At 37.0% G+C, this 72,089-nt stretch overlaps 2 protein-coding genes across 4 annotated transcripts in view; both read right to left on the bottom strand.

Annotated features, from left to right (window-relative positions):
• Nucleotides 1-7,637: 7,637 nt before the first annotated feature.
• Nucleotides 7,638-60,147, bottom strand: xxylt1 (xyloside xylosyltransferase 1). Its single transcript, XM_048172709.1, has 5 exons — nt 59,934-60,147; nt 58,557-59,119; nt 48,456-48,603; nt 30,755-30,887; nt 7,638-10,233 (listed from the first exon to the last, which is right to left on the bottom strand). The coding sequence occupies exons 2-5, from the start codon at nt 59,040-59,042 to the stop codon at nt 9,837-9,839; spliced, it is 1,164 nt and encodes a 387-aa protein (XP_048028666.1). The 5' UTR covers nt 59,043-59,119; nt 59,934-60,147; the 3' UTR covers nt 7,638-9,836.
• Nucleotides 60,148-61,528: 1,381 nt separating this feature from the next.
• The window catches only part of pik3ca (phosphatidylinositol-4,5-bisphosphate 3-kinase, catalytic subunit alpha), a 33,869-nt gene continuing 23,308 nt past the window's right edge, over nt 61,529-72,089 (bottom strand). For all 3 annotated transcript variants that reach the window (XM_048171881.1, XM_048171878.1, XM_048171879.1), the window contains 7 exons: nt 71,754-71,860; nt 69,814-69,935; nt 69,634-69,712; nt 69,263-69,433; nt 69,054-69,171; nt 68,822-68,976; nt 61,529-65,924 (listed from right to left, as the gene is read on the bottom strand). In XM_048171881.1, coding sequence (XP_048027838.1) covers nt 65,654-65,924; nt 68,822-68,976; nt 69,054-69,171; nt 69,263-69,433; nt 69,634-69,712; nt 69,814-69,935; nt 71,754-71,860 — 1,023 coding nt within the window. In that variant the 3' untranslated portion in view covers nt 61,529-65,653. The remainder of the gene's footprint in view (nt 65,925-68,821; nt 68,977-69,053; nt 69,172-69,262; nt 69,434-69,633; nt 69,713-69,813; nt 69,936-71,753; nt 71,861-72,089) is intronic.

Consider the following 72,089-nt stretch of genomic DNA (forward strand, 5'->3'; position numbering starts at 1 on the left):
TTCAAGCATTAGACAAGGGCAGAACGTCTGGATGTGCACAGCTGAATCATCAGACTAGGTAAGCAAGCAAGAACAATAGTGAAAAATGGCTGATGGAGCAATAATAACTGACATGATCCATGATTACATGATATTTTTAGTGATATTTGTATTGTCTTTGTAAATGTTTCGTTAGCATGTTGCTAATGTACTGTTATATGTGGTTAAAGTTAGCATCGGTTCTTACTATTCACGGAGACAAGACTGTTGTTATTTTCATTTTTTAAACACTTGGAGTCTGTATAATTCATAAACACAACTTCATTCTTTATAAATCTCTCCAACAGTGTGTAATGTTAGCTTTAGCCATGGAGCACTATCAAACTCATTCAGAATCAAATGTAAACATCCAAATAAATACCATACTTACGCGATTAGACATGTTGCATGATGAACACTTTGTAAAGAACAATTTTGAGGGTTATATTAGCTGTGTGAACTTTGTGTTTGCTGTTAAAGGCAAGCGCGAGCTCCGTGGGCGGGGAGCGTGAGCGTTTAAAGGGGCCGCAGCCTGAATCGGCTCATATTTAATGATGCCCCAAAATAGGCAGTTAAAAAAATTAATTAAAAAAAATCTATGGGGTATCTTGAGCTGAAACTTCACAGACACATTCAGGGGACACCTTAGACTTATATTACATCTTTTAAAAAGACGTTCTACGGCACCTTTAATTTATTTCATAAGATCAACAACAACATTTTACTGACCCCATATTTTTTGGTAGTGTGTACATTTTATATAGTGACAACTTTGTCCCAATGGACAGAATCAAGTCTCAAACGGACAATATTGGATATCCTGTTTCAATCTACCACAGTAGAGAAGTAAAACTTTACATGCACAGCTTCATGTCCATCAATCTGTTAGTTTCTTGGTTGTCTTCTTTACAAACCAAAACTGTAAAATGCTCAAAAAGACCGTCTAAGACTAGAAAAGTCAGTCAATAAATCACACTGCTGTCATCTCAAATCCAATCCGTATGTGACATAAATCAGGAAAAGAATCGTCCATAAAACGTGAAAACTGTGCTGAAGAGCACTTTGTTGAAGAGTAAAAAGAAAGAAAACAGAAAAATCTATTTCAACTGCTAGAGATGATCAATTGCAGACATCAATATTTCATTAATATTTCATCTTATATGGCGATCACGCTTCACTCAAGCCTACAGTGCAATATTGGATAATTATTTGAAGATTACTGCGGGTTTTTTTTCTCACATCACATCAAGCTGTGTTCCGGCAGCATTGCTCAGCGATAGAAAGATTATGAAACCTATATAACAGAAACACCTTAATTTGTTGACCTTTAAAGGCCAGTGAAACGGAGATACCTGAAATATTGCGTTTATATGGGAAAATCAAGAACATTCAAATACCCTTTAAATGCTAAACGATCACAGTGAAGGCTGAGATCTATCTTAGGATATATAAGTAATACAGACGTGATTATTCTCTCACCAAGTTCCCATTTCCTCCTACAAACTGACATGGCAACAGACTGTCAGCGTTCAGTCATTATGGTGTGCGGTGACTCAACAAGCTAAAAGCACATGTGTGAGAACAGCAGGCTATTGATAACACAACCTCACACACACACACACACACACGCACACACACACACACACACACACACACACACACACAGACTCATAACTCTTCTCAAAAGTCAACATGAAAAGAAAATTGACCCTATTTAAACTACTGTTCAGAAGTTTGGGGTCGGTAAGATTTTTAATGTGACGGAAATAAGCTTCTTATATGCTCGCCAAGGCTGCATTTATTTGATCAAAAATACAGTAAAATCAGTAATATTGTGAAATTTTACAAATTAAAAATATCCGTTTTCTTTTTTAATGTATATTAAAATGTAATTTATTCCTTTGCCAAATTATTTCGGTTATCTCAATAGGTCCTACAGCCAACAACCGCAAAAGAACCAAAACCCACAACACCACCGACCACGCAGATAAATATTGTAAACGGATGAAAACGACAAATTATTGTATTTGCCACAAAATATGTTTTATTGTGTCCTGAAAGCTCTCGCGCACTCTCTCTTTCAAAAGTACACCCGTAGGCCTACTGTATCGTACAGACACACACTCACACAGAGTAAAATAGTTAAGCAACTTAAGATACGTGACTCACCAGTGAAGTAACTGTGCGGTTCTTGAGATAAACTTATAGTTTCGCTATTAGTAGAGACACTGCTGCCGTTAGAGACGCACAGATCAGGTAGACTAATTCACAAGCTTATTCTCTCTCTCTCTCTCTCTCTCTCTATTAACTGCATTAATAACTGTATCGTCGGTATTATTCTGCTATCAAGGCTCAAGCCTCCGTTACTAGTTCTGAAATGATGTTTTGGAAAGAAACGGGATGAGATGCGTAAGAAATTAGTCCCACACACAAGAGTGTTTTAAGGACAAAAACCTGACAAATGTCTTGAAATACAACATCAGAACAGTGTCTTGAGGTGTGGTAACCATAGTATAAGCGGAATAATTGACTCCGGGCCATTGAATTCTTAGAAAATAATGCACACCCAAAGTGCTTTGTGTCATAGCCGCATTACCACCTTGGGTGTGCATTATTTTCTAAGAATCCAATGGCCCAGAGTCAATTATTCCGAACCCCTTGCAGAATCTGTGAAAATGAGAATTATTTTAATAAAATAAGAGGGATAATAAAAATGCATGTTATTTTTTGTTTAGTACTGTCCTGAGTAAGATATTTTACATAAAAGATGTTTGCATTTAGTTCACAAGACAAAACAATAGCTGAATTTGTTAAAATAACCCCATTCATAAGTATGTGAACCATTGATTCTCAATACTGTGTGGTTACCTGATGATCACGACTGTTTTTATGTTTTGTGATGGTTGTTCATGAGTCTCTTGTTTGTCCTGAGCAGTTAAACTGAGCTCTGTTCTTCAGAAAATTCCTCCAGCTCCTGCAGATTCATCAGTTTTCAAGCATTTTTGCATATTTGAACCCTTTCCAGCAGTGACTGTAGGATTTTGAGATTCATCTTTTCACACTGAGGACAATTGAGGGACTCAAACTCAACTATTAAAAAAGGTTCAAACATTCACTGATGCTCCAGAAGGAAACATGATGCATTAAGAGTCGGGGGGTGAAAACTTTTGAATTCAAATATCAAGGTAAATTGTACTTAATTTTTTTCCCGGGAAACATGCAAGTATCTTCTGTTGGTTCCGAAGGGCAGTACTAAATGAAAAACAATGATATTTAAACAAAATAAGAAAAATTGTGACATCTTCATCCTGTTCAAAAGTTTTCACCCCCCGACTCTTAATGCATCGTGTTTCCTTCTGGAGCATCAGTGAATGTTTGAACCTTTTTTAATAGTTGAGTTTGAGTCCCTCAATTGTCCTCAGTGTGGAAAGATGAATCTCAAAATCCTACAGTCACTGCTGGAAAGGGTTCAAATATGCAAAAATGCTTGAAAACTGATGAATCTGCAGGAGCTGGAGGAATTTTCTGAAGAACAGAGCTCAGTTTAACTGCTCAGGACAAACAAGAGACTCATGAACAACCATCACAAAACATAAAAACAGTCGTGATCATCAGGTAACCACACACAGTATTGAGAATCAATGGTTCACATACTTATGAATGGGGTTATTTTAATAAATTCAGCTATTGTTTTGTCTTGTGAACTAAATGCAAACATCTTTTATGTAAAATATCTTACTCAGGATATATATATGTATATGTATACATATATATATGTATATGGACTTATAGTGTATGATTTATCGGTGCACATTACTCCTGAAATATAGTCTACATACTCTTGGGGAAAAAAACAACCCAATCAATTCCAGATGGATAAAATCCAAATATGATTTTTATAAATCACATTATGTTATTAAAATAGTTTGCAGACATCATTTTATGTCAACTTTAATAGTATCTATTATATCTATCACATTTAAATGAGTGTCAACAGTGAGTCAAATCCGTGGCTTTGTCTAAAGATGGCACAGAATACGACTTCCATCATTGGCTGGGCATAAAGTTCATGGAAGCATATCGCACCTGGGTAATTTAACCTCATTATCCTGGACCAAAATTTCTGAAACTCAATTTCAGGCACAATGCACGGCTTTCATGTCATCTGGCAGAAATCCAATGACGTTCATCACTTACAGTTCACATGGCTAATTGACTTTCCAAAAAAAGGAAAGTTTGCCCGATGTCTACAGAAAACATACGATACATCTGAAAGGCAAAACTTCCCACAAAAACTAAAACAACCCAAGGAATTGTGTTACCTGAATTTAAACTTTTTTTTTTTTTTTGAAAATGCAAGTTATGCTTGCTTGCACAAAACATTCCTAGACAAAACCGGACATGATTTTTAAAGTTGTCGATGCAATGATATTGTGGTCCCTAAATATGGTCAAAAGAGCACACATTTGTCTTGATCATGTTCTAGTGCCAAGTGTGAACATTAAATCATTGTAAATCTAGATTTTTTGCCATTTTATAGTCTAGCAAGTGAAATTTTCTAAAGTAAAAAAGAGAAGAACAATATCACATGATTTAATATAGTCCACAGCACAAAGAGTTATGCACAGAAATTAATACTAGAAAATTCTCTGTGATGCTTGCCTTACATTTTGGCCTACTGTATGTTCATTTGCTCCCACTTTTCAGTTCAAAAACTTGTCAACTAATTCTCAATGGGATGCATCCTGTCTTTTCTTACGTTCCCTTGATGTTCGGTTGCACTGCAATTCAAAGAGAACAGTTCTGAGGAAATCGTATTACGCCACAGCACTTCTCACAACAGAGAGCTCTAAGGAGGAAGAAAAAAGATGTGAAATGATGTTCATTTCAATTTTAAAAAGGTCCCAATGTTCAGCACAGCGAGTCACAGCTCAATTCTGAATATGTCCCTATCAACTAAAAGAACTAAAAGTTAATTGAATATCATATGTTCTGCCAATTTATCTGTAGGCCAATTACATTATGATCATTTAAAGGGATATTTCACCCAAAAATGAACATTCTGTCATCATTTATTCCTCATGTCATTGCAAATCTTTCTTTCTTTCTCTCTCTCTTTCTTATGCAAGCAATGGGCATTAAGTTGGATAAGTAAATTGTCAAAAAATAAATGGAAATGAATGTATTGTCTTTGAACTAAATGTTCTGACTCTTTCTAAATTATTTGTTTTATAAAAATGCATCTGCACCACATTTTATATAACTTATTTTCAGATTTATAGGACAAACAAACAACAGATGCACCTGGTGCTTTCATGACAATAAACCTAGGTATATAAATAACAATTTCAGGATATAATTTTAGGAGTGGAAAAATAGGTTAGTGTGTTACAGTAATGTAGGTCAGTGCTGCCCCTCACCTCCAGTTTTCTGAGTATGAGCAAAGCCCAAAAAAACCTTCATCTTACAGACAACAGAGGGCCTGAGGAGACGGTGGACAAAAAAACATAATTTAATCCAACTGAAAAGGAGGACTAGGGTCATATTATCCCCCCATCACAGGCTTTACAAATGTCATGTGTGACGTGATTCAGCTGATTGAGTTACACAGAGCAGCGGATGAGTGGATACCCGGCTCGGTGATGTGCCCCTGCCAATATATGAGCTTAAAATTAGGATAAATTCTTGACATACTGAATGGGATGACTGCAGTTAAGAAACTGCATGAGTCTGACCCACATTTAGAGTCCTTGCTACAAAAATATTTACCAAAAACGCTCTAATCCATCAAGATAAGTGTTTACACTGCAAACGCATCAATTATTTGACAAAAGTGCTTAGTTTAATGACAAAGATGCATCTGTGTTGATCAATTAGATACATACATGAGGAATAATAATAATAATAAAAACAGACTCTCTATGGCAACTAACAACAGCAATATGTGAATGTGTAAACTAGAGCAAGAATCACTATGACTATTGCTATGGTTAAGGATTTGTAGAAACCCCTAATTGGACATTCACACTGACAACGATTTGTAGTGTCAAAGTGAATGAATGTTAATTGAATGATAATTGAATGTTCAGTCTTTAGTGTCATTCTAATGTTGATTTGCTGAAAATTGTAATAACAGCTGATTACTAATACGTTACTGTCAATATGAACAGGGATTTAGACTTAACATTTTCATTTGGCAATTAGTGTCGTCAAAAGTACAGACTACGGTACCAAGTCAATACTGAAATTTTTAAAATTTGACGATACCAGCATTTCCCCCTAGCATTTTGAGCACTGTTGAGGAGATTCTTAAACACTTCTGATTGGCCATTGTGTTCACACACTCAACAGATATGTCTGTGATTGGCTACAATGATCAACGCTTCAAGAACATGATCTAAATACATAGACATCTGCAACACTCTTCGACTTTGTCGACTACTAAGACTCAAGCAACCATCTAGAAACCATTCAAAACACTAACAAAAACCAGGAAAACTATGGATAAGGCAACCTTTTCATGATGCATGCCTAATAATTAATAAAAGATTCAATCCAAAGTAGGGATGAACCAGAAATAGTTACTAGAATTGCAAAAATGCTCAAGAGGACTTGAATTGAGAGTACGTTTACACAACAATGATGATCTAAAAACAGAAGTTTTTCCTTTTTTGCATTTTTTCCACGTACACATGACGAAGTTGTCAAAACAATCCCCCTGCACACGGATCCGTGAAAACAACTAAAAATGCTGTGTTATGCTGCCAGGCCAGTAGATGGCGATGTCACTTTGTAAAGAAATACTACCAGTCTATAGACTGCACACGTAATATCCATGTGCATGATGTTAACATTATCACAAATTCACATTTTTGTAGTTTACATAGAGATGATAACGGATTTCAAAGTTTGCACTTTGAAACCCGTTTTCAAAAGTTTGCATTTTCAGGCCCCCCAAAACGCTGCCGTGCAACTGAACAGCCAAGATGCAGAAACATTTGTACATTTTAGTGGTGTTGTGTAAATGGCCCCTCAGATTGCAAATGAGTTCACAACAGCATCTCATTACTGACAGGAAAACAAATACTGCTACTTTTGGTTAGCACTCAATTTTCCTTCTTAATGAAGTTGATATAAACTGCTAAAGATCATTCTAGACTGCTACTCTGAGATGATTTATACAGTACATAAAACATGTTCATATAAGTCTCCAAAAAAGGGACATAAGAAACACTTCGAGCAGGGGGACAAAGGATTCTCTGAAGCAGCTGACAAACAGGATGAAAATCATGATGATTGTGTTGTGAGTTGACAGAATTTAGGTCACATCGCCACTTTGATTTCCTCGACACCCATGCTGCAAAACACTGCCAGCTCAGACAATGCTGTGAAAATTGAAACAAGTTGAAACTGGGATAAAGGACACACACCTCTGCACAACACATAAGGATGCTTGATCAAATAACCGAAAGCCATCCTGGAAATTCAACTGGAGAGTGATCCAACAATTGTGAAAGCTCCGCTTCAAAGTCAAACTGACTTAGCCACACTACAACATGCAAAATCATGTAGATACTGCTCATTTTTAATGCATAAAGGAAGAGAAATGTAAAAGAAACTTAGGAAATAGCATGAAATTTTATTCTGACCAACAACACATTTGAATCGAGAGAACGATATATTAGATATTTTACTCCTTCACTTCTGGAATTTGTTCATTAGTTACATTCAATTTCTATTACATACTTTACACAACAAGTGAGTGTTTTACATTCAATACTCAAAATTGAAGGACAAACAGGTGGTTATATAGAGAAAAATAACCTGTTCTAAACAAGTCTAGTTTGTGGAAGTTGTATTAAATTTTCCTCACACTAAGAACTTGGTTTGCTCCATCAATATTCCCTGAGTGGTTCATTTGAAAAAGATTTGTTCTCAAAAAATAAGATAAACACACACACAAAAAAAAATAAAAAATAAAAAATGCATATGATAAACGTAACCAATTTTGTGTAAATTGTTCATAAAACAAATTGTGATGAGCCTTTATGCCTATTTACACTACCATTCAAAAGTTTAGGGTCAGTAAGATTGTTTTTTTTTTTTAAGAAATTCTTACTTTTTCCAGCAAGGATGCATTAAATTGATCAAAAGAGACAGGAAAGACTTTCATAAAGATTTCTATTTCAAATAAATGCTGTTCATTTGAACTTTCTGTATATCAAAGAATCGTGAATGAAAAATTGAGGGTTCCACAAAAGATGTTAAGCAACTGTTTTCAACATTGATAATAATAAGAAATGATGCTGAAAATTCAGCTTTGCCATAAGAAGAATAGATTACATCTTAAACTAAATCTATTCAAATAAAAACAATTTCAAATTGTAATAATATGTTTTATAATATTACTGTTTTATTACTGTATTTTTGATCAAATAAATGCAGTCTTGGTGAGCATAAGAGACTTCTTTCAAAAAAACATTAAAAACCTTTCCGACCCCCAAGTTTTGAACGATAAATGTACAAAGTAAGATTTAGACAGAAATATGCTCTGCTCATATTTCATGAATGAGACCCAATGTAAATTATCACATAAGAAAGAAAACAGGGGGAAAAGTGTGAATACTTCATGTTATTGAAAACTCTGCTGAGACCAGCAGATTAAAGGTTAATTAGTTAAACATTTTACCTTTAACTTGATCACTCAAAAGTAGGTTTCTATGACAGAAACGGCTAGACAAAACATGACCACACTCCCACCAAAACAAAAAACAAATTCACTGAAAATCCCAAAACATGCAGTCCTTAACTTCACAATATTCAACTATTAACACAGATGAGCTTGAAGTGGGATCTCATGTCTGCCTGGCAACACATGTGAGGACTCATTTACCAAGTTCTTCCTCTCCAGCCTGTTGATTTGGCTTTGCAGAGATTATGACGCGCATTTCACACAGTCCTGTGCAGAGTTTCGCCAACAGCAACATCGCTCAATAAATGCCAGCCAACCACAACAGCTAGTGCTCTGCCCTCGAAATCTAGCATATATCTCCCTCAGGGCAGAGTCTGTTCCCTTTGGAATACTCCAGCAAATCCCACTTCCACATTTCTCAGGCGGATTAGAGCACTTTGGCAAGAATGTTTTCCTGATGAGACCGATCTGATGTTCTAGATGCTATCTTGGCTATTCTAAAGGCGATACAGTTGCACATCACAGAGAAAACAGATTTCCAATGTCAGCACTCACACATGCAAAAAACCCAGGAAAGTGGGTCAACACCCTTTTCCCCATCATCTCTGCATAAAAACAGAGAAATTGAGTGGAGAATGTGGCATAAAATTAAGAGAGATTAAAAACAGTAAAAAGTGCATTACGTAGATAAGTGGTACCTCAATGTGACTGCAAGAGTGCAACTGCACCTGTAAACAATACAAAGAGTGGCATCAAGGTAAGGAAAAGAGTGCCATGATTGGCTCCTTCAAAACCTGCTGTCTAAGAGCATTTTGATGAGACACCTGCATGAGGAAACTACTGAGAGTGAGTCAAAGCCATACTGAATTGAGAGAAAATGAACTAGTATTTAAACCATTTCTTTTAGCAACTTTGGAAAGGCAACAACAGCCTCAAGGGTGTTAAATGACTGAATAATGTGGTAATGGCTGGAGTATATAGTGTAAATGTGATAGACATGGTAATGCTACACTATTAACACCTCTAACAATGAGTCACTTCTGCCTCGGTTTAAAGTTTGTTCCAAGTGTGCAAACAAAATTCGAGTTTAATCAAAAATGTAGCATTCAAAGATGCACTTTGACCCTCAATCATCAGGTATAGGAGTGTTGCAATTGCCATGGTAGATGTGCACCGGGCCATCGCAGTGATAGTACAGCTGGAAGACGTCGCCGTACCCATGTTCCCTCCACCAAGTGCAAAGCTGTCGGTTCCAGCCACAGGAAAGTGGGTAAAACAGTTCCCTGTGCTCCATCCCAATCATGGTGAAGAAATCCTGATCGCCCAAATGCCCCCGGAAGTGGTATTTCTCTGCGAGCCGGGCCACCCGCTCGGGCTCCAGAAGCTGGTTGTATAAGGTAGAGCGACGCATGGCGTCGAGGTTCAGAAGCATCACGCCACTGTTGAAGCCAGGCAGACCATCTGGTGGAGGGTCGCCTACATGGGACTTGGGATTCTCTTTGCGGTACTGCCAGAAAGTGTGCCTAAAACACAGAGAAGACATTGGAGAGAAGATTTAGGCAAATAATTATAGCTTTAGTATCAGTACCTAGCTTTACAGATACAGATAACCCTTCAACTTAAAAAAAAAGGAAAAAGAAATTTGACTCCGCCCAGGTTTTTGTTCTCAACTCAAAGCAAATCCATTTTTGCAAATAAAGTTGTTTTTAGGTCAAGAACTAAAGTGAAAGTAATGCTGTTTCAGGGAGTAGAGACTTCACTTAAGAATAGTGAAGCTTAAAAAAAAAGGTACGCATAAAATAGCAGAAGAACAATATTTCAGGTGAAGGATGCATAAATCATAGACAAGTACAGTAAGGTTTAAAAAGAACAGAGAGCTGTTCTACAACAGAGAACCAGAACCCTCAGTTCTGCCTGAACAATGCTAAAGTAGTTGCATAGAATGGCTAAATCATAATAACTTTGAAGTATGAAGTTGGAAAGCAAAAAAAGAGACTTTGACGTGAGATTGACCCAAGGCTATAAGATTGAGGCAAACTCAACTCATGGGCTGTGGCATGTGGAAAATCCTGAAAATCCTAGCATGTTTCATGAACTGGGATTTTGCGGTATTGAAGCATGCGGGCTGGTGAAAGTCCAAGACCACGCGCTGCTCATAACGAAGACTGTGGAGTGCTTAATCTATGCTTATTCAAAGTAGCTTTGATCCATCAAGTCAATGCCCCCTGCAGGGAATTCCTCAGAGGTTCTCCTGAAGTTCATAGATGCTCTCTTGCTTTAAAAAGCCCAAGCTGTGTAGGAAACAACAAAGAGATTTCTGAAGCTGCTGCTCCTGGACCGCTCATTTGACAGCAGGAAAACAGAACCAGACGGGATGACACAAACTTAAAGCTTTTATCTTTCTCCCAGAGACTCCAATTTTGTGGAAGTCCAATCCAGGGGAGCATTTCGTAGAAAACGCTTGCTAGTCAACAGGAGCACAGGTAAACAAGAACATGACAACACTAACTCAGGGGCCCTCCGAAGCTTTGAAGTTTTGCTGAAAGAGTTCTGTGAGATTCCTGTTCCTCTAACAAGTCTTAATATAAAGTTCAGGTATAAAGTTAATTCTTGGTTTAAAGGCCTGCATGTTTTATTTTTAAAATGCAGCCAGCATAAATTTACATTTTCGAAAGATTTTGTTTTTAAAGATACACAGTACGCTTTTAAGCAAAAGAATTTACCCAACAAATGAAAATTTGGTAATCATTTACTTACCCTCACATTGTTCCAAATCTGTATGACTTATGCGCAAATGCGCATCAACAGTGTGGGCTGAGAAAAAAAAGAATGGTAACTTCCTGTGTCATCTCTTCAGCTCAGCATCAACATTTTAACACAAACAACTTTTCCCTGCTGTTTAACGGCCTCCTCCATAAACTCCAGAAGAATGTCAGATGGCACTTCCACATTTCATGTCTAGTTTTACTGTCTTTTTTATGAGTGGCAAGACCTATTTGTCCATCTGAGAGGATGTACGTGCTCCGCAGCACAAATCTACAAGAAATCAACACGATCAACAACTGGATGGCTTTTACATGTAATGTAATGAAACAGGAATGGAAATGTGTTTATAATGGAAGCATGCAAAAAAAAAAAAAAAAAGTGGAAAAATATTATTTAATAGTATGTATTAAGGATACATGAAATACTACCTCTGAAATTAGCATCAGAAAATACAGCTTTAAATACAGTCATCAGCCATTTCCGCCACAGAATACTGTTAAACGCACATTAATATAATATAATATAATATAATATAATATAATATAATATAATATAATATAATAAAACTTTTTATAAATATTTATAAAAATATTATATTTTTCAGTGATTAAAATTGACAGATGAAAATCTGTAATATAATATAATAACATTTTAAAAGAACATTTTAAAATTTTTATAGAATAATATATGATATTATATTGTATTATACTTTTAAAGAAGATTTTATAAATATTTACAAAAAATATATACAGCCATTTTATTCCAAAAGTTGGTTTTAAAGGTGCCCTAGAACTTTTAAAAAAAAGATGTAATATAAGTCTAAGGTGTCCCCTGAATGTGTCTGTGAAGTTTCAGCTCAAAATACCCCATAGATTTTTTTAAATAAATTTTTTAACTGCCTATTTTGGGGCATCATTATAAATGAGCCGATTCAGGGCTACTGGCCCTTTAATTCTCATGCTCCACGCCCCCGGAGCTCGCGCTTGCCTTAAACAGTGCATAAACAAAGTTTACACAGCTAATATAACCCTCAAATGGATCTTTACAAAGTGTTCGTCATGCATGCGGCGGATTATGTGAGTATTGTATACTGTTATATTGTTAACATTGATTCTGAATGAATTTGAGGCTGTGCTCCGTGGCTAACGGCTAATGCTACACTGTTGGAGAGATTTATAAAGAATGAAGTTGTGTTTATGCATTATACAGACGGCAAGTGTTTAAAAATGAAAATAGCGACGGCTCTTGTCTCCGTGAATACAGTAAGAAACGATGGTAACTTTAACCACATTTAACAGTACATTAGCAACATGCTAACGAAACATTTAGAAAGACAATTTACAAATATCACTAAAAATATCATGATATCATGGATCATGTCAGTTATTATTGCTCCATCTGCCATTTTTCGCTATTGTTCTTGCTTGCTTACCTAGTCTGATGATTCAGCTGTGCAGATCCAGACGTTACTGGCTGCCCTTGTCTAATGCCTTTCATAATGTTGGGAACATGGGTTGGCATATGCAAATATTGGGGGCGTACACCCCAACTGTTACGTAACAGTCGGTGTTATGTTGAGATTCGCCTGTTCTTCAGAGGTCTTTTAAACAAATGAGATTTATGTAAGAAGGAGGAAACAATGGAGTTTGAGACTCACTGTATGTCATTTCCATGTACTGAACTCTTGTTATTTGACTATGCCAAGATAAATTCAATTTTTCATTCGAGGACACCTTTAAACATTTTCACAGTCATTTCAAAAAGTGGTGGAAATGTTCATGGACTTCAGTCTATTTTACCAAATCAAAATTAAATTTAAAATAAAAATGCTTTGCATTTGCTAGGGCGTTCTGGATGGATGCGGATAAGAATAATTAAAATATTTTGAGTTCGATTTTTGTCCAAATCGTGTAAGTATAAGCAGTAGTAACAGTGAAGCTAACCTTAAGAAACACCACTAACGAGGTCATATTTCCACTGCCTCTTCAAGGCTAATAGGCCCAATGGGCTTTTACACATGAAATAAACATTTCCATCTTTAAATGGTTTCATTCTTGGGAACGACAGCATTATGCACTTATACACAATCCATTTCTCATGTCAGATACCAAAAATAAAGAAAAAGTATAGGTGGAAGATTTTGAAAATCCATATATTGTGAAAGCTACTGCAGTGAAAAACACCATGTAGCTTGTGTGTAAAAGAGCCACTCACCTGACACAACAGCACACTGCAATTAGTTGCTCGAAGCTTGAGTATTTCAGAGCTTTCTCCTTTATTAAAAACAAATTAAATGCTAATGGATTTGCTTTTTAGGACATTAGAACCAGTGTGAAAACAAGAGAAGACTTCAAAAAGGGAGAGGAATGAAAATTACCACCCCATTAAGGCACCCAGTGTGACAAAGAGGAAGAGGAAGCTTTATCCATCAAAACCATTTTAAGATTTTTTTTTGACAAATATTTAATTAAGTATTCAAATTTTGTAGAGTAAGTTAACACTCAAGCCTAATAAAGGCAAGGTTTGACAATTTCACTAAAGTTTGTTTATAGGCACTGAGAGACAGACTGCTGACACTTACCCTGTCACTTTATAGTGCTAACTCATTTTTCTGCCATTTTTCCTCAATCATTTGAGGAATCCTATGTGTCAACAGTTTGGAGTTTCAGCACGCACCGCACCTGCCACTGGGAAATGATCTGCTATTTGCCTCAAGCAGAGTCAGCCAAGCGCCTATTTGAAACATGTCAAACAGTGGCTCTCAAAAAATGAAACGGCAATCTGTGCCGAACTTTGTGTTTTACAAGAACAGACATCTCTATGTGCCAAAAAACAGGTTCAGAAACAAAAACAATGCTGTCATCCCTCATTACACAGTAAAAAAAAAAAAAAAAAAAAAGATACAGGTCATTTTCTGCCAGAACATTATCCATTAAGTTTTTGTTTGTTTCCTTTAACCTTAAAACACAATGCTACTGCTTATATACGTTCAGAAGCTCTTCCAGGTTTGTGGAATTGCACACACAGACCAGCCACTAGTCATGTGACTATAACTGAAAACTGAGACCTGAAAACTTCACTTTTAAGAAATGTTTTCTCAACATTGCATATCTAATCAGCTCCTGACGAACACAATAATTATTGCTTGAATTATCACTTAGTGAGTCATTTAACCATGCATTATTGTCTCTGGAAGACTTTTGTCTTTCAAACATTAAAATGCAGTTCATGTTGTTGATAAAGAATATAGTATATTTTCTTTCTCTTTGTATTTTTTTAAATTCTGTTCAAATCAATGTGATAAACGAGTTTGGTCAAAAGTAATCTAAAAAGTAAACAAAAAGTAGCCAGAATACATTATCTAAAATAGAAAGTAGATTAAAATGACCGGAAGACCTTCGTTCATCTTCAGAACACAAATTAAGATATTTTTGATAAAATCCGATGGCTCAGTGAGGCCTTCATTCCCAGCAAGATAATCAACACTTTCAGATGCCTAGAAAGCTAGTAAAGACATATTTAAAACAGTTCATGTGACTACTGTGGTTCAACCTTAATGTTATGAAGCGAAGAGAATACTTTATGTGCGCCAAAAACAAAATAACGACTTTTCAACAATATCGGAGTGATGGGCGATTTCAAAACACTGCTTTGAAGCTTTACAAACCTTTTGTTTCGAATCAGTGATTCGGAGCGTGTATCAAACTGCCAAAGTCACGCCCCCCAGTGGTGAACCACTGAAATTTCGAAACACTTATGATGTAACAAAGCCTACTGAAATCACATGACTTTGGCAGTTTGATACACGCTCCGAATCAATGATTGGAAACAAAAGATTCGTAACGCTTCGAAGCTTCATGGTTCAACCTTAATGTTATGGAGCGACAAGAATACTTTTTGTGCGCCAAAAATTAATTTTTAAAAAAATAACGACTTTATTCAACAATATCTAGTGTTGGGCAAATTCAAAACACTGCTTCATGAAGCTTCGAAGCTTTACGAATCAATGAGTCGGAGCGTGTATCAAACTGCCAAAGTCACGTGATTTCAGTAGGCTTTATTACATCATAAGTGTTTCGAAATTTCAATGGTTCACCACTGGGGGGCGTGACTTTGGCAGTTCGTTACATGCTCCGAATCACTGATTCAAAACAAAAGATTCGTAAAGCTATATGAAGCAGTGTTTTGAAATCGCCCATCACTAGATATTGTTGAATAAAGTCGTTATTTTGTTTTTTTGGTGCACAAAAAGTATTCTCGCCGCTCCATGACATTAAAGTTGAACCACTGTAGTCACATGAACTGTTTTAAATATGTCTTTAGTAGCTTTCTGGACATCTGAAAGTGTTAATTATCTCGTTGGCAATGCAGGCCTCACTGAGCCATCGGATTTAATAAAAAATATCTTAATTTGTGTTCCGAAGATGAACGGTCTTACAGGTGTGGAATGACATGAGGGTGAGTAATTAATGACAGAATTTTTGGGTGAACTAACCCTTTAACATCAAAGTCTATTATGTGGCAGACACCTCCCATGTCCTTACAATTGTCTGTGACAATTAGGATGCTGCCATATAGCTCACTAGGGTTTTAAAAAAGAACTTGTGACATGGTTATATGGACATCAGACAAATTCAAACAACGGTACCAAAGGGATGATGATGCCCTCTGGGAACAGGGAACAAAGTTCAAAAGTTTACCGCCTGCTGACCACTGAAACGCAGTGTGCTACTTTTAATCTTGACAAAGCCCTTGGCTGAAGTTCAAAGCTGAATATTGTTATCTGATCTATTATGATTTATGATACAGACAACAGTAGCAGGAATTCTAACAGTGTCACTCAAATACAACAATGAACTATTCCTTAAAAGACATACACTTCATATGATTAACGTGTACTCATCCTTTTCATAACAATGCACGTCTCAAAAAAATCAGAGTACCTACAAAACAACAACAGCAAAATATCAAACACAAAAGATGCTATTAATATAAAATCAGTGTGGTAAGTAAAGATAAGACTTGCTGGAATTCCCTGCAGAGTATGTGAACAGAATCAGCAAGAGGGATCTTATGCAACAAGTTTGTGAAATATTAAACACGGCGCTTGGAGAAGCCAGCTGAATTTTAATGCGTCATCAAAGACGAGCATTTCATTGCCGGTGGCAGCCGCTGAACGAGGCCACGGGAAGCCCCATCCATCAACGCTCAGCTCTAAAAGTCAGGAACTAACTGGGACGGAGGAAAAGAATGATTGGAGGGGAAGAGAGCGAGCGAGACACAGACAGGAAAGATACGAGCCTGATGGAGGAAAAGCAGGGGATATAAATCCTTGTGAAAACCTGCATGAGTTCTGGCATAAAAAAATTCTAATCAAAACAAACAATGAGACATTTCTGAACTGTGGTCAGATGACATTTCCATACTAACATAGTTTGGATGCATGCAGATCATAGTTAAATAGCAGTACCATCAAACCATTGTGATGTAGAAAATGTGGATTTAATCGTCATTAAAATGGAATTTACTGTATAACATGGAATGTCACAGAATGAATTTGATTCATTTGGTATTAAATCCAGATAAATTTGAATTTAAGTATTTGAAAATAAATAAATCTAGGAAAAAATAAAAGGGCCCTACCGTAAAAAAAATATTTTTCAAAGTGTAGCCCAAATAAAATACGGATTAAAGAAATACATTTTACAAGAAAATACTATTTTAGACTTTCTACTTCCTAATATCATGTTTAATTCAATGAGTTACTTGAGTGTCACTTACTTTGTGAAATTTACTATAAATGTTCACTAGTGTATGTTCATTGTTCACAGATGGCACAGCACCAGCTACTCTGCAACATCTCAGTCCAAATACAAACACAAAAGTCCTGACATAATGTTTATGTCTGGACAACTGGTTCAGAAAGCAAGAGGGCCTTCCTTCCAAACAATGTTAAAGCTTAGAGCAGAGAAAGAACAGAAAGAGAGCACTAGAGGAAAAAAAAAAAAAACATGAAGCGGTAATGACGTGGTGCCAAATACAGTAAGTGAGAGCAGGATGGGCACAGATGCAGTAAGTGACGTAGATCCGGAGCCGGAGTGTTTACGGACTGGACACGGGTCTTAATGTGCAGACCCTGAGGCTAGACAAAGCCCTATGGTTACACAGGAGTACAGATAGAAATCTGTTTGTATAGACTGGAGTCCTGTCAGCACTGTCACAAGGCCTGGCTGTTTCTGCAATCACTTCCTGTACCGTAAGAAAAAATCCTGGCATCACAACTCCAGAAAAAAAAAAAAACTGGAACGATATTACATTTTAACAAATGGTACGGCTCCAATGAATGTCCTTACGTCATCACAACAATGATACTGGAAAGATAAAGCTTCAGATCTCCCTATAATTCATGGGGAATTTGCTTTGACAGACTTGCTGGAATTTGAAAAAGACCACAAACAAACAGTTTAATGCACATACTGTAAGCATGCAAATTTAGCCTACACATAAAATTTAAGTTTCTATGCATAAATGCATAAATGCCTAACTAACAATGTCAAACAGCAGTACGGAAGCCCAATTATGATGCCACGTCTGAAAAAAAAATCATGCTTTGGTAAATCATAAAGTCATAAAAAGACATAATTATACAGACACTAATGACATTTCCTCTCTCAAGATCCATAAAGGTACTAAAAACATATTTAAATCAGTTCATGCGAGCGTGCAGTGGTTCAATATTAATATTATAAAGCGACGATAATATTTTTGGTGCGCCAAAAAAAACTAAATAACGACTTATTTAGTGATGGCGGATTTCAAAACACTGCTTCATGAAGCTTTGGAGTGTTATGATTCTTCTGTGTCAAATCATGATTCGTGTCAAACCGCCAAACTGCTGAAATCACGTGACTTTGGCACTCCGAACCGCTGATTCGACACGCTGATTCATTTGTGCTCCGAAGCTTCCTGAAGCAGTGTTTTCAAATCGCCCATCACTATATAAGTCTTCTTTTTTTTTTTCTTTTTTTTTGGAGCACCAAAAATATTCTCGTCGCTTTATAATATTAATATTGAACCACTGTACTCACATGAACTGATTTAAATATGTTTTTAGAACCTTTATGGATCTTGAGAGAGGAAACGTCATGGCTCCCTATGCAGGCCTCACGGAGCCATCGGATTTCAACTAAAATATCTTAATTTGTTTCGAAGTTCCGAAGATTAATGAAGGTCTTACGGGTGTGGAACGACATGAGGGTGAGTAATAAATGACTGAATTTTCATTTTTGGGTGAACTAACCCTTTAAAACTATGAGATAAGTCATAAATATGACAAGTCAAAATTAAAATAATTTTGATTCATAATTGTCTACTTTTTATCTAAATTTCCACTTTTATCATAAATATGAATTAGTATATCATAAATATGAAATAGTATCTCATAATTTTGACTTTTTATTTCATAATTATGATTTACTAATGAATGAGTTTTTTCTTATGGGCTTCCATACAGTGGATACACATGCATTACAGGAAAATTCAATAATTTACAATAAAATTATCCTGTTCAAAAGTGAAATCTACATTAATTTTTCATTATTTTCTTCATATATGCTCCATATGTGACACTTTTGTCTACTTAGCAAGCAAGTACACAAACTTTTGTTTGTAGTGGAACAAAACACAAAAAGTTGGTTGTAGTGGAAATGACTGGGACTTTCATAATTTGTGTAAAAAGTTACATAAAACACAAAAATGTAGGTTTTGGTAATTCACTCTTTTATATTATCGTAGTTTAAAAAAAAAACTATTTAAAATGTTGCAATGTAATGATTGTGACCATATCAAAAAAATATTTTTTAGACATTTAAGGGAAACCTTCATCAGACAAGCAGGAATTCCAGTTATCCCGTGAGCGCACGGACAGTCCGACTGGACTGCCAAATCTGCACATGCCGAGATTAATGACAAACGATGTCCAGCTGGAGCAGATTTGTTTTGTGCTTGAGCAAACATTGCAAAATTCTTCAGTCTGATGCTTCCATTCTTTGCTGGAAAAACTTTATTCAGGGTGGTTGGGAAGACGTAAATACGGGCTATGTAGCTGAGATGTTTATGTGTGTGTTTCACTGAACGTGTAAAGTAACAGACTGACAGCACCTTAAATGGATGTTTGAAGACAAGAATCGCTGCTGCTGCTGCTGTAATTAACACAGACAGCGGGCAGGCCCTTCAAAACTCACAGCTGAGAAAATGACACAAGAACACTACTTAAATGGTAGACACTAGACAAGTGCTCACCAACAAAACACCAGGGACTTCTCCCAGACACTCACAGCAAAAGAACATCAGGGTTAACATCATGACAGAGAACACAAGCTTCCGTAACGGCGAAAACAGTCCTAAAAGAACACTGTCAGACAAGACAGAACACACTGGATATGACAAACCATTTCTAACAGGACATGTGCCCACCACTTTTACACATTTTGCCTGGTCGCAGTGTGTAATACAAAAAGAAACTTCAGAAACTTCCCCCGGCTCAAATTTTTGATTTTGTTAATATTTTTCTGAAGAAAGACAAACATAAAAAATGATATTACAAAATATTACATGTCATGGATGTATACATTTACTGAGTAATCCACTATTTTGTAGAGGTGTTTCAAAATGACAATTTTCACCTGAGATTTGGAGCCAAATTAAAGGAGGTAAAAATAATTTTAGAAAGATAGTAGCATTATTATTTTATTTTTACACAGAGATTGGTAGGTCTTTTAGTAAAATCTGTTGACTTTAGCCATTTTGTTGCATTATATGTTGCATTATATCAACTTTTCTGCTCCAAGTTTGCATGCCTGTAACTCAAGAACTATTAAAGATCTCTTAATATCCTTTTATATTTTGGTTTTTAACAAACTTTTCTTTTGGTATATTTTTAAGGCCATATATGGTTCAATTCCATAGATATGGGGATCTCAATGTGGGTCCATTTTGAAATGGTTGAAGTTTACCTATTTTTAATGGTCAAAAACCAAATGTGAGTCACTTAAATGCATTAAAATGGAAAGTCTGAAGAATATACAAAGTTGAAACTAGAAATATATCTTGTTTCCCTCAATCAAAACGATTGATTGATTGATTGATTGATTGATTGATTGATTGATTGATTGATTGATTGATTGATTGATTGATTGATTGATTGATTGATTGATTGATTGATTGATTGATTGATTGATTGATTGATTGATTGATTGATTGATTGATTGATTGACTGACTGACTGACTGACTGACTGACTGACTGACTCTCTCTACTTATACAGATACAAAAACCTGACACTGCATACATTTACTCAGACACAATGGTTACTGGTAAAGGTAATAGCAATTACCGTTTTTCATCAACTGCTAATCTAAAAATCACCCACTAAAATGATTAAATGATGGTGCAGTAACTTAGATCTACAGTCCATTTGTTTGTCCTTTGACCCCAGCTTCCCTCTCAGGATTTTAATATTCATATATTACATTTAGCAGATTAGGGGATTTTCAGGCGCAAACGGCACAATTTAATATGCATCCACTGCAGGAAATCTGCATGCGCTATGTAAAACCACCACAAAGAGATGGAGGAAGACCTTTAGTTAAAGAGATGTCTACAGACCTCTTCCATGGTTGAAAGAACCTACATATCGATGACACAAAAACGTGGCTCTGCAATTTTGTACACTGATGCTTGAACCAAATCTTAAAGCAGCCTACAAAGACAGCAGCATCAAGGCAGTCTCAAAAAACACACAGATCTTTATGGATTGTTTACAAAAGATTTCTCTTCTCAGAACAACTAATCTCCATCCAGACTTTATGAAAACTACTCATCAAGCCAAGCAATAAATAAACAGGAGTACTCATAAACAAATAATCATTTATGTTTGAGTTCCACAGGGAGGTAAAGGGTGTGCGTAATTGTTGACATATTGGAGCTCTCAATCCGATTAGAGAATTCCCAGCTCTGTGTTTGCATTCATTCAGAGCTGTGCGCTCAGCGAGGATTCCAGACCCCTGGCACGCTGCCATGCTCCATTTTGTGCCCTGGTCCGATCAGAATAGAGGCCGGTGAAAGGGAGAGGCTCACAACTGAAATATGAGGGCTCAAGTGATCCTGAGTTCTGGCACCTCTTTACATCCCACTCAGCTTTTCTGTCCTGCTTCATACAAGCAACACAAATGTGTTCAAATCTCCCTAAATAGTAACAATAAGTTTCTTTTTAATATAAAAAGATTTGTCAGAAAACTCTGGGGTGGCATGGTATAATAATTTTTCCCAATGAAGTTCAGTTTATCTAATTGAATATCCTATACATAAAATTAGTAAAAATGCATTGCAAATGATGTTTCATGCTGACTTTAAAGGTCTGGGAGCACAAACAAATAGTTTTTACACTAAAAAAAAAAAAAAAGAAAAAAAAAAAGAAAAAAAAAATCTTGTTTTCCAGTAATAAATACATATACACCCTTCAAAAAAAAAAAAGTACATTTACTTGACAGGCAAAAATAATATAGGTTATTTTCATAGAATATACTCTAATTAAGTTATTATTTTATACAATATTTTTATTTAAATTAAAATGATCATGATTTTATTTAATTATATATTATATATTCTTCTTCTTCTTCTTCTATATTTATTTTAAATAATATATTTTCAATTAAGCATAAACCCAACAAACTTTTATGAAACTTATACTTTAAAAATACTTAATTCAACATATATTCTCTGAAAACCAGTCTCAATATCTTATGCAATTTTCAAGGAACTGCATCGTTTTAAGAAGGTTTGATGTTTTTACTAGACAAGAAAGCAAAAATGTTGGTAAATGCATTTTGCAAAATTAGTTTTTAAGCAATATATATATATATATTTTATATATATATATATATATATATATATATATATATATATATATATATATATATATATATAGATATAGATATATATAGATAGATATAGATATATAGATAGATAGTCAAAGTTATTCTATAGTCTTTGATATAGTCAAACCAAAATTTATTCAGAAACCTTGAACATTTCATTAATTAATACAGTTTATTCACTATAGTGTAAAAAAATGGTAATAAAATATGACAAGATCTTAGAGTTAAACTGTGTCAGAAAAAAATCATCTTTATTATGTCAGATAACACTTAAAGGTCCCGTTTTTCGTGTTTTTTTGAAGCTTTGATTGTGTTTATAGTGTGCAATATAACGTGTTCATGTTTCGCGTGTAAAAAAACACAGTATTTTTCACATAATTTACTTATCTGTATACCGCTGTTTCCACTGTCATAAAAACGGGCTGATGACTTCCTTGTTCTATGAAGTCCCTCCTTCAGAAATACGTAACGAGTTCTGATTGTGCCAGCGGTTCCTGTGTTGTGATTCGACAGCAGCTTCTGCTCCATCTTTCAAGAATAATCTTTGTGCGAATCCGGCATTAAACTGACTGAGATTGAGGAAGCTGTCCTCAGCAAAATGTGCTGCACATAGTTTTACATGTGGATTATAATTTTCGGAAACCGAGTTAAACATAAATTGTAACCATTGATCTCTAAGTACAGCGTCCCTGGGAAGGCCAAACAAAGGTGATTGGACTGCGGGATGAAAATAACAGCGTTTCGACGACATGGCGACAAACACACTCTACAAACGCAACTCTTGCTCTTCTCCGTGGGAGCGCAACAAGACCACGCCCCCTTTTTTGTGTATTCCTGTGGGCGGAGGTTAGTCAAAAAACTGTTTTAGTGACGTCATTAAAGAAGGAAGTAGAGGGATGTAGTCCAAACTGGCCGTTCGATGTAGGCGACTTCTGTTAAATAAAATATCTCGCTTGGCATTGAACTTTGAGCTTTAAAATTTTACAGATTTTATTTATACTCTAACAACAACATTACACACTAACTAAAGTTTGAAACATGGGATCACGAAGAACGGGACCTTTAAGCACAACATGGTCAGGTCAAAGTGTCTGAATAATTTTTGGTTCCAAATTTTTATCAATTTTACTGGTAGTCCACTATATGAAGAATTTTTGGGTATAATGTGTCACAGTTTACTTTATTTTGCTATCCTCACTTACATAAATGAACTATAGTGTCCTGCACACACTAGTAAAAATATATCAAAAATATCAAAAATGTAAAGTTGCTTATTAGCATGCACATTACTTGAATATTGGCTATTTATTAGGAATTATTAAGCACATATGCCTTATTCTGCATGACCTTATTCTACATTCTTAATCCTACCCAATACCTAAACTTAACATCTACAATACTATCTATTAATAAGCAGTAAATTTCAGTAGGAGTTCATTGAGAGAAAAGGAGTTCATTGAGAGAAAAGTTGTAGTTAATAGTTTATATGTGTTCCTTATACTAAATGTAATGTAATGCAAGTCTTTCAGACGTGAACCCCAAAATAGTTACACTCACCATGCTGAAAAGTCTGGCCTATCATTTCTTTCTAAAGACTCACTTCATTAGCTAAAAAGCACATTAGCTAAAATAACTCTTCACTAGCTAAGAACAGTGCTCTGGAGAGAAACAGCGGTAGCTATCTTCAGCCCTGCTGTGTGTTCTTTCTGCCTCAGTTGCAGCAAGAGTAATGCAACAACACTGAAAGAACCACACACCTCAGTGCCAAGAGACACCCGAACATGCTGCATCAGTGGAAATGAGAGGTTTTGGAAGCGTAGGGACTAGGGAGCATCGCCAACAAAGTCTAAGGCCTATGCCAGCCAGGTAGAAGGCTTGGAAAATATCAAAAGTTCATTACGGCAGCCTAGGGGGTAATTGTACAAGCACAGGTGTTAGATGTTAACACCAAACCCCAGTGCTGCTGCTGCTGACGTACCACAGATATCTCAATGGCTGATTATGCTTTTTTCATCCTTCTCAATTGTTTGCGTAGAGTAGTTGTGTGTGTAGTCAGAGAACTGTTGTGGAAAAGCTGCACTCTGTTGTGGAGAAAAACCTCTCATGGGGACAATTTTTCCATCAGCGTAGCTTGTTTCTTTTATCCAGAAATTATATTAGCTCCTCGCACAGCTGAAAGCCTGACCACTACCACATCACCTGATATAGTTCACTTCCCAGATCCTCTACAAAATAATGAATACACAGATGAATAATGTAATGACAAAAAAATGATGAAATGTTAGATTTCAAAATGCTTGTATGGATGACTGAAAACAATAGTGACCTTATAACACCAGGTAAGGAAAGGTCACATCTATCAATATCACTCTTTAATTGACGCCACTCTCTGAAATACTTGATTCTGATTTGTCAAATCAGAACATCAGGGGTCACGCTTCCGCCACAAATCTATGCGTATGGTGTCCGAAGCTAGTTATTATAGTTAAAATAAAGTTTTAAATATGGATTTTTCACCAATCACTTCACTTCAGGACTTTATTAACCCCCTGGAGCCGTGCGGAGTACTTTTACGATGGATGGATGCACTTTTTTTTTTTGCTTAAAAATCAGGCCCCACATTCACTGGCATTATAGAGCTTTGAAAAGCCAGGACATTTTTAAATGTATCTCCGATTGTGTTCATCTGAAAGAAGAAAGCCATATACACCTAAGATGGCTTGAGGGTGAGTAAATCATGGGATAATTTTCATTTTTGGGTGAACTAACCCTTTAAAGGTACAGTTAGTGCTGGGCGGTATTTTTGTTATGATATGAATTTTGATGGTCCCGTTTCACTGTTGCACTGTAGTGAGAGCACAGCTGAGATCACATCACAGCCTATGGTAAGTCCAAAATCACCCCCTAAAGCCTCATTCACTATTCCCTACGTTATCCACTTATGTTGTTCACTTGAAAGAGTGAATGAAAACGAGTGAGTGAATTCAGACAGCCATCGTGTGTACATCGGCCAGGCCCGGATTAACACAGTGTAGTGCCCTAGGGTGACCACATTTTGCCCAATCCCGTCTATGGATAATCCGGCCCTGACATCGGCTGTACACTCGTTATTGCGGTGCAATGTGAGATTGAATGAGTGCACTCAATAGCGTCCACTATGGTTTCGGACACCACTACAAATGGCTGTTGCCTCAAATAATGCCCTATTTGAGGTTATAGGGGGCGATTTCGGATTCAGCCCTTGATTACAGCGGAGAATTCAAAGTACACGCGGCGCGCGAGAGAGCGGTTTCTTGCATGGAGCGCCGTGATGAGATTAACAACATTCTCCACATTGATCATATTATATAGACCGGAGCGAGCGTGTTTAAAGGTCCCGTTTTTCGTGTTTTTTTGAAGCTTTGATTGTGTTTATAGTGTGCAATATAACATGTGTTCATGTTTCGCGTGTAAAAAAACACAGTATTTTTCACATACCGCTGTTTCCACTGTCATAAAAACGGGCTGATGACTTCCTTGTTCTATGAAGTCCCTCCTTCAGAAATACGTAACGAGTTCTGATTGTGCCAGCGGTTCCTGTGTTGTGATTCGACAGCTCTGAGCGCACCGTGCCCGGAAAAGTCACGCCTCTTACCATAACGTGGAGATGCACGCGCTCAGTGTTATTGTAAACATGTCTTTCAATTTGAGCCGGAATCAGACCCGGTGATTGGACTGCGGGATGAAAATAACAGCGTTTCGACGACATGGCGACAAACACACTCTACAAACGCAACTCTTGTGTATTCCTGTGGGCGGAGGTTAGTCAAAAAACTGTTTTAGTGACGTCATTAAAGAAGGAAGTAGAGGGATGTAGTCCAAACTGGCCGTTCGATGTAGGCGACTTCTGTTAAATAAAATATCTCGCTTGGCATTGAACTTTGAGCTTTAAAATTTTACAGATTTTATTTATACTCTAACAACAACATTACACACTAACTAAAGTTTGAAACATGGGATCACGAAGAACGGGACCTTTAAGTTTTTTATGGACCTATTTCATATACTCTAGTGCTCTAAACATGAACCAGCAGTGTGTAATGTGTATGCGCACATATTTCATCACATCTTCCTCAAATGAGATGTAACGTTATGCAAAGGACACTGAGCTGTACGTCTGATCACGACCGCGATGACACAATGGGTTATTCTGCTATACAGAAGTATAGACTGGGCAAATAAATAGACTGGGCAAAAATTTAACTGCTTTATTCTTTCGGTGTTAAATTTACATGTGTCGTTTGTTCAGAGACTGTAGTGCTCTTAAATGTACTGAAAATATCCTTAGACAGTTTCTTCCGTGTTTCTCCCTCGTTTTGGCAGTGTGTTGTTATATAGGGTTAGATTTTTAAAATGCTTAAAAGGATAGTTCACCCAAAAATGAAAATTTGATGTTTATCTGCTTACCCCCAGCGCATCCAAGATGTAGGTGACTTTGTTTCTTCAGTAGAACACAAATGATGATTTTTAACTCCAACCATTGCCGTCTGTCAGTCTTATAATAAGAGTGGACGGGAACTCGAACGATAAGAGTCTAAAACACTCCATAGACAAATCCAAATGAAACCCTGCGGCTCGTGACGACACACTGATGTCTTAAGACACGATACGATCGGTTTGTGCGAGAAACCGAACAGTATTTATATCATTTTTTACCTCTAATACACCACTATGTCCAACTGCATTCATCACTCGTTTAGTGAGGTCTGATTGCACTCTTACAACGGCAGTGATGTCTCGCGCATATACTTCAACGAGTGCCAGACATCACTGCTGTTGTCAGAGCGCGATCAGACCTCACTAAACGAGTGATGAATGCAAGGTAAAAAATAAATACTGTTCGGTTTCTCGCACAAACCGATCGTTTCATGTCTTGGGACATCAATGTGTCGTCACTAGCCACAGGATTTAATTTGGATTTGTCTGTCGTGTTTTATTTACTCTTACAGTCCAAGTTCCCGCTGACTTGCATTATACCACTGACAGACAGCAGCGGTTCCAGTTAAAAATCATCATTTGTGTTCTACTGAAGAAACAAAGTTACCTACATCTTGGATGCGCTGGGGGTAAGCAGATAAACATCAAATTTTCATTTTTGAGTGAACTATCCCTTTAAGGTGCCCTCAATATTTTAATATTCATGTGTCTGTAATGAGTGTGTTGTAGGTCTGTGTTTTATTGGTTGTTGTCGTCTCCCCACAGCATCATTTTGTGGGGCTTTGTAAACCTGTATTAACTCTAGTGTGGAATTTTTCTACAATATTCACTCATCATGACAGTAAAACAGGGCATTCTAGTCAATCTACTGCAGTATTTCCTCTCTCAATCAGTAGAAAATGTGGTTAACGCCCGGTCATGCATAGGGGAAAAAAATACCGTCGTATACCGCGAAACTGATATCATTTTGAAAAATACTGTGATATAAATTTTTGGTCATACCGCCCAACTCTAGGTACAGTTCATCCCCAAATTGCTCCAGCGTGCACTGTTTGATTGACAGCTCTAGCGATTGTAAAGGAAGCGTTCTTTGATCGCTTTCTATATATAATTTAATCACTGTTTAAATAACAGATTATTTTCATCCTACTAAGAGAAATAACCTGAAGTTGAAAAATTAGTCACTGGTTTGATTTACTGACACATACAAAGATCATCTGACTGTACATGAATCATTACATATCAGATCAGGCATTAGATTTAACACAGTTATTTACATGTTGTTGCATTAGTGTCGCGTCCATATCGTAAAAGTCTGTTTGCAAAGCCTGCGCTGAAATGCGATTGATTTACCAAAGATTTCAAAGTGAAATGTACCGAATACAAATAAATAATGCTCAACTGAGACATTCACATTGTTGAAAATAAATAACCAAAGGTTTTCAATTTTGGTAAGTTGTTATAATATATTGTGAATTATTATTCTAACAGAGATGTGCTTGCTACAATTTGCTGTTGTTTTCTTACACAAAGGCCCTGACTGAAGTAAGGCAGGTCTAATGGGAATGTAGGACAACAAGGGAATGGTGGTGACTACAGCGCCATCTAGTGTCATCCAGTGAACTGCTATGGTAATTGCTCAATCAACATCAACATTAATCTGATAAAACCTGCCTATATGTTCAATCATGTGGGTCTTGACAGCTTTCTGTTAAAGATCCTAGTAATTACAGCTGTTTAATACATTAGTGCCTGTATAGGGAGACTGAAAGATTTATGAACTAGGAAAGTCTGTTTAAGAAAGGCCGCCTTGCTTCATTGAACGGTTTCTGGGGGTTTTTAAGGCCACACACACACATATACACTAGTAGGAAGCAACTAGAGAAAAAAAACAAAAAAAAAAAACAGCCTCCTTTGTGAATTCCTATCACCAATCTGAGCTTCCTCCTCATGTTTCGGTGGCCAAACACTGGAGCTAATTGAAAGAGTTTCCTGAAAGCTCTAGTCACATGATGGCTCTTGGACAACACTGTAAAAAGGCTTCCACCTCTGTTCGGTTCCAGTTTCATGTCCAGCTTGACTTTGCCAGGCCACAAGACAAATAGCATTGACCATTCCGACATTCTGAAAGGCATGCCGTGTGAACCAGGAGAACAGGTTGTCCAGTCTCTTTCAGGCTTTGGAAAAGCTGTTTTGATCAAACTGTACAGTAGGACTATGCTAGAGCTGCCAATGTCACCGTTTTGCTAAACCTGGATGCAAAAAAGAGGCTGCACCTCTATTTCCTTTGCATGTTTGTTGTATAGTTTTAGTACTTTCCTAATATTGCCAAACCAGTACTTTGATGAAGTCTATGGTAATACTATGAGATCATATTTACCATTGTACTACCATGGTACACGTCCAAATTATCATGGTATTACCATGTAAAATACAAAACAATGTGGTATTATGGTACTTTTTATTAGGAATGCATCAGTCTTGTTATTGTTAAACTAAAACTATTAAAAATATATATGAAATTGGATCATTTGTTATCGATCGAGTCAATTTCTGTGCAAATCCTGTGTTTTACTGACGATCGTGTGAAGCATTCTAGTGTTAATGACTTGCACATACTGCTATATGAATTTATCTAGCCACATTCCCTTCATAAATAAAATGACAACACTGCGTAATTAGTGGGTCAGATGCAAGGAGACATATGAAGACTCGTATGTTTGCTATTACAGCCCTTAACAGATCAGTGATAATGTTTACATAGCTGAGACAAATCACAAACTCAGGGACGGTCGTTCTTGAGAGCTGCTGTCCTGCAGAGTTTTGATATGACACAACTCACCTTCCTTCACATAGCTTTAGTAATCCTGAAGACATTCAAGTGTGTTTGATCAGGATTGTAGCTAAACTGTAGGACAGCTGCTGCTGCTGCACTCCAATTTTCGTCGCTTGCGAAAACAATGGCGGCGCCGTGGGTGGAAACATACAGATTCAGGGGGCGGTAATATTATAATAAGATCCCCTTCCTACGTCACAAGGGGAGCAAAATCTGAACGGCTCGATTTGTCTCCTGCTTGCAGAGAAAGGCTTACCAAAACAAAGTTACTGGGTTGTCCTTTTTCACATTTTCTGTGCAGGTAGATGCACCGGAGACACGATTATAGCACTTAAACATGGGAAAAGTCAGATTTTCCTTTAAATATAAATCACAATGAAAACGTACACTTAAATGTAAATTAGAAATGTTGCCTTGACAACTAAAATTCAAGGTTAACATTTAAGCTGAAGTATTAAAATTACTACAACTAAAATTGAAATAAATTAAAGCTTAAGAGAAAAAAAATGTAAATGATACAAATAATAAAAGCACAAAACAAAATGACTAAAAATAAAATTGATATGAAGCAGAAAATATAAAAAATAAAAGCAAATTCAAAATATTAATAAATACTATAATAATACAATATTAATAATACTAAAGTGTGAAATACACCAATATTAAAATTATTTTCATGTAATAGCTGATAACTAATAACAGGTATTAAAATTCTATTTTGTCTAAATAAATTACATTATAAAGTTGATTTTAGTGTTTTATTTTTACAGGATGAAAAATCATTATTCATGTTTAGATTTGCTTTACATTTAACAACTATAAAATGTTAAAACTATTGTTAAAACTATTTGTATAAATATAAATCTCAAGCACTAACGAAAACATCTCAAACATCATAACCGATGTGGTACAGATATATTGCATAGCCCTTTTTTTCATACTTTTTGGTATTAATGCACCAGATTTAGTTAGGGAACATGCATTTGAGAAAAGTGAACCCAATCAAATGACATAGAGCTGCATCAAATACCTGTAAACTGGCTGCATTTCACGTGCAATTCCAATGACGGCCTCATAAGGGAAATGGTTAAACTCTTGGAAGAGGTCTCTGATGTTGCTTTTGAATTTGAGGTCCAAGTCCAACTGAACAATGCGCTTCAGTTCTGAGGGCAAAAGAAAGAGAATTGTAAAGCAAATCTGTCTGAAATCAAGAAACACCAAAAATAATCTCATCCTACAGGTTGTGAGCAGCAAGACATGCAGTCAATATGGGATTTCGTATTCATTTTTTGTGTGTACTAATGCAGAAAACAAGAATTAACAAATGATGAGACGTGATCATCCGGAGGGGTTTTCTCACGTCGGATGGCCCCACGGTCTTCGTGTGAGCCCACAGGACAACAAAGCCCTCAAGACAACATTCTGGAAGCACCATTGTGGAGCAGAGGCAGCGCACACAATGACACACAATCGGAAAGCAAAACATAGGGGGCCCAAACTATGCTTGTTGTAATTAGAACAATGAGCAGAGAGCGGCCAGCCAGAGCTGTTTAGTCGGTCAGGCATTTCACACCGACGTCTCTCCAAACAAGCACCGGAAACTAGACGAATCAATATCAACGATCTCTGCGCTCCCCTCCAAACACACAGGCTGACTACAAAACACTTCATGAGCAATGATAAAAGGAGGACAACTGCTGAATTTGTATGAAACAGGAAGCACATCTACAGTCTACAGAGATCAAAACAAAATATGATTCGATATAATTTTTTCTTATGTTGAAATAATTCATCCCATCACAGTTTAAATCAACTGCTGTAGTAGGCAGCTGGATGCAGATAATAGTGGTAATATTACCGTTATACTCAGGTGGAAAAAATATTATTTCTACATAGACTACTGTTAAAAAGTTTGGGGGTTATTAAGATTATTTTTAATTCTATTCCACAAGGATGCATCAAATTGATCAAAAGTGACAGTTATTTTAAAATGGTAAAAATATTTCAAAAAAGTGCTGTTTTTACAGTATTATAAATAAATGCAGCCAAAGATAATAATAAAAATAATAATAAATACTGTAAAAATGTTAGTTCTACTATATATAGATAATACAATAACTAATGTTATAACTAATTTTAAAGGTGCCCTAGAACTTCTTTTTAAAAGATGTAATATAAGTCTAAAGTGTCCCCTGAATGTGTCTGTGAAGTTTCAGCTCAAAATACCTCATAGATTTTTTTTAATTCATTTTTTTAACTGTCTATTTTGGGGCTTCATTAACTATGCACCGATATATAGGTTGCGGCCCCTTTAAAAATCGTGCTCCCCGCCCCCGGAGCTCGCGCTTGCCTTAAACAGCAAACACAAAGTTCACACAGCTAATATAACCCTCAAAATGGATCTTTACAAGATGTTCTTCATGCATGCTGCGTGCATGGATCGGATCATGTGAGTATAGTATTTATTTGGATGTATTACATTTGATTCTGAATGAGTTTGAGGCTATGCTCCGTGGCTAATGGCTAATGCTACACTGTTTGAGAGATTTATAAAGAATGAAGTTGTGTTTATGCATTATACAGACTGCAAGTGTTTAAAAATGAAAATAGCGACGGCTCTTGTCTCCGTGAATACAGTAATAAACGATGTTAACTTTAACCACATTTAACAGTACATTAGCAACATGCTAACGAAACATTTAGAAAGACAATTCACAAATATCACTAAAAATATCATATTATCATGGATCATGTCAGTTATTATTGCTCCATCTGCCATTTTTCGCTATTGTTCTTGCTTGCTTACCTAGTCTGATGATTCAGCTGTGCACAGATCCAGACGTTCTGCCCTTGTCTAATGCCTCGATCATGGGCTGGCATATGCAAATATTGGGGGCGTACACCCCGACTGTTACGTAAGAGTCGGTGTTATGTTGAGATTCGCCTGTTCTTCAGAGGTCTTTTAAACAAATGAGATTTATATAAGAAGGAGGAAACAATAGAGTTTGAAACTCAGTGTATGTCTTTTCCATGTACTGAACTCTTGTTATTCAACTATGCCAATATAAATTCGATATATTTAATTCTAGGGCACCTTTAACAAATGATGCCTTACTGTAAAGCATTACCAAAAGTATCTTTTTTTTCAGTACATTATATTATTTTGATGTGATTTCATTTAAATCATCATGTGACTTGATTTAGTACAGCGCTATTAAAAAACAACAACAAAAACAGGCAGTGTAGTTTTATAATATCAGTCATGATATTGCTTATTTGCCATAATAAAAATAGTTACCAGCTACTGTCACCAACAGTAAACGGTTAGCATTGGGATTCAGTTTGCGGCCACAAGTTGCCTCAAATTGAATGAGGACAATTTTTACCATCCAAAACTGAGAGTTCCATCAAACCTCCAAAAATAAAACCTATGCGTCACAGTACACCACATCAAAAGAGGAACAATCGCTTTGGGCAGGATGAGCCACAGAGGCTTGATGTGAACCCCAGGGCATGTCAGCAAGCAGGTTAAAATGTGCCTTTGAAGCATTAACGACTACACTAATTCATCTCATTGGGCCTCTACGGCCTGAAGCGATAAAGACTTTCAAGAAATGGGTCCACGTGGAGTTCACCAGCTCCATCATGGCCTTGGGTGCTGGAAACATGCCTATGGAGCCTTATAAACAATTTCTAGTTTAGTTTTAGCTGAGTATATGCACACAGAGATTCATCTTTCCCAGCACGTTTGAGCATATTTGCACATGCTCAAAAATAGCCTGGTCATCTAAACGACTAGGGGCGCCGAAGCTTGACATGCTTTTAAAAAAGTGTCTGTGTTTCACAGATGTAAGACTTCTGTGCTAGCTTTTAACAGCATCATCTTGGGAAATACCTGCATGTTTTAGGTTTTCCCTTCCTTTTAGATATAATCCCCCAGCAAATGTACTGCACATTCACAATTTGCAGCCATATTAAGGTGGTTAACGATCCCCAGGGATGGTAATCTACTTTATCAATTGGTCCTAACTAAATGTATGGAGCAGGTGGAATTCCATCTGTTTTCAGTGGATTATAGCTTTGATGCCTTCCTCTGTGAAAACAACAGTAAGTGATATAGGATGATATAGGTCAACCTCATTATGAGATAACCCGGCCTTATCTGGCCACTACCTATCAGAAAAAAAAACAAGAAAAATATCTCAAGGGGAAAAAGGATAAACACAGTGGCAAAATCACCCTATACAAATGGAGAAGAACCTTTTCATAATCATGTGGCAGGACATGCAGACACGTGGTCACATGATTAACCCGGATCAATGGAAATTGTATTAAAAAAGATAATAATAAAAAAGTGTGTTAAGTTTTAAAATGACATTAAGGTAAGTTTCAAAATGATGAATTTCTAGATGCATGCATGTTTTTATTCTGACCGTAATTCCTTAGAAGTTACTCAATTCTACTGTAAAGATGAGTCAAATGGCATATGATGTTTATAATGTAGTTACACAACAGTCTGGCTGCTTTTGATAAAAAATATCTGAGATATCTTAGGATGTCTTATGCTTTGAAAAACCAAGAAGACCTATGACAGAATTTACTAATTGTTCAAAATCCTTTTTAATTTCGGTGTTGATAAAACAGTATCTTAAGTGGTTTTCAAATCACTTTGATTTGATAATATCAAAGTCCCTTTAAGACAAGTCATTTCACTCGGCGGCCATCTTTGAAACGCCTCTCGGGCATCCAAGTGCAGCTCCTATCTCTTTGAATGGGGAAACATCATATTCTCCAAAGCTGTTCACCAAGCTTTCGATTAAATTTCATATTTGAAATAACCAATGAAATCTGACAACAACTGTCTCATAAATTTTGTTTCCAAATGCTCGAATCATGAAAAATAAAAATGGTATTTTTCAGGCTGGATCAGGCTACTGCGCATGCGCCGACCTAAATGCACGTCTCTTCAGCTTCAATTCGGAGGCGCATCTGACTGTTTCTATAGAAACCGGAGCTTCTAATGGCCACTGCAGTGACGCTATGACTTTACCAATCAGCGATTGGCTCTTATTTAGAAGGCGGGACTTATTCCACCATATTGTGCGTTGCACTTTCTCCCATTCAAAACAATACGAGTGACACGTCTTGTGTTATTCTATAGTCTTTGATAATATTGCCTTGGCAGCTAACTGAAGTAAAATAAGTTGAAGTGCTAGAATTCTTACTAAACTTCTGAAATAAATATAAAATTAAAGCTAAATAGCGAAATAAAAATGGCAAAAAGCACATAGGTTATTAAAACAAATTCAAATGAAAATATAAAAATAAAATACTATAATTGTATATAAACAATATTAAAATATGCTTGTGTTGTCACACCAGATAGCCCCACCCACATTGAAATGTCATTGGACCAAAGAACCTTAGAAGTAAACCAAAGATGGGTGAGGGAAAAACAATTGTAGGAGTTTAGAATCAGACATTTCACAACCATAAAAAGGAAGAAAAAAATGGAAGTAAATTCAATTGTATGTGCTCTTAGTTTTACACTCTTCAGCTGCAGTACTGGTAATAGTTGCTAGTAGTTTGCAATCAGATGTTCTGATTGGCAGATCTGTTTTGTGACTGACTGCATTGTGTCACATCATTCTTGCGAACGATTGTTTGTCACTGGAATCTTGTAATGTTGTGTCTGGTTAGTACATAGCTATAGCAACCTGTGTTAAAATCTCCAATGAATCAATGAGAGCAACAACATGATTAGGTATAAACATATTAAAATCTACCTTTAGATGTGTTAAAATCTCCAAAAGATTAATGAGAGCAACAACATGATAAGGTATAAACATATGATCTACATTTTGATGTTCCAGCTTATCCATTTAACAGCAGACACAATAAAAACAACAGCTAAAAAAAAACCTCAAAAAAGCAGACTTTGTTGACAAAACACACGGTGCTCTGTGAAAAAGCCGAAAGAGTCTTAAAACAAGGGCTTTCTGTTCCCTTACGAGCTGCCGAACACATGGCACTTCTTCACAATAAAAGTAGATTTATAGCCATTTCAAACAAGGGCCAATTATTTTCACAGCTCCTGTTGTCACTTAGACTAAGCAGTTAATATACCAGCCCACCTCCAGGCGCAACGTTCCTTTAATGAACAGCCAAATCCCTCACAGCAATATGACAGAACATAAAACTAGAACATTTATTTTTAAAAATCACTGGGCATGTGCTTCTTCTCCCACCCACTAATGTTTCAAAAGAACAAACCAACCATCATTATGGACTGAGCACCTAATCTTGCTCATTTAGACCCAAAGAAATTCTAATTTCCTCATTGGGCCAGTGGTCTTCCAGGGATCATGGTCTACTCTTGAGTGAGGCTGATGGTGTCGGTCTCCTCCTCAGGGCTCACTTATTCAGCCTCTCAGCAGGCCAGTATTGACCACGCTGTTGGTAGACTCGATGACCGGAATAAGCCTGGCGGGAGAGACAGGTCATGCAAGCAGACAGACCTCCTCCAAGCGTATTGAGAAATCAGAGTAATCAGGACAGAATTCCTCGAGGTTGGTTTGAGCAGTCAGTCAGTGGGTCAAAAGTGAATTTAAAGGGATAGTTCACCCAAAAATGAAAATTTGATGTGTATCTGCCTACCCCCAGCGTATCCAAGATGTAGGTGACTTTGTTTCTTCAGTAGAACACAAATGATGATTTTTAACTCCAACCGTTGCCGTCTGTCAGTCAAATAATGCTAGTGGATGGGAACTTCTACTATAAGAGTAAATAAAACTTGCATAGACAAGTCCAAATTAAACCCTGCAGCTCGTGACAACACATTGATGTCCTAAGACACGAAAGGATCGGTTTGTGCGAGAAACCGAACAGTATTTATATAATTTTTTACCTCTAATACACCACTATACCCAACTGCGTTCAGCATTCGCTTAGTGAGGTCTGATCGCGCTCTGACAACGGCAGTGATGTCTGGCACTCATTGAAGTACAAGCGCAAGACATCACTGCCGTTGTCAGAGCGCGATCAGACCTCACTAAGCGAATGCTGAACGAATGCAGCGAATGCTGAACGCTGAACACCAAGTATATGTAGAAATTAACATTAGTCAAGATTAATAAATGACAGGAAAGTATTTGTCATTGTTATTTCCTTTCAGCTGTTGCAGTAGTCAAATATACAGTAGAAGCGTTAAAAAGTTTGGAAAGAAATGTATACCTTTATTCAGCAATGATGCATTAAATTGATGAAAATCAAAAGTGACAGTAAAGACATTCATAATGTCTTTCCATTTCAAATAAATACTGTTTCTCAAATAAAGACTGACCTGCTGGACTCGGTCGAGACCAACTAGAGCAGTCCAACCAAGTCAGAGACAAGCCCGAGTGCAAATACCAAGGAGTCCGAGACGAGTCCGAGACAACAAAAAACGTCTCGAGTCCAGACTCGAGTACTACAGCACTACACAGAACATGCAAATAACATTCAAATTTTACAGTCATAAATGTGTCAACACTCTCAAATCCCTTTCTTAGCCTTCTACACACAAACAAACGCATGTCACTTTGACTGCATGCTTTAGCACCTCTGCAGATATAAATAGCACAATAGCAAAATCACAGGCTCTACACAACCCACTGAATCAAACTGGAAAGTGAACAACTCAGGGGGACGTTTCTGAACAAATAAGGTGCACATACAGGCCCAGCAACCTTGGTCACTGTGCCCCCTCACTTCTGGTCAACCCTCTCATCCAGCCCCAGAGTAGGTGCCCTGATTTTAGTTTGTGAGGCAGTACTGCCCTGGGAAGATCTCCCACTGGGGATGGGGAGTGGATGGGTGTAGGCTGTTTGACTCCCCTCACAACCACCACCCCAACGTGGCTCCCCCAAAAATTGTACATGCCCCCTCACTTTATGCACTCTGGCGCTGACCCTGTGCACATATTAAAGTCAGACACTACAAAAGAACACATTTAAAGAGCACTGACTTACAATGAAACTAAACGTGTCAACAAAAACCTGCTATTGAGCAACAAGCTCCATTTCCAAATCTTCAACTTCCAAATAATTTCACAAAAGAATATGTCTCTCTGTGAGAACTGACTAAATCGCCACAGAGAAATTTGCCAACAAATCGACCTAAACATCCCTGCAGGCCTTACTAATGTGCCAGCAGCTGTTTTCAGTGAATCCGAGTTCGCAGAATGTGCATTCGCTGTAAACTTTCCATTTCCCAGGGTCCACAAGGTTCTCAGTGTTGTTGTTGCTGGTTCAGACTTTCTGTTTTCCACAGGTGCCATCTGACAATCTTTAGGGCATTCTGGTGCAGCACTGACTGAGGTGAGTGAACTCATGCATAGTGTCTTTAAAGGTCACTGCCCAAAGAAAACACAACAACTCCAGAACAACTAGGTGAACAAAAGGATAGACTGTAGGTTATATTATTTTACATTTTAAAAATTATTTATATTTTTGACACTTAAAATGCTTTAAAACGATATATTTCCATTTAATAACTGCTTATTAAATAACACTTTCACCTTTCATTAGAAAAAATAGACAACAGACTTTTTGAAAATGAATGCTTACCCAAGATGGTAAAATGCATTTATGCTGTGAAAGTGAAGTGTGGCCAAGTATGCTCTCCCATACTCCCAATTTGTGCTCTGCATTTCACCCATCCAAGTGCACACACACACACAGTATTGAACACAAACACACAGCAGTGGGCAGCCATTTTTACTGCGGCACCCAGGGAGTGATTTGGGGTTTGGTGCCTTGCTCATGGGCACCTCAGTTGTGAGTAATAAGAGTGGAAGAAATTGTGTTTGCTTTATAATGAGAGAATTTGCTTGATTTTTTTTCCCAAGACAGATGCAGTTGTAACCTAAACATATTTGTGTAGCTATTTAAACACTGAAACGCTGATAAGATACAAAATATTTAAGTATACAGCTAAACGCGTCTCCGTGTGGCGGGCTCTGAGTTGTCAACACTAGAAATCTCCGATGGCATGCCTTCAGTTATGTTATTAAATAGTATATTTAAAATAATTTTATTTCACCACCCCACACTTTGCAGACCTTGTGCACATATTAAACACAGACACTACCAAAGAACACATTTAAAAACCAGAACTGACCTGAATCAAGAATCAAAATGTCCAACATATGTCTGCTAATGATATTCCTATAGACCATTCAGGAGCAGACGTTAGTTACATCTCTTGCCACTGTGTTTCTGTGGTGGCAGAAACACAGTGGTAACAAGTGGAGGAAAATGGGCAAAATCCACAGAATAGGAGAAAAAAATTTTTGTTGCGCCTTTGTATGTCAGAATCGGAACGAATCATTTTTCTTGCATTCACGTGTTTATATCTCCCAGTTAGGACTTTATAACTTGCAATTGTGTGCTTACATCACAAGGGGAATAAACACAGTTCATTCATTCCCCCTACCTACATTTCCTGCTGGTACAAAGTCTTCCACGACCTTCAGGTTACAAGTCCGACTCTCTAACCATTAGGCCACAAGTGCCTGTGAAAGCACTGGGTGTGCAATCATTTTAACACCTTGGAATGTCTGTTAACCAATCAGAATATAGAACTGTTCAAAAGTTTGGGGTCAATAAGATTTTTTTGTTTTTGGAAAGAAATGTATACCTTTATTCAGCAAGGAAACATTAAATTGATCAAAAACAAAAGTAAAGACGTCACAAAAGATTTTTATTTCAAATAAATGCTGTTCTTTTAAGAAGTTATGGCAGTTTAATGCCTACAATTACGACCGGTTTGGACTACAACGAGCTTCTTCCCAGGTTGGTGACATCATAAACCATGCAATTAACATAAACACTGCCCACGGTTGTTGTCTACTCCGGACGCGCAAGGCGCGATGCGATGCGTCAAAAGATAATAGAATCCATTATAATCAGTGATACTGTCTACACTGGATGCGGTGCGGAAGACAGCTTCCAGAATCTACACGAGTTCAATGCTGGATTTGCACAAAGGCTATTACTAAAAGATGAAGCAGTTCCCATTTTAAAAGAAGAAGCTGTTGTTTATGTGCCCCAAACTGTAAGTGTTTTATTGTTTGTACATGTCTTTTAAATGTATTGTTGTGTTGCTATTTTTTGGTTGCATCAAGGACGTAAACAAAGACCAACGCGGTTTGGCTTCGCTAGCCAGTTAGCTAAATTCTATTGCATACTTCAACAAACGCCAACAAACTTCTATGTTCATAGACCAACAGTTGTTCATGTTATAAATTAAATGATACCTTTACAAAAATGCTACTACTCAGTCATGTATTTGGCTACAGTAAAGCTCTAATCAGGATAAAACTGTATATTGAAAGCTAACATAAACAGCAGTAACATTTACAAGTGACAGCATATCTAAACACTGACACAAATACAAACGGAAATGTTACCATTCAGAAACGTCCTTTAAAAACCGTGCTTGCAGAGGTTCTGCTTGACCCTCTTCATCATTACTGCTATCTGGGTCTGATTCGGGCTCAATTTGATACGGTAATATAGACACCATTATTTACATTTCTACCAAAGCACATGTAACAACTAATGGTAAGGGGTGTGGCATTTCCGGACGCTTCAGCGAATCACAATACACAGGGCCAGCTAGGGCTGGGCGATATATCGCATGCGATTCTCACGCGCATTTCGTCAGTAAAGCCGGTTCCCTGATTACCGCTAAATCGCCATCACCTGCTTTCAAATGAAGCGCCATTTAACAGACAGAGCCGTAGTTCACTGATAAGCCACGCAAATATCGCGTTCATTATCGAAGGCGATTCATCTGCGATATGAACGTGATATTGCGTGGCTTATCAGTGAACTACGGCTTTGTCTGTTAAATGGCGCTCCATTTGAAAGCAGGTGATGGCGATTTAGTGGTAATCAGGGAACCGGCTTTACTGCCGATATATTGCCCAGCCCTAATTATAGCCCCCTGCATTACTAAATGCTAAACAAACTTTAGTTCAAAAGACTACTCGTTACTCATAAGATGAACAAAAGTATTTGACTTTAATTGGAGCGAATTAGTTGAGTTAACCTAACAAGTTGAATGTAAATAGGTTGGGCTTATATTTTCAAGTCTGTTCAACTTTTTCTTTTTCTTTTTTTTTCTTTTTTTTTTTTACACACCTGGATAATTTCCATTTCAATGACCTGTGGGAGAAAAATAAAGTGAGCTGACCTACTTCCTGCTAACATACAAACAAGTAAAACAAATTCCAGGGCGATTTCTCCCCACAGGCCATGCTCTCAAATCCCTTTTTTAAGTCTTCCACACAAAAAAAAACACACGTCACTTTGACCAAATGCTCTAGCACCCCTGCAGATATAAATAGTGCAATTGTGAAATTACATGCTCTACACAACCCACTGAATCAAACTGGAAAGTGAACAAATCAGGGGGGGAGTTTTTGAACAAATAAAGGTGCACATACAGCGTTGGCGCCACGTGAGGGTCCAGCTCGGTCACTGTGCCCCTCACCTCTGGTCAACCCCCCACCCAGCCCTGGAGTAGGTGCCCTGATTTTAGTTTGTGAGGCAGTACTAGATGTATGAATACGAGATGGGAAATGGATGGGTGTAGGCTGTCAAATACATGGATTAGAAATGAACTTTTTTCATTTTGGTTCGTTCTTAGCAAAAAAACTTTTCGTTCAGGTTTCAGAGCAAAATAAAAACGGAATTGTGTTTGCTTTATAATGAGAGAATTTGCTTGATTTTTTTTTCCAAGACAGATGCAGTTGTAACCTAAACATATTTGTGTAGCTATTTAAACACTGAAACGCTGATAAGATACAAAATTTTTAAGTATACAGCTAAACGCGTCTCCGTGTGGCGGGCTCTGAGTTGTCAACACTAGAAATCTCCGATGGCACGCCTTCAGTTGATGAACACCCCATGCATATATTAAATTATATGTTATTAAATACATAAAGTATATATAAAATCATTTTATTTCACCACCCCACACTTTGCAGACCTTGTGCACATATTAAACACAGACACTACCGAAGAACACATTTAAAGACCAGAACTGACCTGAATCAAGAATCAAAATGTCCAAAATATGTCTGCTAATGATATTCCTATAGACCATTTGGGAGCAGACGTTACAGTTACATCTCTTGCCACTGTGTTTCTGTGGTGGCAGAAACACAGTGGTAACAAGTGGAGGAAAATGGGCAAAATCCACAGAATAGGAGAAATGTTTTTTTGTTGCGCCTTTGTATGTCAGAATCGGAACGAATCAGACATTTTTCTTGCATTCACGTGTATATATCTCCCAGTTAGGACTTTATAACTTGCAATTGTGTGCTTACATCACAAGGGGAATAAACTCAATTCTGTTTTTCCTTCTAAGAATTGTGAGACATAACTCGGATTTGCGAGAACAAAGAATTGTGAGATATATACTTGAAACTTTTGTTATTCTTTTATTCTGTGGCTTCGAAGGACTGCTACTACAGAACTGTCATTTTCTGCCACCAGGTAGGCTCTGCCCACAAAAAAAAAGACATTAGCGTTTGCAAACACCCAAATGGTCTATAGATTATTGGTGTTTCCTAATATGACACACTGTTTGAAGTTACAAGAAAAGTAATGTCAGTATTCTGTGTCACAGTCACAAGCCTAAAAGCTTTATCAAACACTCATAGGTCTTTTCCCTCTCATGGTATCATTGATTTCTTAGGCTGACAGTGGAGTTCAGGGATTTGCATTTAGTATAGCAGTAAACCCATCTGGGCATTCACTCTGCGTGCGAGTAGCAGCATTGTCACAGAGGACGATCGACCGGGAGTCCCGCCCCCCCTCGTCCTCTCTGCCAAGCGCTGTGCCATGTGCCCGTTCAGCACCTGTGAGTGAGTGAGTCGGCACATCTGACACCATCATCAGCCTCATGTCCAAATCCATTCACAGTCTGACTGATTGAGGGGAGCTTTCAGGATGGCTGAATGTACTGACCTTTAGATAACACGGTTAGAATGTGCAGCAGGAAGTGTGAAGGGGAAGTTTACATGAACACCGAATGTTCTGCAGCTGCCACTTTTAAAAAGGAAAAGTTGGGTCACAATATGGTTATGAAAAAGTGAGTTAGTCCTAATTTAATCAGTATAATAATTATGACTTACAAAAAAAACATATAGAATGCAACGTATAAACACATTTAAAAAGGTAAAGGTGCTGTAATTTATGTGACAGTAGCATCACAAAGCAAAATTGCAAAAAATAATGACTATTTTCTCTAACTTACACTACTGGAAGCCAACAGAGGCCACATATGTGACCCGTCACGGAAACCAGGGACACAAGTCGGCAGCACAACTCTTGAGCAAAATGAGAAAGAAGCATTTTTTTTCAAAATTGGTGATTTTCGTGTTTTTGCAGAATCTGTTAGTTGAGATCATGAAGAAGCCTTTCCGTGTTTGAGATAGCAGTATTGGTATATTTAAAAGCGTACATTTTGAGGTCGAAATCGGCTTGTTTTTCGGAGATTCTAGCACGCAGTAGGGGCGTGTCATGTCTGTGTGTATTTCCATACTGGGAAGCGTGGCTACTTACTATGCAACGCTCTGGCCGGCTCTAGCTGATATCAAAATTCAATGAAGAACCGTGGCCGTTACACCGAAAATGTTTTGAAGTACTTCTTCGACAAGCCGGATGCTTATGAACAAGCGCTCACTGATTCTGAAGACGATCTGAGCGACGATGAAAGCGGCATAATAAGACATTACCTCTCTGGAGTCGGGTAACGCGCCGGCGCATTTTGCAGGATTTTTTTCACATTGCAGCAAAACAGACTTAAAATACTCCGTCATTTTTTGTCATAGAGACATAAGTAATATATCAATTGAAACTATAGAATGCCTTCTTTTATTTGTGTACACTCAGAGTAAAAACACAATGTTGTGCTTTTTGTAAAATAAAGAAAACTAACATGATGCGTGATCTCTCGTCTCCCTCTGAACGAAGTCCAATCTGATAGTTCTCAGAAAATGAACTGTAACTTAGTGAATACTAATCATAAAAAAAATTATACTTATGTCTGAAAAAACATTGAAATGTCAAGTTTTAAAACGTGTAAGTCAAATCGAAAACAAACATTCTGTGTTTATGTAATCTTTATGAAAAGAGAGCCATGTCAGAAGTCCGTGATTCAGCTCATTATCCGCTAATGCGGCCACGCCCACGGAGGGAGCGCTATTCAGACGCAAATTCAGAGGCAATGCATGCATTCATCGTCTCAATCGTGTAGCTATTTATTGTCTTGAAAAGTGTTTTGAATAGCCATAGTTAGCGATCTCTGGCCTCTGTTAGTCCAGTTATTTCCTGGATTGCCTATTCTTCTTTAACAGGCTTCTCAGGTGAGAACATTTCATTTCATGATTAAAGTGACCAAAATGATCACGGTTATCACAGAATCCTGTTCAAAAAGTCAATTCACCAAGTTTTATGTGGAAAACCAGCAAATAAAAAATAAAATTAGCATCAATATGTACTTTTTCTTTACATAAACATTAAAATAATAACATTAAAAATGATGGGCAGATTTTAAAGGAGTGTCTTGCAACATGTTATCTACAATGCACGAGTTCAAATAGAGTTTTGACAAAAAAGTCACATATTTCAGCCTCTAAATCATTTTTATAAAAGTCAAAAAAGATAAATTACTGACATTTACAATGCACATTAACCTTTATTATTAATAGTATGCGGTCCATGCAGCTTTACAGGGGGTATGGCTTATCTAAATGAGATGTAAATGAGCCCTATTGTCACTCCCAGCAGGTGAGAACAGGTGAGAACTGCAACTTTAGAGGCGTTTTTCTCCCTATAGAGCTTTCTTGATTGCCTACCTTCAAATGGCCACAACTTCTCCAAATATTATCAGATTTCCATGTGTCACACATCGTTGGAAAGCTTGGAGACTGCACTTTCAGAATCTGTGAATAACTCAAAATGCCCCAAAACCGACTTGTGTCCCTACTTTCCGTGACTGGTCACATATAAACAGACAGAGACAGACGGACCGAACGATAGACAGAAGAAACGATACGCAGAATGAACAAATGATAGACAGAATGAACAAAGGACTAAAGGATAGACAGAACGAATGATAGACCGTACGAACAAATGATAGACAGAACGAATGAACGAATGACAGACAGAACGAACGAACGGACAGACAGAACGAATGAACGAACGAAGGAAAAAATAATACAGAACAAACGAATGATAGACAGAATGAACGAACAATAGACAGAATGAATGAATGATAGACAGAACGAATGAACGAACGAAGGAACAAATAATACAGAACAAACGAATGATAGACAGAATGAACGAAGGATAGATAGAATGAACGAATGATAGACAGAACGAATGAACGAATGACAGACAGAACGAATGAACGAACGAAGGAACAAATAATACAGAACAAACGAATGATAGACAGAATGAATGAATGATAGACAGAATGAACGAAGGATAGACAGAATGAACGAATGATAGACAGAACGAATGAACGAACAAAGGAACAAATAATACAGAACAAACGAATGATAGACAGAATGAACGAAGGATAGACAGAATGAACGAACAAATGATAGACAGAACGAATGAACGAATGACAGACAGAACGAATGAATGAACAAAGGAACAAATAATACAGAACAAACGAATGATAGACAGAATGAACGAATGATAGACAGAATGAACGAACAAATGATAGACAGAACGAATGAACGAATGACAGACAGAATGAATGAACGAACGAAGGAACAAATAATACAGAACAAACGAATGATAGAATGAATGAACGATAGACAGAATGAACGAATGATAGACAAAACGAATGAACGAACGAAGGAACAAATAATACAGAATGAACGAATGATAGACAGAACGAATGAACGAATGATATACAGAACGAATGAACGAATGACAGACAGAATGAATGAACGAAGGAAGGAACAAATAATACAGAACAAATGAACGATAGACAGAATGAACGAATGATAGACAAAACGAATGAACGAACGAAGGAACAAATACAGAATGAACGAATGATAGACAGAACGAATGATAGACAGAACGAATGAACGAATGACAGACAGAATGAATGAACGAAGGAAGGAACAAATAATACAGAACAAATGAATGATAGACAGAATGAACGAATGACAGACAGAACGAATGAACGAATGACAGACAGAACGAATGAACGAATGACAGACAGAACGAATGAACAAACGAAGGAACAAATAATACAGAACAAACGAATGATAGACAGAATGAATGAACGAAGGAAGGAACAAATAATACAGAACAAATGAATGATAGACAGAATGAACGAATGACAGACAGAACGAATGAACGAATGACAGACAGAACGAATGAACGAATGACAGACAGAACGAATGAACAAACGAAGGAACAAATAATACAGAACAAACGAATGATAGACAGAATGAATGAACGATAGACAGAATGAACGAATGATAGACAGAACGAATGAACGAATGACAGACAGAACGAATGAACGAACGAAGGAACAAATAATACAGAACAAACGAATGATAGACAGAACAAACGAATGATAGACAGAATGAACAAATGATAGACAGAACGAATGAACGAACGAAGGAACAAATAATACAGAACAAATGAATGATAGACAGAATGAATGAACGATAGACAGAATGAACGAATGATAGACAGAACGAATGAACGAATGACAGACAGAACGAATGAACAAACGAAGGAACAAATAATACAGAACAAATGAATGATAGACAGAATGAATGAACGATAGACAGAATGAACGAATGATAGACAGAACGAATGAACGAATGACAGACAGAACGAATGAACGAACGAAGGAACAAATAATACAGAACAAACGAATGATAGACAGAATGAACCAATGATAGACAGAACGAATGAACAAATGACAGAACAAATGAACGAACGAAGGAACAAATAATACAGAACAAACGAATGATAGACAGAATGAACGAATGATAAACAGAATGAATGAACGAATGACAGACAGAACAAATGAACGAACGAAGGAACAAATAATACAGAACAAACGAATGATAGACAGAATGAATGAACGAAGGAAGGAACAAATAATACAGAACAAATGAATGATAGACAGAATGAACGAATGACAGACAGAACGAATGAACGAATGACAGACAGAACGAATGAACGAATGACAGACAGAACGAATGAACAAACGAAGGAACAAATAATACAGAACAAACGAATGATAGACAGAATGAATGAACGATAGACAGAATGAACGAATGATAGACAGAACGAATGAACGAATGACAGACAGAACGAATGAACGAACGAAGGAACAAATAATACAGAACAAACGAATGATAGACAGAATGAACCAATGATAGACAGAATGAACGAATGATAGACAGAATGAATGAACAAATGAGACAGAACAAATGAACGAACGAAGGAACAAATAATACAGAACAAACGAATGATAGACAGAATGAACAAATGATAGACAGAACGAATGAACGAACGAAGGAACAAATAATACAGAACAAATGAATGATAGACAGAATGAATGAACGATAGACAGAATGAACGAATGATAGACAGAACGAATGAACGAATGACAGACAGAACGAATGAACGAACGAAGGAACAAATAATACAGAACAAACGAATGATAGACAGAATGAACCAATGATAGACAGAATGAACGAATGATAGACAGAATGAATGAACAAATGAGACAGAACAAATGAACGAACGAAGGAACAAATAATACAGAACAAACGAATGATAGACAGAATGAACAAATGATAGACAGAACGAATGAACGAATGACAGACAGAACGAATGAACGAACGAAGGAACAAATAATACAGAACAAACGAATGATAGACAGAATGAACGAACGATAGACAGAATGAACGAACAAAGAACGACAGACAGAACTAATGAAAGAACGATAGACAGAACAAACGAAAAAACGAAGGAACAATAGACAGAACGAACAATTAATAGACAGAATGAACCAATGATAGACAGAACGAACGAACTAATGAAGGAACTATAGACAGAACGAACAAATAATAGATTGAATGAATGAACAACCAAACAAACAACCGAATGAACGAAGGACTGAAAAAAAAAAAAAACACAAGTAGAAATTCATGACCTTTATGTGGTTCCATGTTTGGAAACAGTCATTATTCCTGCAATTCCATATGGAGATGCTAGTGTTGCGGAAACTACATAATTTCTAACCTTTGGGTGTAGTTTAGTTTAGTTCAGTTACTTTTATCGTCCACAAAGTGTACATTTGTCCTTGGCTTTACCATCTAATATACATTTATTACATTTATGCATTTGGCAGGTGCTTTTATCCAAAGCAACTTCCAAAAGAGCAACAAAAGCAATTTGTCAAAGAGCCAACAATATTGATAATATAAAATGCCCAGTTTATTACAACTAGATTAGGAAGCAAGATAGAAAAAGAGCTAAAAAGAGTGTGTGTAAGGGCATTGGTTTAATGGTGTGGGTGGTTAAATGCTTATGAATGAGGACATCGACATAATATTAAAAACAGCAAAACAAAAATTGGAATTGCCTTTCCTGTGCCTATCAACAATGGCAATATCAAGTTACACATCTCACCCGCAGGCATGATGCGATGCATGGCCACCGACAGGAAGAAGATGGCGTCGCTGTAGTATGCGCCGGAACCTGCACTGAAGTGTTTCTGCATGGCTTCCACGATGGGGAATAATTTCTCTGTAAGGGCATCTACATTGTGAAACACCACCTGAAATAGACATCAGACAGTGATAAATGAGGACATTTTTGTTACACTAGTGACACTAGCACTACATTTTTGTAAATTCGTGCATGGGTGGACAGGACTGAGCTGTATTTCTGCCCTCTTTTGGCACTGAGATTTCATTCTCAGGTGTTCACCATTTGGCTCACTGAACCTTGACAGTCGTCTTTTACTTCTACTTCCTTTGAAAAACGCACAATACCTGTGTTTGTCCGCAGTGCAATCGGCCCCTAATCCTGCTCTGCAATGCAAGGCTTTGGAGTCGACTCGACTCATGCAATCAGATAATGTGTATCTCTCGCTAGGTTGCACAAAGAAGATTGAGGCTGAGGGGGGTGGGGTGTTCAGTCATCACAGATTTCCCATTAAGGTTTTGATTCCAGGGGCATACTATATGTTTCTGCCGTAGGATTAACATTCCACCTTTAGTATGGTGAAACAAAATCACTAATTCAGCACATACTCTGAAGATTCAAGAACAGTTGACACACACATTAAGATATTTTTGATGAAATCCGTGAGCTATCTGGCCTCCAATAGACTGCATTTATGTGAGTAATTAATGACAGAATTTTCATTTTTTTGAACCCTTTAAGGTTTTGTCTCATTTGTATGGAAATTAGGGCTGTCAAATTAACGCGTTCATTTTGATTAATTAATCTGAGAAAAAATAACGCGTTAAAAAAAACAACGCAGATTAATTCATTCCGTATTGACCTTTGAACCTGGAGCAGTTCTCGTGCGCGCGAGCTCTCTGTCTTCAAAGTAAGCACCGTCTTTGCACTCTCTCTACCTCACACATAATAATCTACATCAACTGATACAATGCTAAAAGTTTGTGAGACCGAATCGTTTCACGAGGCGCATTCGGAGAATGTTTTTCCTGAATAACCGCTGGGTGTGAATAGTGCTCAAAAGAACGTCACCTCATCTTCTCTGACAGGCGCCCTGCACGTGCAGCTGACATAAACCACACTTTCAGTAAACAAAACGAAAATCCTATCCAGTGGTGAAGTGTTTTCTGTGTTGACAAATCTTTTGTGATGTCCTAATAACAGTCGCGATTCGCACGCAACGCGTCAACATCCGCTAATGTCCAATTCGCGACCTAATAATGACTCATTTGAACAGATTCATTTTAATGAATCATGACAACAACTGTCCACACGGTCTTTGGTCTATAACGAATCAATTACTCGAACAACTCTGAAATGAGAACATAAGTGTGCTTACCCCATTTAGCAAGAGTGGTTAGTAAAATTAGCCTTAATATTCCACAGTATTTTCAGGTTATTTAAATGTCAATCTGTAGTAAATTAGGCCTACCTATAAAATCAGTTAGTTTAGACTGGAGTGAGGTGAAACCAGAACAAAGCAAGTTGTTGTTAGCTAGGTGCATTCAATTGTATATGGTAGAAAATTATATTATTAGTTAATATAACTTCTAAATGCTACTTTTTAATACTTTTCAGGTTTAGCAAAAAAGCATCTTTTACAAAGCTATAAAATCACTTTTTTTTTTTTTTTGCAAAGAGGGCTAGAAAGAATTACAGTGAGAGTGACGGGTACTTTATTGTCAGTATCTGGCTCGCAGATCACGTGGGTAGGGCACTTTTTACTGTTTGTGTGGATGACCATGTCTGTCACCACCAAAGACCATTTTTGACCCAGGAAAAACCCTGCATTGATTCATTTGAATTGAAATATTTAATACTTTCACAACAAAAATTATGTATGCGATTCATTTAGATTAATTAATCACAGAGTATGTAATTAATTAGATTAAAATTTTTAATCGATTGACAGCCCTAATGGAAATATGTGCAAAAGTACAGTCAGACAAATATTTGTTGTATGTAGAGGCAGATTTTCTTTGAAAATTTCACACAACAAAGACACCCTGTATCTTTGGACTCAGAAAATGCAAAATTCTGACAAATGTACAATTGAAAGTTGTACGCGACAACTGACAATTGAAAAGCGACTGTGTTCATTCGCACAGACTCATTCGTTTTTCTAATTTCACCCAAAAAAGGAACATTCAACAGTCCAATAGTGTCCCCCAAACGCGACTACACAAGAGGGGGATTCCAAATAGAAGTCGAGAATTTGAATTCTCCATCCAAAGGTATTGGGAAGATGATTTTCAATATTTAACTTGATTGGAAAATTGACTGGGAGAATTTCATGAATCAAAATGCCAAGTGAAGTGAACTGTCATGGGTTTGATTTCCAGGGAATTGCTACAAAATATGCTACAATATATTTCCATTTCAAATAAATGCTGTTCTTTGTTGCACAGAAATGTTAAGAAACACAACCAAAATGTTTTTGAGCACCAACCTCATTCTTGAGCCATGACAGTAATAAACTGTCATTTTAATTTTTTTAAGTTATTAAAAAACATCTACCAACAAAAAAACTCTTACCAACCCCAAACTTTTGAATGGGAGTTTACCTCAAAATGTAATCTAAGCTGCCTGCCTTGGATAAAAATACCTGCTGAATGTAATTGTAAATGCTTTAAAGCCACTGGTAAATAATGCAGAAGCAATAAGAAATAACAGAGAAAACAAAATATTTAGCTCATGAGAACTTGAAAGAGAACAGAACACTCATTTGAATTCATTCATTCACTTGAAAAGAACTAATAATTAGGAACAGAAACTACACCAGTAAGTGCTAGTTTCATTTTATAGATGGAGTAACCGCTGGGACCGGCTATCTCTTCCAGGAATTCACATGAGATTCAGAGAGTAGCTGCATACAGAGCTCAGTTTAACCTCTATTACTAGCACATGAAGTGCAGTTCAATAATGACTGTGGTATTATTAAATTAAAGGCTTCTGGCAGTGTTAATGCTCATGGAGACATTGGAGCCAAGCCTGCTGGTCATTTACAGTATGTGCTTCTGATTTTCCAAATACTTCTGGAAGTGAGAATGTCTATATTAAAGTGAGACTGTATTACTTACTGCTGACAATATGAATGTTCTGTGAGGGACACAGAACTCAATGGGAATATGATTGCCCTACCTAAACTAAAAACCACCATGTTACAGTGATGGAATAAACCATGGTAATACCATGGTCATTTAATTTGATATTTTGTACTAAAATCATTGCCATATTATTGGCACCCTAATACATTTAACAGAATACCATTATACTACTATGGTACATAACCAAAAATACAAAACTATCAATCAACTACATTTATCAGCCAATGCTGTCAAACTGCAATTCAGAATGGAACCCTGACTGTTCAAATCATCAACCTTTTACACACTTCATTCAGTTCCTCAAAGAGCTAAATAAACCATAATGACCTTTCTCCCCCCAGCACCAGCTGATGACGCCGTCATCTCTTCCCAGAGAACACGTGTCTGATGAGTTCACACTGGATTCAACTCATCATGAGACTGTGTGGGAGTCTGTGAGCCCACAGCGATAGTGGAACTTTCCACGCTGACTGTGTCAATGCAGTAGTTTTAAGAGTTTCTCATTTTTATTTAGATTAACGTCATGTACTAAAATAACTAAAACTAAAACATTCACTCACCACCAGCCATTTTATTAGGTACACCTTGCTAGTACCAGGTTGTACCCCTTTTGCCTTCAGAACTGCCTTAATTCAACAAGGTGCTGCAAACATTCCTCAGAGACTTTGGTCCATATTGACATGATAGCGTCACACAAGTGCTGTAGATTTGTCAGCTGCACATCCATGATGTGAGTCTCCAGTTCCACCACATCCCAAAAGTGCTCTATTGGATTGAGATCTGATGACTATAGAGGCCATTTGACTATAGTGAATTTATTGTCATGTTCAGGAAACCAGTTTGAGATTATTTGAGCTTTGTGACAGCACGTTATCTTGCTGGAAGTAGCAATCAGATGATGGGTACACTGGTCAAAAATGGATGGACACAGTCAGCAACAATACTCAGGTAGGTTTAAACGATTCTCAATTGGCACAAAGTGAGTCAAGAAAATATCCCCAACATGGTTACACCACCAGTAGCCTGAACTGTTGATACAAGGCAGGATGGATCTTTGCTTTCATGTTGTTTAAACCAAATTCTGACCCTTCAATCTGAATGTTGCAGCAGTCCAGAATCATCAGACCAGGCAACGTTATTCCAATCTTCTATTGTCCAATTTTGGTGAGCCTGTTCGAATTGTAGCCTCAGTTTCCTGTTCTCAGCTGACAGAAGTAGCACTGGTGTGGTATTCTGCTGCTGTATCCCATCTACTTCAAGTTTCGATGTGTTGTGCGTTCAGAGATGCTCTTCTGCAGACCTCGTCTGTAACCAGTGGTTATTTGAGTTACTGTTGCCTTCCTATCAGCTCGAAACATTCTAGCCATTCTCCTCTGACCTCTGGCATCGACAAGGCATTTTCACCCACAGAACTGCCGCTCACTGGATATTTTGTGTCTTTCGGACCATTCTCTATAAACCCTAGAGATGGGTGTGCATGAAAATCCCAGTAGATCAGCATTCGGAAGTTTCTGAATGCCACGTTCAAAGTCACTTAAAATCATTTCTTTCCCATTCTGATGCTCAGTTTAAACTTCAGCAGATCGTCTTGATCATGTCTACAAGCATAAATGCATTGAGTTGCTGACATGTGATTGGCTGATTAGATTTTTGCATTAATGAGCATTTGAACAGGTGTACCTAATAAAGTGGCCAGCGAGTGTATATCGTCTTCTACTAAAAGTACTACTACTACTCCAAACAACATTCATAATCATTATCACCCTCATCACTAAATGTTATTATTATTACCACTACTACAAGAATTAGTTGTACATCATATAATATAATATAATATAATATAATATAATATAATATATCTTCTACTAGTATTACTACTGCTCCAAATAACAATAATAATCATTAAAATTTATTATCCAATAAAATAGGCTCGTTTTGTGTGTGTGTGTGCGTGTGTGTGTGCTTAAGACTGCTTTAATCAAAATGTTGCAGCATATGTTGGGATGGGTGATGATGATTATCGGATGTTGCATTAAGCCAAATACTCATTATCTTATTGTGTGTGTGTGTGTTGAATGAGTCTGGATTAAAGGAAGGTAATCTGCACCTCACAGTCTTACAGCATCCCCGCTAAACTGAGCCACTGTCCAACCTCCAGTCCAGGACAGAGGATCAGCCTCCACTAATGCCTGGCAACTGCTTGATACATGATACATAGCAGAAAATTTGTGCTGCCTTTACATGATCAATCAAATAACCTTAAAAGTCCAGTGACAACCTGAACCTGAAAATCTGCCTGAACTAGGCCAAGTTTACTTAATGCTTCTACAGACAAATCCTCTACAACAAGATCAGACCAAAGATCCTAAAGCTCAAAGAGGAATCAGAAAAAACAATGTGATAGAGTAACACTGCCCCCATGTGACCAACACACAGCCAATGAATGCCTTGCTTTATACTTCAGCAGAAATTTTTTTGTAACCTTGGCCAGATCTGTGCCTTACCACAATTCTGTCTCTGAGCTCTTCAGGCAGTTCCTTTGACCTCATGATTCTCATTTGCTCTGACATGCACTGTGAGCTGTAAGGTCTTATATAGACAGGTGTGGCTTTCCTAATCAAGTCCAATCAGTATAATCAAACACAGCTGGACTCAAATGAAGGTGTAGAACCATCTCAAGGATGATCAGAAGAAATGGACAGCACCTGAGTTAAATATATGAGTGTCACAGCAAAGGGTCTGAATACTTAGGACCATGTGATATTTCAGTTTTTCTTTTTTAATAAATCTGCAAAAATTATTAAATCCTCTATAACAAGATCAGACCAAAGATCATAAAGCTCAAAGAGGAATCACAAAAAAAAACACTGTGATAGAGTAACACTGCCCCCATGTGACCAACACACAGCCAATGAACGCCTTGCTTTATACTTCAGTTACTAAAGTGTGATTTATTGAAATAAAAGTGACTATTTGACTGTATTATTTAGAACACTAAAATAAAGACAGTCATTGTTCAGTGAAAAAGATCTGCAGAGCTGGCCGAGTCTTGCTCGATTTTTTATTGATTTAAGCTTAAATCTGATTAGAAGTAGGTTCACAGAATGAGCCTAGTTGTTTTGATGAACTGAAAAATCTGTTACACATTGTGAAAGTGTTTGATAACAGGCAGTTTGAGCGGTCCTGAGGGAGTACTGCTGTATGAGAGCGGCGTGTTGTTATTCTGCGAGCTGATGTAAAGGAAACGTCTGCGGTGTGACCTCTAGTCCAGCTGTCTGAGTTCAGCTTTCCTGCACTGCCACCTGCTGTGCTTACAAACAGCAGAAAATGCCTTTGTGCATTTAACAAGAAAAAAAGGAACGTCCCTTTTTCAGGATACTGTATTTTAAAGATAATTTTAAAATCCAAATAAGCTTAACATATTGCATGGAAAAAGTTTAAACAAAGTTTTTCATGCTTGTTCAATGAACCATAAACAATTACTGCACATGTCCTTAAAGAGATAGTACACGCAAAAATGAAAATTCTGTCACCCTCGTTGTTCAAAATGTGCAAGACCTTCGTTCATTTTCAGAACACAAATTAAGATATTTTTGATGAAATCTGAGAGGTTTTTTGTCCCTCCATTGACAGCTACGCAACTAAAACTTTTGATGCTTCAAAAAGTTCATAAAGTGATCGTAAAACTAATCCATAAGAATTGAGTGGTTTAGTCCAAAATTTCTGAAGAGACTTGATCGCTTTATATGATAAACAGATTGAATTTAGGCTTTTATTCACATATAAACCTTGATCAGCTCACACATCAGTTGTGGTAAACAGAAGCTCAAGCAAGTTTGCTTGACACATGCGAGAACCAATGAGATTTGTTCTTGTGCTTTACGCAGCACGTTTGAGTGTATGTTTATGTTTGCCAATCAATGTTTATATGTGAATGAAAGCCTAAATTCAATCTGTTCATCATATAAAGCGATCAAGTTTCTTCAGAAAATTTGGACTAAACCACTCAATTCATATGGATTAATCTTAAGGTCTCTTTATGAACTTTTTGAAGCATCAAAGTGGTAGTTGTGTAGCTGTCTATGGAGGGACAGAAAGCTCTCAGATTTAATCAAAAAGATCTTCATTTTTGTTCCGAAGATGAACGAAAGTCTTGTGGGTTTGGAACGACATGAGGGTGATTAATTAATGACGGAATTTTCTTTTTTGTGTGAACTAACTCTTTAAGACACTAAATGTTTACAGGCGGTACTTGACAAAAACGCAACATGAAATACAACTCATGTACCTTGTTCTCTGAGGTGAATATATTCAAGTTATCGCATTCACAGCTGTCATCTGTGATTCTGTATTTCATGTCGTGTTTTTGTTCATCTCCACTTCTCACAGCTTGTGTGCTTTTTCTGGGCAAGACAAAGTGAACTGTGGCGCTAATAGAGTTTTGCAAACACGCACTTTGTGAAGCCAAAGTTATTGATTTTTATTAACGAAGACTTTCGTTAAATAATACATTAAATTTCGGTTTGTTTTTTACTAAAGCTTATCGTATACCCCCAGAACACTTGGAATATATGGCACGTGTCACATGGGATCATTCTGTGATACTTTTGCGTCTTTTTTTTTACAAAACTTAAAGGTGCTTTATGTAAGAATGACAGCTAGTGGCTGAAATGGGTACTGCAGTCCAAATTGCAAATTGTTTGCCCCGCCCCCTCCTCCTCAGACTCGACGCTCTCGCGGATTGCCAGTTTGAAGACACGCAACAGGAGTGAGCTCAATTGACATTGGAAGGCGAGGATACTTAAACACGGTACAATAATTATTTGATTTATTGATTTACAATGAGTTGATATCGCGTTTTAATATGCTCCCGTTCATAGAGATTTTTAGACGGATGCTGAGGCTTTTTAGGTCGGGTAGAATCGGCGATCTCTGACCCAGTTTGTCCGCTGGCTTCCATGGCTGCAATTCGATAAATGTGTTTTAGGGCTGCACGATATATCGCACGATATGAAAAATAAAATTGAACTTGAAAGCGATTATCGCTTAAACGCGATTCTTAGTGCGATTATGAAATCGCAAACGCTGCGATTGTTTTTTTTATGCGCAGCTTGTCAATGAAGTATGGCTCCAAATGCTAATCCATCTGAAAGCACTGCGAGTGTGAATCACTTATAATGTACATTTGAAAAAGCGTCAAACGCGTCAAACATCTTTCCAGATATGAGAAGCATTTATTAAAGGTCCCGTTTTTCGTGTTTTTTTGAAGCTTTGATTGTGTTTATAGTGTGCAATATAACATGTGTTCATGTTTCGCGTGTAAAAAAACACAGTATTTTTCACATAATTTACTTATCTGTATACCGCTGTTTCCACTGTCATAAAAACGGGCTGATGACTTCCTTGTTCTATGAAGTCCCTCCTTCAGAAATACGTAACGAGTTCTGATTGTGCCAGCGGTTCCTGTGTTGTGATTCGACAGCAGTTTAGCGCATCTTGCCCGGAAAGGTCACGCCTCTTACCATAACGTGGAGATGCATGCGCTCAGTGTTATTGTAAACGTGTCTTTAATTTTACCCTATCAATTTGAGCCGGAATCAGACCCGGTGATTGGACTGCGGGATGAAAATAACAGCGTTTCGACGACATGGCGACAAACACACTCTACAAACGCAACTCTTGTGTATTCCTGTGGGCGGAGGTTAGTCAAAAAACTGTTTTAGTGACGTCATTAAAGAAGGAAGTAGAGGGATGTAGTCCAAACTGGCCGTTCGATGTAGGCGACTTCTGTTAAATAAAATATCTCGCTTGGCATTGAACTTTGAGCTTTAAAATTTTACAGATTTTATTTATACTCTAACAACAACATTACACACTAACTAAAGTTTGAAACATGGGATCACGAAGAACGGGACCTTTAATATCTTGTCCAACAAAAGACAACATTTAATAACATGTTTTTACTCCAAACTCACTTCATAACAACAGTTGAGCGTCCTTCTGTGAGGCAGTCGTGTGTTTATTAGTCATGTTTAATTAATCAAAGCGTTTCAATCTTCTGTTTATTCAGCTACAGTGATATAATGCGTGTCATCTTCTGCTGCAGGGCATATTTTGATTTTTTGCGCAAGAGCGCCCTCTGGCTTTCAGATGGAGAAGCATTTACTACTGATCACAGAGCCGTACAGCTCTGACAAGCCACGCATTAAATAATGGCAGCCTTTGCCATATCGCGTGCGATTTTATCGCGATAAATCGTGCAGCCCTATGAAATACTATTGAGTAAATTGGCAACATGCGGTCTTGCACAGACCAAAACATTTCCGACACGGAACGCAAATTTCAAAGTAAAATAACTGGCTGTAGCAATGGTTTTCAGAGAAACGAGTATGTGAACTCAACATGTTTAATAAATATCTGCAAACATATTATGGTATTTTTATGCTTTAGTACAGTCAAAAACTTACATAGAGCACCTTTAATGCTGGTCGCTATTCACTGCTATTATATGGACGAGCGTGAGTGGGAAATTTTTGTTTTAATTCTCCTTTTGTGGTCCATAAAAGAAAGAAGGGCATTTGGCATTGGAACAACACCAAGGCGAGTAAATGATGACTTAATTTTCAATTTAGGGTGAATTATCCCTTTAATAACACCAATAATGTCCATTAATATTGCATATAATTATTTTTGGTATTTTTATTATATGTAACATATACAGTATGCTTTATAATATAATATGATTATAACATAATGTAAGATAATATTATAATTTAATATATCTTATATAATAACCCATGTCGTCCATATTCTACTCATACTCCAAATAAATGTATTCAGACTGCAAATATTTTAAAGACATCAAAACATGAGATAGGGAGTCGGTGCTGCATCAGCACACATCGCAAAACATGAAGGTTTGCTATACGGTACATACCTCATACCGGAAGGTTGCCTCCAGCAGAAGTTCAGGAAGCATCTTCTCTCCCAGCTCCCGACTGCCCACATCAGAGACGTAGTGCAGAACCAGCATCTCATCCTCCAGGAACCGTCCATGTTTGGCCATGGAGCGCATGGCCACCTGAAACTTCTGCTGAAGGTTCAAGCTCTTGTCAACCTTGGTGAACATCATGAGCATGTGAAAGCGTGACAGCTTTCCCTCCAGGTCAACTCCGGTTCCTGTTCTGCTTTCTGGATGTCCAGAACGGATGTCTATGGAAAGATCTGCATCATCACGGTTGGTGTTGTGGCTCGCTTGTGTTTCCTTGATACGTTTTGTGGTGCTGGAGAAGTTTTGCTTTTCGGAGCCAAAGTAGTAGAAGGCCACCACTGCCAAGGCTGCGGCAAGGAGCAGCATGATCTGATAGGACCTGAAAGTACTGATCCTTCCCATGGTGACCGACAGCACCCGCAGGACACCCATGGATCCACTTCTACATGCACATAATAGATTAGGATGTCCTTTCTTTCCCTGTCTTGTTGACAGTTCCTAATCCATGCCTTGAATGCAAGAAAAAGGAATTTATCAATGACATTTGTTGAGCTGAAAATGTCACTTTTACATACCTAATGAGATCAAATGGTTGTTTTGAGAGCTACGGAAAAGGGGATGAATAAATAAAAAGGACTTAAATTAAGGCCGGTTCATCACACAAATCTGCAATATGACTTAAGAGTGATGTCACATGGACAGTTTTTATAAAACTTTTATGGTATGTTTTTATCATTTTGGAGCTTGACAGCCCAGTCCACATTCACTGTATGGAATAAAGTGGGATTTCAATAAAGAAATGTATTAATGATGACAAATGATGACTTCTCTGTTAAATGGATAGTTAACCTAAAATTACAATTATTTTGTTTCACAGAAGGAAATACAAGAGTGAGAAAATTATTTTATTGGTATAATGATATATTATGGTTTCAGAAGACTTGGAATATAGTCATAAAGACTACTTTTATTATAATTGTATTTACATTTTTGGTGAACACCCCCACTCTTCATTCGCTTTCATTACATGGAAAAGATACTCTTCAATATTTCACGGTTTTCGCAACAAGGAAAACAAAGTCATACGAGTTTAAAGACATTATGACATAAGAATGATCTTTTTTGGATGAACTGTGCGTTTAAGTCATTCAGGTCAAATGACAATTGAAAGATGAACAACCTTCATCGGTGTCAGTGTCAGCTCTAATGCAAGTCAGCAGCAGACGTTCTCTTAAATATGCAAATCCGTACACGAATAATCCGCGTGCTGCAGGATGGCATGTAAGCAACAGTTCCTGCACATGACTGAACTGAGGCACTTACCGCCGTCACATGACGCATTCAGCAACATCAGAAGTCCTTCACTGCTGCTGAAAGCAAACTGTGGAAAGAGTCGATAACTAAAGATTGAAGGAGAAAATGAATTTGCAAAAAGCAGAAGAAATGTGAAGACACGAGACATCTAAACACTTGCTCGTTTTACATCACCGGAAGTTGAATAGTTCATAATAAAAGACTCGCAATCACATGGTAGATCAAAGATTTTGTACTTCTTATTTTAAAGTGCACCATAGATAAATTAAGAAATAAAAATGACAGAACCTTATTTCTAACAGAGAATGGAATGTACGACAATTTTTTAATGTTGATTTAAAATGTAACTTATATAGCTGTAGAAGCTGTATTTACTTAGACTTATTTTATTTCTGTTTAGTTATGGATATGGATTACTTTTTTGATGTTTAAAATATTTTGTACTTCAAAAAAAGTAAAAATAAGCTATATATATATATATATATATATATATATATATATATATATATATATATATATATATATATATAAAATATAGCTTATTTTTTATTATTATTATTTTTTATTTTATTATTATTATTTATATATATATATATATATATATATATATATATATATAAAATATAGCTTATTTTTTATTATTATTTTTTATTATTATTATTTTTTATTTTATTATTATTTATATATATATATATATATATATATATATATATATATAGCTTATCTGTGTATATATGTAATTTACTCTTTTAATTATATATTATTGTTATAATTTAACAATGAAAAATCTTTGTTAAATGATAGCACTAATATATATATTATATATACACAGTCAAACCAAGATTTATTCAGACAACTTGAACATTTCATTCATTAACATTTAATTATTCACTATAGTTTTTAAAAAATGGTAATAAAATTACAAGATCTCAGAGTTAAACTGTGTCAAAAAAATTAATCTTAATTATGTCAGCAAAACATGGTCAGGTCAAAGTGTCTGAATAATTTTTGGTTCCAAATTTGTATCAATTTTTGGGTATAATGTCACAATTTATTTTGCTATCCTCACTTACATAAATGAACTATAGTGTCCTATATATATGTGTGTGTGTGTGTGTGTGTGTGTGTGTGTGTGTGTGTGTGTGTGTGTGTGTAATTTACTCTTTTATTAATTATTGCTATAATTTAACAAAGATTTTTCATTGTTATTAAAACAAAGCTTTTCAAATCCTGAGACCACATTGGAAAAATCAAGGTTTTAATGTCTAATTTAAACATGGAAAAGTTTTCAAATAATTTTTAAATATGCAACTTTTTAAAATGTTTTAAAATATTTTTTAAAAGGTTTGTTTAATAAGTATTTGTAGGTCACTAATGAAGTCATATGTGTGGCAATGGTAATGTTAAAACCTTGTCTGGCCTGTTGACTCACTGTCACCATCAGCATTTTTACACCAAGACAAGCATTTGTCACATGATCTACACAAAGTTGGTCACAAAATGTTCTAGTCAAGCTACTGTTACTCTGAGAGTGTAAAGTGTGTTAATGTTAATGCCAGTCAGAAACACAAACATGTACATATGAAGTAAAACAGTAAGGAAAATTCTTGAAATACGTTTATTTGTACATAGTCACATAACACTCAAAATATTGAAGACAGACTGGATACAAAGCTACTTTTGAACTGAGGTGCACAATGAAACTGAATAGAAATGAAGATGAGGCTTTGTAACTGATGGCAGTTTATAGATGGTTTCTACCGAGTGCAGTCGTAGGCCAAAAATCCCTTACATCTACAAATAATCAAAAATACTAGGGCAAATTTTTCAGCTTTTATCTTTTTTCCATTTTTTTTTTCTTTTTTACTTTTTTTTTTTTTAATTCCATGCAAGGAAGTAAGGAGGTAAAGAAAGTATTTGGCCCGCTATATATAATTTCATAATAATGATGATAGTAAAGAAAATTATATCTTTATGACATCAGAATTCAACACGTAAATAAGTAAAATGCAACAGCAATACCGAAAGAAAATGTAACCAAAGCATTCTTTAAAGTAAAAAATAAAAAATAAAAAATGCTTTGACCTTCCATTAAATAGAATTTTCGATATCCTCCATCTGACAAACTTAACATAATAGCACACAAACTTACTTTTTATTTTCCTTTGAATTTAAATAGTAATTTTTCCTCTCTTTTTATTGGTGTAGTAGAGTTTCTAACAGTAAAGAGACTCCAGACCAAACCACTGAAACATTCACAATCGGTATGAAATTGCCTATGCAAGTAAACCTTCAGTGCTATGCAACATTGACGGCTTTGTTGTCGACACACAAAGACGGTTCTGAGCGATGATTTTCAAGTACAACAACTGAAACTTATTAAACATTTTGTAATTTAACTCCTTTTTTTTTTTTTCCTCATTTTCATTTGTCATACAAAAGAGTCCAGAATTTCTGCATCTCAATAGTTTGTTAGCAAGTCATTAAAATGAAAAAAAAAAAAAATTTAAGTTAGGTAAATTAGAAAGCAACTGATCACATTAGACATTTGCAAATGGGCTTTTTAGCGGGTCCGGCCCAAGAAGATCTGTAACCTGTACAGACAAAAACACACATAGTGAATAGAACCATGCAATAAATGGCTTTAAGAGAGCTAACATAAGGCTGCTTACCATAACTAAGCTTTAATGTAGCTGATCTCAGTTTCAGGCAGTAAATGAGCAGGTAGGGTTAAAAACACATGCAGGAGACTAAAGCGTCCCAGTAAGGACCGAAGGCAAAGAGAGAAAGAACAAAGAACGGAGGAATACAAAGTGCAAGAACCACCTGCATACATCAGTCTGACGCCAAGTGTACATCTGTTCATTTGTTTACTGCATATAAGAGTTACAACAACGTTTACAAAAAAAATGTATAGCAAATGAATGCATAAGTGTGGAATACTACAATAGTAAGTACTCAGGACACCCTTTTAAACTTAAAAACAGTAGAAAAAAAACGAACTGTCTATCATTACAATTTGCATTGTTAAATGTTGCCCAGTATTTAAGCTGAATTTCAGCTTCGCAAAGAACCTCATCAGACTGTAACGTGGAAATGCGCACGTGTCACTTCCTTCAGTTGATCCTACGTCGAGCGATCAGATCTTCATCTGATCGTTTACATCTCAGGTGGTTGTGAAAGTACTTTCGTCGACTTTCCTTTTGAGGAAAATACATCATACATAAAACAGTGTGAGAGGAAAATAGTACTCAGGGGTTTCCTGCATAGTAGCCATTTATCCATTTAAATAGCACGATTACACCTCATTTGTAATAGTACATTTTCACAGCTTTAAAGTAATGCAGAAACACGACAGGGGCTTGAATTAACTGACAAGAGCCGAGGAGGGACAGAAAGCAAAAACACGAATCTTAAAAGAATAGTTCACCCTAAAAAGAAAACTCCCTTATAATCACACTCATGTCGTTCCAAAACTTCTTATAAATATATTCTCAAAAACATCTGTTTTTCTTTGTCTATGCAATAAAATGCCATATGGGGTCCAATGTTTGGACATTCTTCAAAATATCTTCTTTTGTGTTCCTCGGAAGAAAGAAAGTCACACAGGTTTGGAACGACGTGAGGGCGAGTCAAATGGGTTTGTATACGACCTGTTCTGGAATATCTCACGTTTCGATCCGTAGTTTAGAGGTTCAAGACGCCAAAGCGAAAGCGTTGGTAAATCAACAGGCGAAGGGAGCAGCTCAAACGTAACACTGCCATTACGGCCCCAAGCAAGGCACTTAACCCGACTCAAGAGGCGCTCATTAGTTAATTAACTAAAGATAACTACCTTTTTTTTCCCTCTTCTCAGCCCTGTAATGTCACATAGGAGACATCCTGCACCATGAAACATTCACTGTACATTGTCTGCAGTAACGAAAAAGAAGACAACGAGGGGGAACAGAGTGCGTTTATATACACACGTACATATGCATGTATGTATAGAAATGTATTTGTAGTTATAACCTACTGTACTGTAGTGTCATCGGTAAACAATATTTTACCAGCGTTATCCACTTGAAGCATCTAAAAGCCATTTTACCGTCTAAAAAAACATCCATTTCGTCCATAGATTCTTTCAATATGATGTGTAACTAACTACATAGCACCATCTTTCTTAATGCTTCTTGCACAGACTACAACCTGTATCTGTAAAAATTAAATAAATAAAGTTTCAGGCTAACAGAAAAGGTCTTGCCAGCTTTAGTGTAGTGGAATAAAGTACCCAGAGATACGGCGACTCAACCAGAGTTGATAAAAAGCTTTTTTGTTCTTTCGTAACTGCTTAGCGTCAAAGCACCAACAAGCGTTCGCTTTCCTGTGGCATGCAAGGGCACATGGAGGAGATGAATATCCATTCATATTAAGTGAGTGTATTAAGGCTTCATATCTGCACGCTGCCAGGGCATCTAGTAGGACAATCGTTACTCTGCGCTGCTCAATCGTACAGGACAGCCAAGAAAACACAGAGAGCCGATAACCTGGATTCCTGTGATGTTTCGCGCACTGGAACTGGAAACACAACATTGATCTGTGAGTAAAAATGAAAATGTATGTCCTGATTGGTAATATATCAGCCAGGCTGATTAGTTTGCTAATATTTGGCCATTTTAAAAGCATCAGTGTTGACCGACAGCCTTGTTTATGGAAAATAACAATATTCGGAGTAAATTTTGTGTAAAATTAGGGAAATAATGCATCCGCATTGATTTGCTTACATATCGCCGTCAGTACTGGCCATCAAAAAAACCCATATCATAGTCCTAAAAATGAATACTTCCTTCCATGGAGGATCTGAACTGTTATTTATAGTGCGTTATGTGCATATTGAGAACACAAAACATGTCGTTTTTCCCAATGTCTCTGAAAAGTCTGTACTCGTGTAGTGCTACTGTGAGGCCAAAATATGAGTTCGTAATAAAAACGAAATAAAAATATTCATGTCCAGTGCATAATAAGGTATACAGGCTATCATTTTAGCTCGCTGTGCATATAAGGAAGAAAAAGGAGAACAAAAATGTTATTATCCATCTATAGTAAAGGCCAGCGCGGCCAACTGAACTCAAAGGACAAGAGCGCAATTCGGAAATCAGCACCATCAGATTCGTACTGCTACTCGTCGACTGCCTTTCGGGAGGAGTTAGTGTTGGTTTAGAGAGGAAAGGCCAGGTAGCAGACCAGAAAGTTTCATACCCTGTTTTTTTTAGAGTGTTCTCAGAGGTTCCGTGCATATTAGAAGGCATTTGTAGTTTTAAACAGGAAGACATGAACATCCCCACAAAAGCTCCTGAAGAGTGCAGAACATGATTTTTCTTGAAGGTTTGTTTTCTGTAGAAAAAAATAATATATATATTAATAATAATAATAAGTAGTATTGACTCTCCAGGAAAAGAGCAGCACAAGGGGGAGAGAAAAAAAAACTACAGCTATAATGTAAAACCACACTGGACAATGGTGGGCAAGAGATGCCTCATTTGGGATGGGGGGGGGGGGGGGGGGGGGAATAAACAAGAAGAGGACAAATAAAAGATGTCCTTCCAGGTTGTTTTAGTGCTCTGAAGGTCATTTGTACATGAGGTTTGGGTGCCATGATACTCCATGGCATAAAGCAGGCAGTGCGTCCTACAAAAAGGGTCTCGTTTCTGCCTGTTATCGGGCCCCGAGTTCTGCCAGTGGGCATCGGCTCAGTTCTGGGCATGGTGTCGGATGGTGTGGAAGATCCAGTCCATCTTGGTGGTCCATCCACCATGGTGAGCGTCATTCATCTGCTTCATGAAATAGTCCAGGGCCTCCTGCTCGGTTTTGTCCAGCGCCAGGGTCTTGCGGATGTAAGCGATGTCATCAAAGGACTGCAGCTCTGGCATGCCTGAGCCCAGCATCATGGAAAAGAGGTTTATGAAAAGGTTGGCGTGCTGTCTGATGGCCAAGTAAGCCTTGTAACACATCTCCTGGAACCTGCAGGGGGAGACAGTGAGACATTCAGCTTCTCTGCAGCATCTATTGTGTTTAGGGTTCAAAATTCATTAAAGTTGTATTAATTTGTGAAATTTATCTTGATGAACAAAACATGCAAGTTAAATTTCTGTTGGTCACAGAGCTTATTTTCTGCAATAATCCAAAAGCCAATGGAAAAATCCTATTGGTTTGTTGTCGAGGGAATCAGCTTGATGCTAACTTCTGAGTTGGCCTGTAAAGCACAAAGTATACTTCACTTTTTACACGTACGTGAGGGTCAGCGTACAGTGCACGTGATGTGAATTTCGTCACCAGAAGAGTATGTGCATACTGCGCACATGCGCATTTTTTTTTTTTTTGCAGTAATTAGTTTATCCACAAGAGGGCTTTTCACACTGCGCTTAACCCCGGGTTATCATCCCTCTAAACACCGCTTTTAACCCTGGGTAGAGGAGCGTTTCACACTTTTTAGTATTTTAGATGCGGTTTCAGCACCGCTTTTTACCCAGGGTTATGAAACCCTGCTCTGGAGGGAAATAACACCACTTTTGCGGTGTTAACTCTGCATTGCGGTGCCAAACTTGTACAGTGTGAAACAATGTGGTGTTAGAATGTTACAACTAGATGCTTAGTAGCGGTTAAACGGATCGTTGTTGATCCGTGATCCGTTCGGATCAAGCCCCACGGTTCGGGACGCATGTGATTCACGGATCATTTGCAAGTTTCACCGCAATAGAGTGAACAGGTTATAATTTGAACGTGTTATCTATTTCACACATTAAATAGATATAAAACCATTCCAGTGCACTAAAAGAGGCAAAAGAGGATTTAATTCAGTATCGCACGCAGCGCTGTTATCGGTGCGCACAGAGAGCGAGAGAGAGAGAGAGAGGCGCGTTCCAGATAGCTCTTAAACTCTAAATTAATGTCTCTTTCGCGTCCTCATTGCACTTGGATGGACACATACATGCATTATTTCAGTCAAAATACTCTCGAAAAGTCAAAAGTATTCTCGAAAACACATTCGGTTATGTCTTAATTGAACGAGGTGAGAATTCGGAATCGGATGTTTATCTAGCGGATGTGCGCGTGCATGGGGTCTTACTCTTAAAGTGACAGCAACCTATAAATACCTGCTGTTGTCTGTCATGTAAATCAAACAACAGAACACAGCTTTAACAAAGTCTATATTACATTTACACATTTACACAGTGAACAGTTTCATTTTATATTTAATTATTACATTTCTGTACACGAAAATGAATATTACAGTTAGAACTTATATTTTATTTGTAACTTTATGTTGTATTTATCTATGCTTGTAATTGGTGTACAGTATTTGTTCTTTTTACAGTCTGTTCACTTGCCTTTAATAATGTATTAGTTGGGCTTGTAGTTTCTGCTGTGGTATCAGAGTAGTTAAAGTGGGCTAAGTAATAAATGCAAAGTTGAGTTACCCCCCAACCCTTAATTATTATGATTTTTTATTTTATTTTGCTGATCCGAAAAATGATCCGATCCGTGACTTCATAACCATGATGTGATCCAAACCATGAGTTTTGTGATCCGTTGAACCGCTAATGCTTAGCTTTATCCCGGAGTTTAGGAATATGCACTGTGAAATGGCATCTTATGAATACCCAGGATTAACCGTTAACCCCGGGCATAGTATGAGCATTGTGAAACGTGAATAAAGATAACCCAGGATTTTGTTTACCAGGGGTTTAGAATGACCCAGGGTTAACTATTTCAAGTTTCAAAAGCCCTAAGGTGGCAACTGTGCCCGGGGGGTGTTGATTTACAAGGTAGTCAAAGAAAAACTGCATAAACAGATCAAAAGTATGGTGAGAAATCGAGTCCCCCAGGAATCGAGTGATCCCATTGGTTCAACTGACTTTTAAAGGGATGTATTTTTAGCACCTGATTATAATTCCTGCAAAATGACGTTACGATTTATACAGTTTAAAATGCATTATAATGACCATTAATGTCTTTTAAATGACATGGTTCATATACTAGTATATAACTGTAGCTATAGGTTGTGAAATCAAGCATTCCTCTTTCTTACGGTTTTTTAGTTTGCTTATGTACTGCATACATCTACCTGATTAGCCTGCTAGCTTAGCTTATATTATATTAGGTATGTTTTTTTGCTTCCAATTTCTGTTTCCAATTTGTTTTATTATGCAATACATAGGCATTCATTTTATATTTCAAGCATGTTGTTTGTATAATTAGTACAGACATCACGATAACAACTTTTAAATAGGCATTACTGCCTGGGTCCTAAAGGAGACCTGATTCCTGGGGGGGACTCAATTTCTCAATTTGTGGCAAGAGATTGTTCAAAACTGTGCATGCGTCGAACGCTAATACAAAAAAAAATCTATGCAAATTTAAAGAGACAACATTAAAATCATGTGCTTTTTACAAAAAACAGTGTTTGGATGAAACTAAAAAAAAAAATAAAAAAAACTTTTTTGAATGTCCTTCCACAAGAGACTATTTCCTCACTGTTTTAGTTTTACTCAAGCAAGTGCAGACATCGATGTCTACTCCTCTGAGACACACTGATAAAGAGCAAATCCTGCTTTTATGAAGCCTCCTTTGAGTCACAACTGAAGCAGAGATTTGTTAGAAAGCGGAAGTCTGGAGGAGAAGCAGGAAACTTGGCAGCCAGCTGGCTGTCAGAGTATTGTTGGAAGAGGAAAGGCTGCTGGGATGGAGGCCCGAGAGGCCCATTTTGAAAGCCTCCATTGTTCAGCTCAATCTCTAATTGTTTCGGGTAGTTAGCTGTCTGCCAATTACTATGTTAATGTTGAAACAACAAAGAATTTGTTTCGGTTAAGCTCACACTGGAAAACAATTAGCAACGCTTCCAACGTGAACATACGCACCTCTCAAACTCTCTGGTTTTAGTGCACTCTTGGGTTCCTCCTTTGCTGATCACAATTAGGAAGTCTTGAGTTAAGACGAACGGAACTCGCTCTCGCTTGTAGCCAAACTTCTTCTTCTTGTGGTCCAAAAAGTGACCAAAATCTATATGAAACAGCTGCAGGAATATAAGCAGGAGGTCAATATGAGGATACTGACTACAACTGAATGTTTCAGTGGCATTAAAGTTCACACCTGCCCGTCGTCCTTCACCATGATGTTACTGTTGTGTCTGTCACCAATGCCCAGAATAAAAGTAGCCACACAATAGCCAGCGCAGGATCGTGTAAACAAGTCGATGGCCATGTCATACCTATAAATACAGATGATTTCGTTACTAGATCTTTGAACTGCCCACTGAAAAACATCTCAATTTGATTTTAAAATTAAAATTTGTTACTCACATCTCGCCCTTGTTTTTGTCCTTTAGCCACTGATGCAGCGTTGAACTGTTAAACTGCAGCGCCCCTTTCAAACCTCCTTTACACTGAATCTGCATGATGGTGTGAGAACTTCTCACCACCTCTATGAGACCCACGCAATCTCCAATAGACAAGCAGCCATAAGGGAGCATTCTATGATACAAAAAAATTAAGAGAAATTATATATTTTTTTAAGTAAATTATACTTAAACTCACTCAAGGCCAACTTAACATCAGTACCTGATTAACTACTAGTTATTTGGCAGATGCTTTTAACTAGTGTGACTTACAGTATACTTATGAAGTCAAGGAAACTCAAAAAAACAAGATCTTTAACCACTACACCCACATACCTCAGGTCCAGCCCCTGATTCTGCCAAATGTTCTCCATTATCCTGATGATCTGAAGTGTCAACATGTCTTGTCTCAAATCTAAAGACAAGGAAAAGGTAGAAAAACTTGTCACTTTTGTTTCTTACCATAAAAAAATAAGGGCATTCCTTCTAAAATAGTAGTATAAAAGATGATCTGACCATCCCCGTTCTTGAAGATGATCTCATTGTTTTGGAACAGAAGTTCGGACATGATGTCAGGATTTTCCCAGTTCAGCCAGAGAGGCCTCTTGGCAGAGGACATGATTCTGCAGTCTTCAAGTCTGCCATGCAAACAGAAAAACAAGTGACGAATCAAACATACATTAGTGTTCAAAGTTTAACATCAAGTCTGCATTTATTTGATCAAAAATACAGTAAAAACAGTAATATTGTGAAATATTATTACAATTTATAATGACTCTTTCTATTTTAATACATGTCAGGGCTCAACGCTAAGGATTTTTTCTACTGGCCCGTGGTTCAAAATTTTCACTTGCCCCACAACAAATAATTAATAAAGTAACAGCAAAGAAAATAGGCGTATAAAATAAGCCAAGTTATTGTTTTCGTTGTTTATGAAACATGTAACCTTAATAAATAAGGTTATGACATCAAAAGCTACTAGATTAACTCACTTACATTTTAAATATTGTAAGATAAATAAACAGCAAGTAATAAAATATTAATAAATAATCAAATTATGAGTTTAGCACATATGAATACAACAGAACACACATATAAATGAAATAAACAATGCTTTTCAAGTTTTTCATGTAGGTTTAAACGGGAGATTTTCAGGTACAGAAATTGTAATATCTATAACTATATAACTATAGATTAAACTTTATGAATCAGTTGAGAGCTAGATGCATAAATAATGTTTTGAAATATTGAAAATATAAAACGTTAAATACTGCTATTTGAAATTATTTTAAAAATGAAAAGACACTTTAAACCTGAAATTAAACCCGCCAGTAGGTGGCAGCAAGTCCCTGCTAATGAGCGAGTCATTGAGATTCAACCGATTCATTCAAACGGCTGATTCATTCAGGAAGTGTTGCTCAGAGACGCACAACAATTCTGTGGACTTTGTTTGGAACTATTTTCTTTGGCGAAATAGAGTGAAACAAGCGATTTGGTGTCTAAAATGTAAGTCACTTGATATTAGGTTCTTGTTCATTAAACTGTACGCTGAATTAAATCAATATCACATTTGTAATTGTTGATATTTGGAGAAAAACGGCGCTGTGTAATATTGGTTAACTTTATTAAATGATATGAATATAAAAGATATACTGGGGCATTTTTGCCCCTTATCTCGAATTCTGGGGCATTTTAAAGGGATTTTAATAGACTAAATCACACGCAGTGAAAGCGTACACTCTAATATGCACGCGCACTAGTCTAACCTAAACTGTTAACTTACTAGACTACGTCCTGTATTGCATGCGTGCACTCAATGGGTGTGTTGTGTTTTTGTTTGGTTTTGTAAATTGAGGGATATACTCGATAATTTCAGATCGTTAAATCAACAATCACGATATCATAGACAGACGATATATATCGCACACCCTAGAGCACTGGCCCGATCGGGCAAGTGACCGTTCCGTCTACTGTCCCGTGAGTCATTCACACTGGCCCCGGGCCATCGGGCAGTCCTTATTGTCAAGCCCTGCATGTTGAAATGTAATTTATTCCTGTGATGGCACAGCTGAATTTTCAGCAGCCATTACTTCAATAGATGTTGAAAACAGATGTTACAATATTTTTGTGGAAACCACAAAACATTTTTAGGGGAATTCTTTGATGAATAGAAGGTAAAAAAAAGAAAAAAGATGAGCATTTATTTCATAATTTCAACATTATGACTGTCACATTTGATCAATTTAATGTGTTCTTGCTGAATAAAAGCATTGATTTCTTTGAAAAACTGTAAGTGACCCCACACTATTGAGTGGTGGTTTAAGTGGAAAACTCATTAGCCCACATTAGCTCATGCTAGTCTACAATTGTGTCCTTTTACGTCTGCCCTGTGTGTTGTCCCTGCTAAGTGATAATACATTCTCTCAGCTGTAAATACTGCACAGTGTGGTACTCACCGTAGGTTACCCAGCTGGTGGGCGGGGTTGAGTGGAGAGGTGAAATTTTGGAGGGCATCCATGTAGTCCGGTCGCCTCATCTGCTCCACCAGGAACTTCATTTGCACCTGAAAAACCAAAATAAATACACTTTAAAATAAAAGTCAGCCAATAAAAAAAAAATATATATTATTCTAAGCTTAGCATCAGGGCAACGAATTATGGCAGATTGGGCAACGTCTCCTGTTGTAGCAGGAAATTGATAAAGGGCAAGAGATAATAGAAAAAGCAATAGAATGAAATTTAAAAATGCATTTATCAATAGCCGGGTTTCCATTACAGATTTTGCGAAATGAT

The sequence above is a fragment of the Megalobrama amblycephala genome, linkage group LG21 (genome assembly GCF_018812025.1).
Source record: "Megalobrama amblycephala isolate DHTTF-2021 linkage group LG21, ASM1881202v1, whole genome shotgun sequence".
Lineage (NCBI taxonomy): Eukaryota > Metazoa > Chordata > Actinopteri > Cypriniformes > Xenocyprididae > Megalobrama > Megalobrama amblycephala.

Excerpts from the sequence above, each read along its gene's own strand:
- xxylt1 (XM_048172709.1), bottom strand. The coding sequence starts at position 59,042 with ATGGGTGTCCTGCGGGTGCTGTCGGTCACCATGGGAAGGATCAGTACT. Across the intron at positions 48,604-58,556 it reads AGGCAACCTTCCGGTATGAG|GTGGTGTTTCACAATGTAGA; the intron begins GTATGTACCGTA and ends TGTCTATTTCAG. Across the intron at positions 30,888-48,455 it reads GCATCGCATCATGCCTGCGG|AACTGAAGCGCATTGTTCAG; the intron begins GTGAGATGTGTA and ends TTTTGCCCTCAG.